The 72,089-nt window shown below is 37.7% G+C and overlaps 4 protein-coding genes across 11 annotated transcripts; 2 read left to right on the forward strand and 2 right to left on the reverse strand.

Moving 5' to 3' along the window:
* Positions 1–1,151: 1,151 nt before the first annotated feature.
* Positions 1,152–2,587, reverse strand: LOC113055957 (tubulin-specific chaperone C-like). The gene has a single exon (XM_026222350.1). It carries the CDS (start codon positions 2,391–2,393, stop codon positions 1,344–1,346), a length of 1,050 nt encoding a protein of 349 aa, XP_026078135.1. The 5' UTR covers positions 2,394–2,587; the 3' UTR covers positions 1,152–1,343.
* A 497-nt stretch (positions 2,588–3,084) lies between these two features.
* On the forward strand, positions 3,085–12,492 carry LOC113055958 (BRD4-interacting chromatin-remodeling complex-associated protein-like). 2 transcript variants are annotated; one of them, XM_026222351.1, is made up of 11 exons: positions 3,085–3,660; positions 6,096–6,141; positions 6,250–6,298; positions 6,380–6,445; positions 6,725–8,092; positions 8,206–8,266; positions 8,383–8,467; positions 8,576–8,721; positions 8,821–8,915; positions 9,031–9,133; positions 9,534–12,492. In XM_026222351.1, the coding sequence occupies exons 2-11, from the start codon at positions 6,101–6,103 to the stop codon at positions 9,992–9,994; spliced, it is 2,475 nt and encodes an 824-aa protein (XP_026078136.1). In that variant the 5' UTR covers positions 3,085–3,660; positions 6,096–6,100; the 3' UTR covers positions 9,995–12,492. The 2 variants fall into 2 exon arrangements, with proteins under 2 accessions (XP_026078136.1, XP_026078137.1); XM_026222352.1 differs by lacking the exon at positions 3,085–3,660 and adding an exon at positions 3,671–3,923.
* Positions 12,493–14,365: 1,873 nt separating this feature from the next.
* Positions 14,366–17,335, forward strand: LOC113055959 (protein FAM104A-like). The gene is made up of 4 exons (XM_026222353.1): positions 14,366–14,473; positions 14,993–15,116; positions 15,581–15,692; positions 16,027–17,335. Exons 2-4 carry the CDS (start codon positions 15,100–15,102, stop codon positions 16,276–16,278), a joined length of 381 nt encoding a protein of 126 aa, XP_026078138.1. The 5' UTR covers positions 14,366–14,473; positions 14,993–15,099; the 3' UTR covers positions 16,279–17,335.
* A 7,098-nt stretch (positions 17,336–24,433) lies between these two features.
* Positions 24,434–48,521, reverse strand: LOC113055960 (putative sodium-coupled neutral amino acid transporter 10). Of its 7 annotated transcripts, none has more exons than XM_026222357.1 (18): positions 48,315–48,521; positions 46,611–46,827; positions 46,186–46,303; positions 45,875–45,920; positions 45,659–45,752; positions 44,884–45,027; positions 42,232–42,356; positions 37,662–37,764; positions 35,899–36,081; positions 34,780–34,891; positions 33,480–33,586; positions 32,152–32,314; positions 30,296–30,469; positions 29,751–30,206; positions 29,442–29,522; positions 28,471–28,491; positions 27,178–27,441; positions 24,434–27,015 (listed from the first exon to the last, which is right to left on the reverse strand). In XM_026222357.1, the coding sequence occupies exons 2-18, from the start codon at positions 46,698–46,700 to the stop codon at positions 25,946–25,948; spliced, it is 3,351 nt and encodes a 1,116-aa protein (XP_026078142.1). In that variant the 5' UTR covers positions 46,701–46,827; positions 48,315–48,521; the 3' UTR covers positions 24,434–25,945. The 7 variants fall into 7 exon arrangements, with proteins under 7 accessions (XP_026078142.1, XP_026078141.1, XP_026078146.1 ...); XM_026222356.1 differs by having other exon boundaries at positions 30,287–30,469; XM_026222361.1 differs by lacking the exon at positions 42,232–42,356 and adding an exon at positions 43,541–43,665.
* Between the last annotated feature and the right edge of the window lie 23,568 nt (positions 48,522–72,089).

The following is a 72,089-nucleotide window of genomic DNA, read 5'->3' on the forward strand; positions in this document are numbered from 1 at the left end:
TGATTGGTCACATGGTATGACTGACATGACAACAGAGACACCAAAAGCCAGGAGGCAAAGACGTAAGACCAGAACACTTCCACTTCCAGGGTCTCTGAGATCATGACAAACACACCACAGTTTGAGAGGATCTCAACATTTTGTTACAAGTTAAAATATTAATGGAACTGATGATAGTCAAGAACACTGACACTATCACCATTAGTTAATACATCAGCTAACATGAACTAAGTATGAGGAATATCATTGTTAATGTTAATAAAACAATTATTCATGTTAGTTCATAGTGTATTAAAAGGTGCAAGATGATTTTAAGAATTTTTTTCAGGTTGAAATTAACATTAACTAAGATTAATAAATTCTAAGAAGTCTATAAGTATTGTTGGCAATGTATGCGTTAACTAATTTAGTCAAATGTTAGCTTGCTGTTTCATTTTACTCACAAAAAATAATAGTCAGAACAATTACTAGCTTACAGAACTTCATATTCAGATAGTGAGTGTACTTGTATCAGAGACTACAAAGGTTGCATTATGCACTATAATAGAGTACCTGAATATAACAGGCCACTTCTTGAAATTAGTATTACCTGTTATCATTTTAAAATATTAAAATAAAAAAACCCATCTGTGTACATATACAATGTATCATGTATTTTGCACATAATACACAAAAGAAGCACCAGCATTAAGATGAGTGTCTGTATAGCATGTTTCCACGAAGTGTTCGTGTTGAGAGATAAATAACAACTCACAAATTTTTTTTCACACCAAAATTTACATTTAAGTTAACAATAGTAACAGAATTAAAATTATATTTTACCCAAAAAATACAATTCTATTACCATTCCCTTTACCCTCAACGTCACTCCAAACCTGAATTACTTTTTTCCTTTCTCAAAACATAAAAATATACACTAATATATCTTGAAAAATGTTGGTAACCAAGTAGTTGTATTATATTATATTGAATCCCATTGCATGGACAAAAAACAGTGAGACAATTCTACAAATATCAATTAATTAATTAATAAATTATAATTAATTTGCATTTATTTTTTGGGGGGTGAACTATCCCTTTATCAATAATTGTATTGTGATTTTAGTTATTAAATGCATAGACTTGACAAGTGAATCAAAAATAAACACAAATGTAATCGAATCAGACTTTATTATTCTTTACAGCATTCAAATAATTGTATTCATCATTGCTAATTTTAATTTTAATAAATTAATTATCAATTCATTTGTAAGTCAGGAATTCTAGAACAATTATTGTTTACAGCATCTCAGCTTTAGCGTCATATTGACTAGGCACACAATAATGTAATCAGATTATAACTGTTAGGATTCTTGTCCCACAACATCCCAACTACATATTCTCTCAGTCTCAGGAATGACAGTCCAGTTGGGTGAAGGTGTTCCAGCAGCAAGCCAATTGAAATCATCCACTTCTCTCCAATTATTTCTGTTTGGATCAACTCCAGCTACTTTGAAATGATCCTCAATTCCTGGATAACTCCATGCAAATGGGGCAAACTGGACCCCATGACAGTCCTCTATAATTGCCCGGCTGGTCACATGCAGATATATCCGAGTGGCAGTGGTGTTATGGGTGCGCAGCTGCTGACAGGGGAATACTAAAGTGCTGTCGGTGCACTGGTCTACGAAAACAGAGCTGGAGACTGGCCCGCTGAGGATCTCGCAGCCGCGGACGTTCTTGATGTGCACAGTGCTCGGACAGCCATAAAGCCTGACTTTACAGTTAGTGAGATGAGATAACAGAACATCACGTTGCTGGATCTCCTCAGCTTGCTTGATTAAGACTTGACTATCAACATTAGAGAACCCACACTGATTTACAGAGACAGCAGCATCCACCACTACAGTACCAGCCGCATCAGATTTATCTAATGTTTGTTGATCCGGTGGGGGCTGCTTACTTGCTCCGGTGTTCCTGGATCTAAAGGCAAATTTCTTTTTAGGCAGCAGCTCATCTCTTTTCTCAGCAAGAGAGCTCTGGAGCTTCTGCAGGGATGCTTGCGCCTGTCTTATTTCATACTGCGTCAGAAACATCATGCTGTCATTGAAAAACTTCTGGAGCTGTTGGATTTTCGAAGTGGCCTCTTCCAGTGTGTTTTGGGATTTGTCGCGGTCATTATGGTTACAGCTGGAGAGCATCTCCTCGACTGTTGTCTTCTCATCATTAAAGGTGGACGTGAAGAAATCGCTCTTTTCTTCTGTTACGGTCTGGCTCTCCTTGACGTTTCTCCGGCGCTCTGCCTCCTCCAGTCTCGCTTGATCTCTTCGTAATACGCGTTCGGGAACTTTGATAGCTGCATTTGATTCTCCGTCATCATTCCCCACATTAACGTCTACTCCCAGGGCTGCCATGATGCTTCTCAAAACAGGAGTGGTGAACGCGCATTGATCATGTGACGAGACGTCTAAGTGTGCTTATCGACGATTGGACTAAGAATCAGTGCCGTTAGCAACGCGGCGTTCTATTGGAGCATTAAATGTTTACGTTCATAATAAACCGATGACTGTTTTCCCATACATAATTTAGAATTTATTACATTGACTTTGTTCAGACACTGATGATACATTTTCTTCTGTCATATTTATATTTGATTAATAAATTATCATTGATGTGATATGTATTATTTAAATGTTTAAAAAACAACAGTTGATTTATTTAAATTACGTTTATGCATTTAGCAGACGCTTTTATCCAAAGCGATTTACAATGCATTCAGGCTAACATATTTTATATATAATTGCAATCGCAATTTCAACATGACCTCATTACTGTAGATAAAAATATTTTATTTGTACAATTTGCCAACTGTATTATTATTATTATTATTACTATATCGCCTGCAATTTGTTGATTTGCTTTTGAAATTTTGTACATGGTCAAAGTCTGCATTGTAAATAAAAATCAACTCAGCATATGTTCATTATTAGTTTTGAATTAGTAAAAAAAAAAAATATATATATATATATATATATATATATATATATATATATATATATATATATATATATATATGATCAGTGTTTTCTAGTTTAGTAATTTGTCATGTTAGTTTTAGCACTTAAAATTATTATTCAAACCCTAAAATATTACTTGTCCTTATTTTATTTCATTTTGAAGTGATGAAAGTGCTCGTCAATAAATTTTTGTCGATTTTATTTTTTGTTTTTAATTTAGTTTTTGTTACACTGAAACACTCGCCGGGGAAACAATCTCCTATATTTGACATGATCACATTCAGAAGGATCCAGTGATGTATTGTTTATTATTTTAGCTTCGGGTTCACACTTGTGGGTGACGTGTGATCTCAGGACACAAAGGTGTGGTCGTTCAGGATTCTCCGCCCCCTGTCGCTTGTTACAAACAATTTTTATTCACTAATTCATGTCAGGCTTTTGAAGTGATTAATCAAAACAAAAGCTTTAAATTATATTTTACAGAAAACGCATTTTCAATAGCAAACCACGATTTTAGGAAAACCCCTTTCTTTCCAGTCTAGAGCCCTATGGAGTGTAGTGCACTATGTAGTGCTGCTGCCTTCTGCTGGAGCCGCACTGCTCCAGCGGCCCGTGCAGAGATGGCGAGGAAACCCCGTGGACACGGCACTGCTTTTTCATGACGGTGAGTTTCCCCTTTGAGTGTATTATAATTTTGTGATAAAAATTTCAAGGAAAAAACACACACTTCCTCCCCTTCCTTCGGGGAGGGAAGAGCAAGCGTGGAGAGAGAAAAATCTATCTGAGACTGAGCGGCAAGGACAGTGAGGGAAAATATATATGAGTGGGAGAGGGAGAAAGAAGAAGAAGGAGGAGGAGGAGGAGGAGGGGGAGCAAATTAAAAGTTGCCAAATGGAGATATTGGGTTTCAAGAGGAGTGAGACGGGAGTAAGGGTTTGCCTCTTATTCAAGTCGTCTTTTGTGTGATGCAAATTCAAATAAATATTTATGCTTCGCCAACGATCTGTTCTCCGCTCGGTTTTTGCTCGACGAATTCAGCCGTTTCTTAATAGGTGGTGGTGGGGGGGGGACGTCCACAACGTCAAGAAGGCCATCAACAACCCGGAGCACGAAGAATGCTTAGGACTCGCGTGATGATCCGCTTTGACACCCCTTCACAAAAACCTAAGACACCCTTGCCAGTGTTAGACGAGCCGTCCGATGCCGAATAACGTACGCGTTTCGTCGTGCCGCCCGTCCTGCGCGACCGCTCCCCGGCTGTCACATTATCGAAAAGACGCCTCTAGAAGAGGATTTTCGAGCCGTGCGATTAAACCAGGCTCTCCAGCCTCGGTCTATTTATGGATAAAGTCCCCGTGTGTTTCTAGCTGTTACTTCCAGCGAGATTAAGGCGGGTTTTGTGCGTCCTGCCCTTGCGCCATGGAGAGCCTTTTTAGTCCTCCCTGTCGTCCTGTTTGACAAGTGAATCAGTAAAACGCGTCGCATTGCTTCAACAGAGTTTAACTGTGTATTTTGAGGGGTTGCTGGTTTCCTACGTGTCTGTTTTCCGCCCCTTTGACTTAACAGGCAAAGAGGATAGATAGGTTTTTTTTTCTGCTAGAGAGGAAGACAAAAAATATTCATCTCCTCCCTCATGTGGCTTGCTAAATTGACTACATGCTTAAAGGAATACAAATATACCTCTTGTGTTCAATTCGTCGTAGTTTATAATAACCCATCATTGCATGTATACGCACGAATAAAAAAAAAAATATTTTTTTGATGTTGTTAAACCAAGATATACGAAAGGGCCTGATTAATCTGTCATTTTTCCTCCATTCAGATCGCACTACACGGATAGTGCAAGTTTAGTAATCGCTTGTTATAAAATGTTAAAAGTTTGGAATGCAAATAGCATAAAATATTAATATTGAGAAGCTGCTAATTCTTATAATCACTCGAATTTATTTATAACCTTCGGACTGCTCGAGTTTCGTTTTCGTTCTTGTGTGCATGCTGTGTAATTGTGAAATAAAGAGCAACATTCGCAATTGTGGACTTCACAATTCAGTTCACTAAGTTCACTAAGCTGTTTTTAATAACGTGTCGTTGTTTGTTTTGGAGAAAAAAAGTGTCCATCGAATGATGTTCAAACATGTAACCAATATGGGGAAAAACACAACGCATTTCATTCCCTCACTAGCCTTGACCATAAAATGTGTTATAAAACATTAACAGACGCTTGTTAAGTTTGAGTGAACAATCAAACCGGCCAAACATGTTTCACCCATCCCCCACAACGCGTCCTTTGTCACATTTCCACACATGCATATTCAAGTTGTTCATTTTCCTGTGGCTACTTTACAAAAATATGATCTGAAACTACAGTCAAGTAGCGTTTTACCACTGCACAAGTACTCTGCGTCTTAATGTCTTTTGTCTGTCGGCTGTGGCGCAGTTTCAATAACCAGACGCCATTTTAAAGTGTCTAGCTGCAGCAGAGAGCACGGCCATCCTCTCTGTCACACAGTTGTCTTAGGTATTTTTAAACATAGACATCATATTCGCGTTGAAATAAAACTGCAATGCATATTAGACAGTTGTACTGTTCAAACATCACTGTTCATGTGTTTGGTGCAATGTCAAACAGTTATAACTGTTTAATACACATGGATATAATGTGATTTTTACATAATTTTTCTCTGAAAATAGAATGATGTCACAGGGTGCCACTTCTTAAACACTAATATTAATTGATTTGAGTTTGTCACATGTATGTGTATTGACATTGGTAACACAGAGTTATTACAAAAGCCATTGCCCATAGTTTGGCCTATTAATATATCTAATTAATTATTTTACATGAATTTAATATTATACATTAAGGCTTAACCTATGCTTGAATTTACAAACTATTCCTGAGAATGTTGATTGACAAACTGGGGTCGAGATTACAGGGATTTGATTTTGTTTTAGAACATTATACACGCTACATTTATTGGATCCTTCGTATACAAATTATATTTCAGCCTAGTCAAAGTTAGGGCTAAGTCTTATTGTAAGGAACCTGTATGTTGAGTCCATTGAAAAATCTCTAAATCTGTAATTACTGTGTTACAGGTGTAATGGATGATGAAGACGACCGCCGTCTTCTGGATTTTATAGGGTAAGCAGATTTTGATAATTTGATGATTATAGTTTAAAGAGCTATTGGCACAGTTTTTACCCATCAAATGTAACAGATGTGTTTTCATGAACTGTTTTATTTCAACAGAGATGTGCAAGCGTTAAATGAGTATCTTCATGGTTCAAATAGTAAATCAGTAAGTATGCTTAGAATATATCATATTTTTGTTTTAAGATTGAAAGGTTATTGACAACTTTCAAATTTGACATTCAAACAGATTGGAGAAGATGATGTGACTAATGCAGCATTTGGGTCGGCCAGTTCATTCTTCACAAGTGACACAGTGAGTATAGTCAAGGAATGTCAGTTCACATGGTGGCCTTATTTGAAGTGACTCTGAGCAACTATTTTGGACATAAAGACCAGCTCCTATCTACTAGAATGGGAACTTATTTTAAAACTCACATTTAAATAACATATATTAAATGCTAAACGAAAATCTGATATGAACTACCATGTAGGTCTTGTTTCTTATGCTGAAACGTTTATAGTTTGCAAGCAACTTGGGTATCTAGAATGGGATTTAGAAAGACGTCTAAACAAAAACTGGTTTTCTACTCAGGGTGGCTCCAGTGAAGGACTCAAAGATGACCACAGTCATTTGGGAGAATTTGGTGAGGCTGATGGAAGCAGTCTTTCGTTTATCGAGGATGACCTCGACAGTGAAACCTCACACGATGGGGGCGATCTTGGGGGCGAGGACCAACCCTTTGACATCCTTCAGAAGTCATTGCTGGAAGCAGATATTACAGAGCAGACATTGGCTCAAGAAGCCCTTTTGGACTCCCAGCCATCTCTCATTCCAACAGCTACCGCCTTCCCTCAGCAGCTGGTCTCTGGAGGGTTTGGGGGTGTCGCAGGTCCTGGTGTGGTGGCACCATTGGCACAACCTCAGGCTTTTATACAGCAGGTTCCCCAACTACCCATACCAAACGGCCCCGCTGGACACATCCAGGTAGTGGGATCCTTCAATGGCAGTGCCTCCTCCATGATGACTCTCAACAGTTTGGAACAGTCTCAGATCCTGTTGAGGCCAAGTGGAAATGTAGTGACAAACAACAGCGGGCAAGGTACCATGTTCGCCCCTTCAGCAGCTGGTCAGGTGTCAATGTCCTTCAATAAAGGGACGATACCTCTACAGAATTTTATCATCCAGAGAGGCCCTATGCAACAGACATTGGTTAGACCCATTCAGCCTAAACCCTTACAGACAGGGGGACAAACCCTATACAATATCAGCAACATTGGGCTTCAACCCAACACCACCACTACTGCAAATTTTGTCAGTAGCCCCTACACAGCCAGCGGCTCTCCTCAGTCTGCTCAACAGGTGAAAGTGGTCAATCCAGCCAGCAGCATTGTAATGCATTCACCTCTGGGGCAACAAGCTCAATCACAGTCCCAGTCCAATCTGCCTCAAGGGCAGTTTTTGGTACCCACGTCTATTTCCCTGACCTCTGGTACGACTGTTCACGGCTTCCAGGCTGTGAATGGGCAGGTGTTGCAAACAAACACTCAAGTGAGCGAGCAGTCGTCAATGAGCACTACCACCTACTCCATCCTCACCAATCAGAACACAACAGTACAGCTTATCGCTGGGCAGAACTTTTCAGCTGGAGGGCAGCTGATAGTCAATCAAGGATTGGTTGCTGGAGGTCAAATAGACCAAGCTTCAACGACACCTGTTGTACAGGTGTCTCAAAGACCTGTTGCAACGGCCAAAGTTTGGACTGCCAGCGCGTCGCCTAGCCCAACCCCTGTACAGACATCACAGGCTTCAGGCCACCTCACCATGGTTAGTTCTGGCATCCAAGGCTCACAGGTTTGTCAGCAGTTATCTGTGACCCCAGGACAGCACCTCCTGATGCCCGTGGCCCAGAACTTTCCAGCTGCTTCTGGTGTTCAGGAGTTTCAAGTCTCTTTAAACCAGGTGAAAGATTTTTGGATCAACTGATCTACTTAAACTTATTTATTGTGACTTTGCTTGCCTTTGCTTTTAATGTGATTGCTTCATCACATTTGAATATTTCTTCAATTTAAAAGGACACCACAGCAGCAACACATAGAGGGCAAACACAATTAGTTAATCTCCTCGGTACCAAAGGTAAGACTCCTTAGAAACATATTTGTTTCTGTCAGTGACCAGTTTTAATTTATTTATGCATTCGTAGTCATCTCTTGCATCACTAAAGTTTTTTTCTTTATTTCATTAAATCTTAGCTGTGAAAACACTCACTCCTATCAGTCAGGAATTGCCTCTCACACTGAAGCGACCTGCAACTCAACAGCTTACTCGAGGAGAAATGTGAGTGCCCAAATTGTACTCTGCAACCTGTTACAGTTGGTGTTTTCTGCACCACTAGTGTCTACAAATAGTGAAATAATGATTGTAACACTGGCTCTTATTTTACAGGGTTCTCCAGCAGTTAAGACGAGATCACAGTGGAGTCATGTCTTCAGAGCGGACGCCCTTCACTTCATTCAATGATGTCATTGACAGATTACTGCCCTATCATGTTTTCCAAGGCTCACCACCACGAGATGAAGATTTCACCAAAGGTGCATTTTCAACATTTCCTCAACATATTTAATATTTAAACACAGATGAGTGTTGATTAAATATTACCTAGGTTCTGATGGCCATCTTTAACATTACAGTTGATGAGGAGTTTGAGGCAGTTGCTGTACAAGTGTTAAGCAGAACGCAGGCCATGGTGAACAAATACAGGCGCTTACTCATAGTGGAGGCAGAGGTAGGTGTAGAACACAGCACTTTAAATAATGTACAAAAGACCTATTATTAGTAGGTTATTACTCTAATATTATTCCCGTTAATGCAAAACTGATCACTGCTTACTGCTCTTTCAGAGGTCCAGCCCTTCATCAGAAATGGTGATGATTGACAGGACTTTTAATCAAGAGGAACGGGGCAACTTGACCCAAGACAAACGAATGATATTAGTGGATCCAGGTAAGAGATGGAAGCCTGGTTGTATTTAGCCATTTTCACTGTCTGTCATTGCTATTAAAACCTAAGTTGAAACATTTCTCAGATATTGTGTTTAAAACCATGTTGACGTAAAGTAAATTCCCAGTGTTTCCAATTAACTTTATTTTGGTTAAATACAGTTGAGTAGCATTTGCTAATAAAATGTGTTTTTGGAGTTTGGTACTCACTCCACCTTTTTTTTGAAATACTGTATGTGTGCACATCAGTTTTGTTATGCAAAGTATCACATGCATAATTATATACAATTGCCAGAGCCCTATAGAGTATAGTTTAATAAATGCAACCAAAATGCAATGTTTTACAAATGTTTTGCGCTTGAATGGTGGTATGTTTGTAATGTTTCGTTACATTGCTCTCTCAGATGGCTTCCTGGAAGACTTCTGCTGTGGCACTAAACTGAAGATCCAAAGTCCAGAAGTTTTGACCCCAGCCGCCCATGAGGGCAATCCCAGCGTAATGGAGACCTCCCCAAAGCATTCCATAAGTCACACCGGAAGAGATGGGCAGGGTATGAACAGCCACACAGAACCTGCTTACAGGACAGAACCTCAACAACCAGGAATAGAGGAACACAGAAGAACTCCCATCAAGTGCATACTGGATCTAAAAAAAAAGAAATCCAACAACCTAATCAGCAGCAACAGTCAACATGCACACTACCCTACATCTCCCATCCAATCACAGCATAGCTCCGCCCAAGGCTACCCTCCGAACCTGGTGCAGGGTCATGAACAGCAACATCCCTCAGATCATAGTCACGCCCCATTGGCTGACACTGACTCTGTGCTTGAGGCTGCCGTGAATAGCATCTTAGAATGTTAGACAGTGCCATATTTATGTTTGTTTGTTGTTCCATGTTAATCTCATTTCATTTCATGCCATGTGTGTGCAAGCGGAACTCCACGGCATGTGTGAATGGACGTACATTGGCATTATTGCGGGTTAAAATGCACACAACGGCTCTGATGATGTCGAGGAACAGGAAGGTGAATCTGGTGACGGTTATACTCTAATACTGTGCCTGTTGTCCTAGAGAAGTTTACATAAGAAAGCCTTTTTGACAATGCTTCACAGGATACACTTGCAATCACACGCACATTAATATATGCACACACACACACACACACACACAAACAATCAAGTAGTAAGTAAGTGTCATGTTTGAAATGACATGAGTAGACATTGATATTTGTAGTTTATCGCTCAATATCAGAAACTTTTAGTCTAATAGTCTGTCCACACTTAAGGTTGTATGGTTGTTTCAACACTTAAGTTGTATCATTGCAGTAGATTTTGACCAAGTGATGCACACGAACACACCTGCGCGTTTAATTGTTTTTGAGCATTGGTTGTGCTCTTCTTTATTGTGGCTTACTTTTTTGTTGTACCTTACAGGTATGTGACCTCTCCACAGAGACAAAACTCACTTGTGTGGTTTTGTGCAGGGGAAAGTTAATCCTCAGATTGAGGGTACAATGTTACATTATGTTTATCTTTTTTTGTTTAATTCATTTTTTGGTTTAAATGATGCATCATTTTTATATTATTTTTTTCCTGTAAAATCTGTGCTGCTCCCTACCTGGAGAAGTTAGTTTAAAGTTTTTAAGTTAGTGTCTCAAAGAACTTGCATGGGTGAATCTCATAAAAACCTGTCACATTTCGACCCAAGATGAAAGAAAATAAATAATATTTAACAAAATATTTAACAAAAAGAACAAGAAAGAATTTTTAGGATTAGTAACATGTTTGTTTTTTGCATTGTGATAATTTTTTTTCAGCACATTTTACCTCTTATTTTTAGTGTTGTATTTACATTTGAATTTTTATTATTGTCATAAAATTCAAATTACAAAAAAAATTCAAAATCAAATCATTTTTTTTTTTAATAAAGTATGGTTTATATCTAAATAAGCGTGGATTAAAGTCAGTGCAACAATAATGTTATGTATAAGTTCATTATAATTGAAATCTATCTTTGTTTTTGTTTCTCTCACATTATCATACATTGCTACTTTAATTATAATGAAAATACATTAACTTGCATTAATGAAAACTGGTTTTAAATGTGTTTAACAGTCATGCAATAATGTCATAATACAAAAAAATCTCAATGGTTCCCCAATAGTCTTTATTTCGCTGAGCAAATATTAATTTCTTAAATCTTTCCTTTGATTTGAGATTTCTGTGAGATTCACCCACATAGATGTTGTCTGAAACTATTAATTCTCCATTGTGCGTTTATTCCCCTGCTGGTCAGGCTGTAGTCTTGGCGGTCAGTTTGCTGTTTCTGCCTCTGGTGGCAGCTCCTATTTGCACATGTGGACATGACCTTGTACTTGACAGATAGCCATGCTTAAAGCCGCTTTACAGATCTCTTCTCTCATATGAGTTATAAAGTGGTGAAAGCAGCAGTAGTGCAGTCACAGCATATCAGGTTTGCATTCCCTATGAGTACCTAATGAGTTGCATTAGGAGATGGCTGTTAACTGAGATAATGTAGATTGGTTGAAGGAGGACAGGCCCGCATTTCAACATCCAGTTTTGAGAAATAATTTCAGAAGAGGAGACTGTTAGCAATTAGTTGTAACTTGTAGGATAGAACATATATTAACTGTGCCATTGCAAGGCTTGTGAGATTCAATGATGGGAACAAGACCAAGATAATGTCAAAAACTGACCAGAGCAAAGATACTGCAATGTGTGGACATCTTCACAAGTCTGCATTTCCATTAGCATCCATTCCAGAGCTGAAGGGAAGGTTGCTTTATTTCCATCTATACATGTCATCCCATTGATTTTGCATCATTAACACTAAACTCCACTGTCTTTCCCAGCAGTTCAACCAAAAATGACAAACAGACAGAAAAAAAGAAATATTCTTCTCTCTGATCTGAGCTCTAGCGGTCGCTATTAGAGAGAGTTCTGAAAGACCTTCACTTCGAAGGGCTTCGTTGCCTTAGGAGAGAGCGAGTGAAAACCAGTTTAAATAGTCTATCATGTGTTTTAACTGCTTTTTGTTGTGCGAGTGTGGCCTTCAGTTATCGTAATACCCCATGGTAAAAGTTGCTTTTGTCGTTTTATTTTCTGCATCACCCAAAACTTGATTTGTAATGTTTGTATTACAAAAAAAGAAAAACATGAAACACAAAATATTTATACTTTTTGTAAAGAAAAAGAATGTAAAACAAAAAGTTATTTTTATTATGTTGGGTATGTGTTCACGTCATATACTGTATGTGGTCAGTTCATGATTTGTTGTTTTTGTGAGTGTTCATTACAACAGCAAAGATAAATATTAAATTCATTTTGAATAGAGCTAATATTTTGTGATGTCTTCATTTTTGATGATTTGTGGATATTTATCTATTTTTCATATAAGTTAGCAAATTAAAAAATGTTCAGGTAAAGAAAAAAACAAAGAAAAACAGTGTTGAAAAATATTGTGTAATTTATTAGATCTTTAGTCCACTACTTGTGTTCTTTGGAAATACAGCAAATGGACACTAGAGATTTTCAGAATTGCTAGAACAAATTCAGGCGTTTTGATTTTACTCTTATGGGTGGACAAGTGCTCTGATAATGGAGCCAGCTTTAGTTTCTCTTTTCCATTACTTTGAGATGCTCCCTGTTTTGGTCTTTTGGAGATCCCACAATAGCTTTTATCTACTTCGTTGTTGGATAATAAAGTAGAGTTGCTTGACTTCTATGAGACTGGCACTAACAGCTGTAATCTCTCAAGTTCCTTCTTTCTTTTAGTAAGCCATTTGCTTTTAGGTTTCTCCGTGTTCAGAGTGTTAGCTGATGGGACTTTGACCTCAGTAGTTGTGTGAAGACCGTCTGCATTGTGAATATCATCTCTTCTTCTTCCTTTAGAGGTTAGTGTCTCATCAGATATGACTTTATTTATTTCTGCTTTTGCAGTTTTTTTTTAAAATAGATTTTTCTGTCTGGAAATGGTTGCACTGAGTTCTTTGGGTGCTTGAATGCTTTTCTTGGGCTGTACATAGTGCCATTCTACAGTGACGGAGGTGGGTTTTTTTCAGCCTCTCGAAGGGCTTCCCACAATGTGGACAGTGTTCTAAATCGGGGGGATCAAAGAATTGTCAGGACTGGACCAAAAGGGTTCAAATCAAGGCTGCTTGGAGAAAGTAAGCACTTGATTATTTCCCCACGTCTCACTGAATAGACAACTTAAAGACCTTATGAATTTGCTTTATGAGCAATTTTCTGTTGTGTGGTGTAATACCTTTATCTGTTAAATACATAGACTGAAAAACAGGTTAAATAGCTATAGTTTTGAAATATCTGTATACTACTTTTAGTAGTACACTAGGTGGCCTTAAATCTCAAATTTAGATTTTAAGTTATATTACAAACAAAAAAAGAAGCCATGAGATACTAAAATGACAAATCATCTATCAGATACGTAGATTTGATACTTACCTACACTCATATTTCATAATTTTACTGCCATCTTGAAATAGGTAAATATCTCCTCTGTGTCTTTTAAAGACATTATTAAACTCTGAATTGGGAACGTTTCTAAAGCGGACATGGGTAAAATTAGATGGAATTCTACAATGAATTATATTAACTTAATATTAGTATTACATGTATTATTATTCCATGGAAGTCTTTCAATCAAATTGATTTTTGGTGTTCCTTAAAGGATTCATATACATAGGCTACATACATAAATACACAAATTATATATACGAATTACACACACACACACACACACACACACACACACACACACACACACACACACACACACACACACACACACACACACACACACACACATATATATATATATATATATATATATATATATATATATATATATATATATATATATATATATATATATATATATAAACCATTCCTTGAAAATGAAAAATAGGAATAAAGTTATATGGTCTATTTCCAAAATGTCAAAATTTGGGCCAATACTCCGGAATAATACAGAGGTTTGAGGATAATTTCCCCAATGGCTTTGCGAGGTGAACTACAAATTGACGTCATTGCTGAATAAAATATTAAAGGGGATAAAATTCTAAACTAATAAATGATTTACCAAAATCCAGATCTCAGTAGATATTTTATTTAATGTAGAAAATTCCTAAATAATAATTAATTTCAAATTAAAACGTAACGAATCGTACGTCACGCATGTTACGTCATTATTATGACAGCAACAGATGGAAGACTGAGTGAGTGAGAAAGAGAGAGAGAGAGAGAGATGGATACATTGTAACTTCAGAAAATGACAGAACTCAAGAACCATCCGTGAGAGAGGTAGAGTACACCACATCCCTTTCGTCTCTTCACAAACTATTTATTCCGTTCAAATCCCTTCGTTTGTTCTCTCGTAGGAACAGTTTATCGCTAGGAGGAAGTAAAGTGAACTACACATAGCATTGTGCTATCTGTCTTTGCGTGACATTCTGAACGCACTGTTTTTGTAACATCATTACCGATTTGCATCAATTGACTTATGTATATGAGCTATTTTGTGTGATGTCAGACAAAAATTGTAATTAACATCAGACGTTTACATTTAAATTATGTAGATAAGGTGTTTCCCTTCCGTTCTTTGTCAACCCTATGGAGATCATTTTTCTAGTATGAATGTAATAGCTCAGTTTATCTCACTAATGGATCCTAATGCATATAAGATAATCATATAAGCTTATATTGGCAGGCCTGAATTATTAGATATTAATATTCATATGTCTTCTGTACACCTGCACTGCAATGTTAACGTGCCTGCAGCTTCTCACTGTGAATGACATTTGTCATTTCGCTCATCATTAGGGAAGAATCTTGACAGATCCCTTCATTTTGCTGAAAGGGAAGCCGGTGGTCTCTGACAGAGAGTTTGTTGTGTACCCTTATTTGACTGCCAAAGGCACAGATACGACATGTTGACAGAAAGCAGGTAACATCATTTGCTTCTAATTGTGTTTCCATGCATGTTTCATGATGCATTTATGTAACACACATGCCCTGCAGACATCTATGATGCTGCTGTTGACAGTGTATGCAGGTTTAGTGTAGTACTTCATGTGTGCTGGTTATTTTTAGATGTTCTTTTAGAAGGCTGATCCTCTAGACTAGCAACTATATCGGTTAAATGAGTCTGTGTTGTTATCCAGCATCAAGCTTTGACAGCTCTTGAGCCGATGACATTTTTATTCTTAAATCTGAGTCATAATCCTGCAGTGGACATATTGATGACTAATGGTTGCAATCAATTCTGCACTGCCCCACTGCTTAAGGAATGGTGGTACTTAATACTTAGAAAGATATGTGTCTAGAATCAGCTCAAAAAGACCTGGTTGCTTAGTAATAATTATTCTATGCATGTTGAACATAGTCAAAGGTGATGATCTCTGTCAACAGAAAACGCAGACACAGCTGTGATGCTGAGGAGCTTCAAGTCTTGCCCCAGGCAAAGAGGTCTGGAGGTTATCCCTTTCTCCCTGAGTTTGGCCGTGATGTCTGGGACTCTGAGGTAAGAAGGCACAAGAGTTGGCCAGGAGCCTTCTTTCGTTGAAGAACCGTCAAATGAGACTGTTGATGTTTATTTTAGAATATATTCCATAAAGGTACACACTAGAGAAAGTGCTGGAGTATAGAGTTAAAGCCAGAATTATGAGATGTAAAAATCACAATCACCAGTATATAACATGCAATTGTGAGATATAGATTTGCAGTTGCAAGAAAAAGTTAGAATTGTGAGATTGAAAAAGGTTGTAGTTGCCTGTTTTTTTATTCCATGGCAGAAACGGGCCACGTTTCTTCTACCACCCCTCTATTCTTATTCTCAATTCCTTGTCACCCAACAGTCTTCCAGCAGTGACAGCAGTGGGATCAGTAGTCCGGAGCGGATGGCGGGAGCCAGTTCCAACATCCAGAACACTGACCAAAGAGGACTCCATGTATCCCAGGCTCCCTGCAGCCCCACTGCCCCCACCATCTCAGCAGAAGAGCCAGCCATCTCCTTGAGCCACAGCATCTCATATGATCACATCAACCGTATCTTAAGGGAAGCCCACTTCAATAGCCTGCAAACTCGTGGTCAACAAGGACAGACATAACTCTTCCAGCACCCACTGGCATTGAGGAACAATGCACAGGGGACCTTTTAGAGGGACATTATTGGCCATTTGAAGGCCTAGCACAAATATAGGCCGTCTAAATGCTTTTGTCTTCTTTCTTATAGCACTTTTTCATGTTCATAGTGTTTATGTGGGGCTCTACTTGATGTGTTGACCATGAACTTCACATAGGTGCTATTTAAAAGAAATATCTTGTAAATGGTTGCAAGATTTTGTAAGCCCTTTACTAGACGGTCAAATATGGTGCTACTGCAGTTCTGGGTCATGTTTTATTCAGACACATGCATTTGGCCAATTCTGATACCCTTTGTCCGGTGTAGAAAAGGAAAAGAAATCAAACAATTTCCTGTATTTAAGAGCTGACTAGAAACCATGTGATTATAATGCAGCCCTGCTTTGGAGTCCTTCCAGATTATCATTCTGATTAATAATGCAGTTAACGTGTTAACAGAAGATTCTGGTTTGGTTCTGACTGGAATTTAGACTCTTTCACGAAGTTTTTGGGGCTTGATGATTGCTTACATATCCGAAACTCAGGTCTAGAGGATTTCTCTCTGTGTGCCATGAAGGTTCAGACTTTCTTATGGAACTTGGTGCCAGATCCTTAGAATTTTTATATCACATAGTCTCTCTTTACCTTTAACCTTAAAGAAAAGAAAAAAAAGAAAAAAAACCAGATATTAGCACTTGTAGAGAGACTATTCTGAAAATGCATGCTGGACTCAGGTCTATTAATGTACATAATGAAGCACTCTGTCTAGGTGTAAACCAATGAGAATCATTGTGCGAATCCAGTGACTGCAAATTGAAATCCATGTCTGATATTCGCACAAGAATTTCCTGGTTTCTTTTTGCAATAATCAGAGCTGGAAATAAACAAGTTTAGATCAGTCACTGCGCTCCCTGTAATACGAGGACTCGTCTTCTATGGGGAGACCAGGATGACCTAAAATTAGCTTGCACCTAACTTAGCACTCTACAGTATCACGTGACCGCAAGATACTAAATATTTTACCTTAATAAATATCAATACAACCCATTTATGCCTGTGTTTGACCAATATACATGATTCTTTTCAAAATGGTAAACTAAACAGGAATGTAGTGCTCCTAAATCTAGTATAGTTCAGTCCATTTTAGACATACATACTCTTGAAGCTTAGTCCAAACAGATTGTATGAGGACAATTGGATCATTTTCAAGCAGGTGATCTAATTGTGTACGAGATACTGATGTACTTTAACCTACTCTGTGCACAACACTTGTACATCCCAGGCACTATACTTTGTGAGGAAAGACCTTTAGCTTCTGATGATGGAAATTGTGCCTGCAGTCACCATTGTTTTGTATGTAGGACTGTATATAATGTATAGCTAGCATATATACAATCATTGTTATTTTATTAAATGTTCAGCTGATGTAAATAAAATAATGCTTTTTTAAAAAAAACATATGTATTAATTGTTTTCTGTTTCAGGCTCTGCCCTTCATTTTAAGCACTGCAACATTTTCACACAAAACAGTTCTTTATATGTTTGCACATAAGGTAGACCTTGTTTTGGCAGGATGTAATCTGATTAAACTAAATATGGGTGTTAATGTTTGTTCTTATTTTATAAATACACACAGGAAGACATAAGTGCTTTAGGTAAGAGGAAAGATTGTAGTGCAAGAAGTAGCAACCGTTGCAGTAACACCACAAAAGAAAAGCATCCTGAGTGGTTTCTCAAATGTATCTCGGTGAATTCAGAATAATCTGAGATGCACCATTACTGATGATCAAGACTTATTCCCAGTCTAAACTCTTAATGTGAACCACTAGCAGCATTTAGACAGTGAGTAAAAAGTATGTTGCAGTTGCAACTGAAAGTGGATGTTGCCTCCATAAATACTGTGACCACATTTACATGAAAAAATATTTCCTTTACAGCAACTGGAATATTCCTGTATACATGTAGTCAGTATATAAGTTTAGAAGTCTATGTTTTTCCACTATTCTTTATTACTGGAGATCTTAGTCATTCTGAATAGTAGTGACAACAATTCAGAACACAATGACGTGCAAAATGAATGCTACCTTCAAAAGTTTGGGGTTGGTTAGTTTTTTTGTTTTTAAAAGTCCCTTATGCTCACCAAGGCTTCATTTATTTAAACAAAAATATAGCAAAAAACTATTTAAAATAACTTTTCTATTCTAATATATTTTAAAATGTAATTTATTTCTGTGATGGCAAAGTTGAATTTTCAGCATCCAGTCTTCAGAAATCATTCTTATATTTATTATTATTAGTGTTGAAAACAGTTGTGCTGCTTAATATTTTTGTGTAAACCATGATACATTTTTTTCAAGATACTTGGATGAATGGATGGTTTAAAAGAACTTAATTTATTTGAAATAGAAATGTAATTCCTGTTCCTTTTGATCAATTTAATGCATCCTTGCCGATTAAGGATTTTGCCAAAAAAATAAATTAATAAAAAAAAAATAAAAAAATAAAAATTCCTACTTATCCCAAACTTTTCAATGTAGTGCAGGTCATGAAATTTTAAAGTCAAAAAAAAAAAAAAAAAAAGTAAGTCAAAGTCTCCTATTTGCTCCAGCATTTAATGCACACATAGGAGTTGTTTATGTGACATAAAATTATGATTAATGCAAGCATAAGTCATAATATTGCTTTAATGAGATACTCAGGTTAATGAAGACTAACATTTTATTGCATGTAAACATGGTCACTTGCAGCAATTATTATATCATTATTAGAATAGAATGAAGTTATTTTCTCCCAAATCAGCACATAACCATAAATTAATGTTGCCATCAGAGACTGAGGAAGGAGAAGGCAGACAGTTGCTCACTAGATGTGTGTGAGCCTGCAGTTCTCTCACAGCTTTTCTCAATTGAACAGTCTGTGCCTGTAGTGGCTTCTACGCTTATCTGGGCATCTGACTCGACAGGAACTGGCTCAACCAAACATACAGGTTTGCTTCTGTTGACTAACTCCATTGCACTGAATTGTGATAGTCTTGGTTGTTCTGAGATCTTAGAGGTTTCCATGTTCCTGTGCTCCCCTTTTTCTTTTTCTCTTTTTATATGAGACCCAGGTGTAGTGCTGTTACCCTGTAGGTGTTGTGTAGATGGGGTCTCCTCTGATGGGATAACAGAGGTAACGTTGTCTCCTAGTTGTCCCGGAACAAAGGGGACGTTTATAGTTTCAGAGGGCTGATCTGAAAGTGAAGAGCTGGCAGAGGTTGGACATCCGGCACGGTCACATTTGGAATTTGTCACACAACAAAGCAAGGCCTCAAACTGCCTTAAGAGCCAATTAAACAAAAAAAAATCTTTTAGTCCGAGTTAACACCACTACACTGAACAAAAATTGGTATAGAAACAGTTTTTGCTAGCAGTGTTTGCCAAGAAATTGCTAATGAATTTCACAATTAAGTTTTGTGAAGTGTTTAAGTGTGATATTGTAAATATGGTCTAGAGACAGGAAATCTAAAGAAATCAGGCAGACCAGAGCACACAACGCCCTCTAGAGGAAGGATATATGTTATCAATATAAATTGCTCATACAAGTTAAGTAAAATATTAAGGATTTTTTTATTTGAAATCACTTTCTGAGTCTAAGTGGTAAAAGAATAGGAGACTTTACCATCTGGACAATTTGTGTGTGATGCTGGAGTTTGCGAGACACAAGTTCAATGACCACATCACATTTGAAAGAAAATAGAGGATTAAGACGTAAACAATTTTAGCAATGACACTGCATGCACTGACATTACAACCCATGTGTGTACTGTACATCCGTATGTGGCTACACTGATGCCGTGTAAATTAAGTACACAGATGGGGAGCATGCCAGCACGGCGCAAAAAAAATAACGACATATAGCTGGTTTCATGGTGCCTTCGCGTACTATCACATTATGAGCTCGACAAATTCAAGCAGTCGATTTCACATTGCTTTCATATGCAATTTTTAACTACCACATTGTTATTTACAATCATTCTGGTAGCACGTGAAGGCAGCATCAGTGAAAACAGGCAGAGACAATGGCTTTAGCAACATTAGCCTTACAGAGTGCCAAGAAGATCTTTTGGAAAACAAAATATGACATGTTAATTTGGCTACTTTGTCTGAAGCTGATGTTTTTACGCACGAAGCGTTGCCAATCTTTGCACAATCTTTCTTTTTGTGAGCCAGTCCAGTGTAAAATGATTAGTACAAACATTTTGGCCTTTTCTGAGACCAATTCACGATCTCAACAAATTATAATATATTATAATATATAATATTGCACCTGCAAAGGTTTCCTGAGCCATTAAAATGTTCTCTCAGTTTGGTTCACTAGGCTACACTATCATGGGGAAGACTGATGATCTGAAAGTTGTCCAGAAAACAATCATTGACACCTTTCAGAAGGAGGGTAAGCCACAAACATTCATTGCCAAAGAAGCTGGCTATACACAGAGTGCTATATCCAAGCATGTTAACAGAAAGTTGAGTGGAAGGAAAGATGCACAGCTAACTGAGAGAACTGCAGTTTTATGAGGATTTTCAAGCAAAATCGTTTCAAGAATTTGAGTGAACTTCACAAGAAACGGACTGAGGCTGGGGTCAAGGCATCAAAAGCCACAACACAGACGTGTCAAGGAATTTGGCTACAGTTCACGTATTGTTCTTGTTAAGCCACTCCTGAACTACAGACAATGTCAGAGGCGTCTTATCTGGGCTAAGAAGAAGAAGAATTGGACTGTTGTACAGTGGTCCAAAGTCCTCTTTTCAGATGAAGGCAAATTTTGTATTTCATTTGGAAACCAAGGTCCTAGAGTCTGGAGGAAGGGTGGAGAGGTTCATAGCCCAAGTTGTTTGAAGTCCAGTGTTAGGTTTGGTGAGCGTGATTTCCCCAAGTACAACATTCAAATCAACCAATCAGAACTGAGATATAACTTTTCAGGAAATATCTGTTTTAGGCTTACAATAAGGGTTAGGTGCTTCTGCACTCGTTAATCAGCAATCATTTCCCTCCGATTTTAGGAATACATTATTGGTAGGGTTAGGTTTAGGGGTAGGGATTGGGTTAAGTCTATCTTTTGGACAATAATGTTGACCCAGGATCATCAAAAGATGTTGATCCAGGAACATGTCTTACTTGGCAAAATCACAGCGACTGGTAGGTTTCCACAGTCTGTGATGATTTGGGGTGCAATGTCATCTGCTAATGTTGGTCCATTGTGTTTTTTGAAAACCAAAGTCACTGCACCCGTTTACCAAGAAATTTTGGAGCACTTCATGCTTCCTTCTGCTGATCAACTTTTTGAAGATGCTGATTTCATTTTCCAGTGGGATTTGGCATCTGCCCACACTGCAAAAAGCACCAAAATTTATTTAAATGACCATGGTGTTGGTGTGCTTGACTGGCCATTAAACTCACCAGACCTGAACCCCAGAGAGAATCTTTGGGGTATTGTCAAGAGAAAAATTAGAAACACCAAAAATGCAGATGAGCTGAAGGCCACTGTCAAAGAAACCTGGGCTTCCACACCACCTCAGCAGTGCCACAAACTGATCACCTCCATGCCACGCCGAATTGAGGCAGTTATTGAAGCAAAAGGAGACCCTACCTAGGCCTGTTGCAATAATCAATATATCGACTTATTTTTTGGTGATGCAATATGTCGCCCTTTATATCTTCTTAAAATGCATTTCTGTCACCATGTTTTTTTACATTCCACTTGCGCCTGTGTCTTATATATATATATATATATATATATATATATATATATATATATATATATATATATATATATATATATATATATATATATATATATATATATATATATATATATATATACGTTTATTTGCTATTTATTAAGGTTTTTAAGGTATCTAATATTCGGACACTTAATTTCCACGATCTAAATATTCTCCAAAATTAACTTTGTTGTCATTTGGAAGTGTATAGGGCTGAAAAAAAAAAAAAAAAAAAAAAAAAAAACACAAATCATAAAGTAGTGCTCCTGTTTCTGCTGCCAGATTAACGCTCTGATTGGCCAGTTACTCTTCCTCGTCAATGGGAGGTTTACACGTGTTATCTCAGAGGTCAAGTATGGCGCTGTCTGTGTAGAATATACAACCTGCATCTATGAACCGTTACAGTGGTATTTAAATACATGAACGTAGGGTTATTAACAGATTGCTGCTAAATAGAAGGACTACTGTAGTTTTTTTCTTTACAATGTAGTTCAAATGTTTGCACTCGCAGCAGAGCGAGAATGAGACTCTTCCCGGAGCTGATGGCTCAGTGTTCAGGAGAGGTACACGTTCAGCCAGCATTCCTTCCTCAATATTGTTTTATACATAAATATCTGATGCATTATATTATGCATTCATCTTTTTGTTGTTGTTTGTACATCTGTCTGTTTTTCTATGATTATATTATCAGGCAGCTGCTTATGGAAAATGTGTCGCCTCTTCAACCACTGGCAAACAGGATCTGACCAAAAACATGTGTGCCAAAGAATTTGAAGTACTGAAAAGCTGCTTTCAATCAGCTGTGAGTGTTTTTTGCGATTATGTTATTAAGTATTTCTTAAGACATATCCCATATACACAAACATTAGACATTTTTGTATTTATTTACTATATACATGGTTGAATAGTTTAGTTATTAATAAATTACACATTTAATACTAATGTTTATAAATATATTTTGCAGAGATATTTAATTAATTGTTTTATATTTGCAGGCAAAAAAGGGAGTAAAGTGAAGAATGCTGGAAATCACAATTAACAAGTGGAACACTTCTAGGGATAAATATCTTTCTTTTTTTATAGTATCTTTTGTCTTTTTTTCCCCTCTCTGTAAATATACAGTAATGTGTTTCAAATGGATAATTGTTTTGTGCAGAATACCATAATGAAATGTCTTATATATATATATATATATATATATAAGTGAAATCATAATTCCATCCTTTGTTCAGACATAACATTATATAGAGGCAGTTTGGATGGAATTATATCACCATCTGCATCATTACTTTGCTGTTTTTCTATGTATCTATATTTTAGAATTGGGATAAAAGAGACAGACTAATGATAACCAGACATTCTGTGTTGTTTGGGGTGTGTATCTGATGAGGGAGTGGCAAAATGAGAAATGAGATATGAGGTGTTACGTGATGGGTGGTCATTACCACGTCCTTGAATGGCGATCGCAGATCAGCACTCGAGTCAGACTCCAAATTTGGACTCGCTCCTGAAATCTAGGATGGCGGTTTTAGGGTTTTTTGTTTCCAATCAAACAAAAGCTGGGTGAAACATGAAAGACCAGCTGATTAATGTGTATCCGTGGGGTGTATGTCACTGGCACCACAAAAGATTATGGGCTCTTAGTCATCTCGTATGGAATGTAAAGCCGTGCCACTGTTAAATCCACCCTTCCTGCACCAGCTGCACCCTCATTAGCCACATGCTAATTGATAGAAGGGCTATAAAGGCAGCCACTAATGAGTGGGGATCAACAAACAATTCAACCAGCCAATTAGAGGAACGAAGAACAGCAGTATAAAAATGTGTAGCAAAGCAATAACCTGTATTTCTATAAGAAAAGACATCTTACAGGTTATGCTTCAGCTTTGTTTGTGGCCTTCCTTCATATGGGCTTCATTCACACTTTTTCAGTGCACTACAAGGTGTTAATTGAAAAAGAATGGGCTTGTGGAAACAGTTGTGTTTGGTCCAAATTGGCTATAAAATCGAATGGTTTGGGGGAACTTGTCTTGACATTAAAAGGTTTATGCAGACGTTCAGTTCTGTGCACAATGAGCTTTACATTCCACAATGTCTTTATTATACGGAATTTTAAGAGTTTAAATGTCTTAAACATTTCTATTTTCTATTTAATTGAGAGACTAAATAGGATAGTTCAAGATTATTCAAGTGAACAGAAAAAAAAAAGTTTGAAAAAAATGAATTGAAAACATCTCACCATTTATTCAGCACTATAATTTTTTTTTAACCTAAAACCCTGAATTTGAAGGATAATTGACATACAATTTGTAAACATAAAAAAAAAGGAACGGCAGAAATATGATGTAAGCGACACAAAGAATATTTCACAAAGAGCTGCTGTTATATAATTTATTAATTTATCCCAATTAAAGAACAAAATAAAATGTTTGGGTCAAAGAGTCATCAACCTCTGAAATCTGCTAACATGTAACTCTTTTAAGAGATCTACACATCATCTGGTAACTAAACACCTGTATATGGATAATTGAGCAGTGTTACTGACAAGTAAGAGAGACATGATTCCATTAAACTCATACTCATACCTCTATATATTTATGTTCTTTTTTAAATAAGAAAAAGATCTCCAAAAGCGAGATCAGGAAGTTCATCAAGAGAAAAGTCAGTGACAAGTTTAACCAGCAAGGTATAGAAAATGCAGACAAAAAGTTTCAATCCACACACAGTGTGGATGTAACAGACTTCACATACACATCACTGCAAAACAGAAACCCCATAAGGCACTGACCAGAATCAAATTTTCACAGGCAAAAATATGGAATGTTCACGAGAAAAGTAATGCAACCCTCAAGAAACCCACTGCACAGTGAAAACAAGGAATTGACTGTGGGAAACATTCATGTTAAATTCACACTAAATCCAGAATATATGCTCCAGTTTAAGATCAACCTCAAAAGATGAGGGTTGAGTACTTTCACAAAGTAATAAAACAGAGTCACAGGCAAGTTAAACACACTGAAACAACCAAAAGAAGCCTAAATTTAAAAAAAAACATACATACAAATATTTCATTCACTTATAGCTGGTCTGACTAACTACTCGTTCTGATAGTTAACTATATGAAAGGAAAATCTGTTCCTGAAGACACACCCTCACACACACACGCACGCACGCATACAGAGTTATCGTAGATACAGATGAGAACTATTCAAGCAACCAGACGGACCACTGAACATGATGGCCAAGGTAACATTAACTCCAGTTTCAATATACAGAATAGCAGACTGAAAACACTAAGGTACAGTAAATGGTCTATAGTTCCTAAAGAAGAAAACAAAGTTCCTAGAAGAAAATAAAATATATATTTTTTTTTATAACAGCATCTCATGTTAATATGGCTTTTAGTTTTATTCACAGAAGATAAAACTTCAAAAAGGAAATATGCAACAGTGACATTACACTTTAGAACTTGCAATACAATTTACCATAGCAGCCACAAGGGGGTACACTTGTGCTGTTTTTCTATGCGACAGTCCAAAACACAATATTCTGAAATGCCCTGTGTGCCCATCAAGGTCCGTTTTTAATGTGATGCCTGCTCAGTTTATTACATCAGACATTCCTTTTATTGCACCAGATTCAGCAAAATCTCACACAAAACAATAATGGAAGCTCATAAGGGTCTACGGATTCAGTGTTCCCGACGGACAACTAAAGGATCAAATCAAAGTGCCAACTGTCATCATGAACCCAAAAGGAATGTTATGTCTTAGATAAAGGCAATAACTTTTCAAATGAGAAGGAAAGAGTTTCTTCTCACTGCCAAATCACTTAAGCATTTGAGAGGTCCACTGAGAGGTCCACTGGGTTCCAGAAGACCAACCTACTTCTAGTCTTCATTCTCCTGACTCTGAAACGTCTGTTTAAGCTGGCGTGTGTGAATCAGAGGTCCCGCCAGGAGCTGCCCCTTTAGGTCAGCATGTAAATCTAAACCTCCTGTGTCCCGCAGAAGATCCAGGTCAGCGTCTCCTCCGCCCTCGGGGTCCACGGCTCTGCGTCTCCTCTTAAGTTCCAGCCCTCCATCCTCTCTGCTCCTCTTTTCCTCTTTCTTCACCTCTTCTGGTGGAATTATATTCTCCTTCAAGTCCCTGGCTCCCTGTTGCTTAGGCATCTGCAGGACTTCCGCTTGGGGTGCATTATCATCCTTCTTTGCATCAATGACCTGCTGTAGTTTTTCTAGTTGTTCTTCCTGCACGAGTATCCTTTTCTCTTTCTCTGCACGCTCCATGATCTCTTTCTCGGTCTTCTCTCGTTCCTGTTTCAAACTCTCATCCTCGAGACTACCCTTGCCCTGCTGCACATGTCGGGCATCAATGACCCGCTGCAGCTGGTCTAGCCGCTCCTTCTGCTCCAACAATCTTTTCTCCTTCTCGGCCCGCTCCATGATCTCTTTATCCATCTTCTCTCTTTCAAGTTTCGATCTCTCTGCTTCAAGCCTTTCCTTCTCTAGCTGTTCCTTTTGCTGCCGCACACGTTCTAACTCGTGCTCACGTGCCAGTTCCTCTCGTCTTTCTCGTTCCTTCCGCTCCTTTTCGACACGGGCCTGTACCTCTTTCTCAATCCTTTCCTTCTCCAGCTTTTCTTTCTCTATTTTCTCCTTCTCTGCCTCCAGTTGGGCCAATTTCTGCCTCACTCTCTCCTCCTCTTCTGCAAGAGAGCCAGGATTGATTTTGGGCAGTTCTGGTTCTTGAGAACGCAGAGGAACACCTCGGGCACCGACCTCTGGAGGTAGTGCTCCATCGTGCCCTGCTTCATTTTTCAGCTCCTCCTCCTTGGGATCTTTCACCAATTCAAGGGCATTGTTGGGAAGACCACCTGCGACATGAGCCTCTTTTGCTTCTGGGACTTCAGGTACTGCGTCAGCTGCAGCTACGTCCTCCACTTCACCTACACCCTCTCCTAAAAAAGACATGATGTATTTGATTACTGCACTGCATGCAAGATCACTTCAGCAGGAAGCACCAACACTGGAAACACTAAAGGTTAATTGAAACATTTTATTTGACCAGAAAAACGTTCATCTTTTATGTCTAGACAAATTGTCTACGCTTGCTGACTCACCTGCTGCTACCTTTGGCTCAGCTTCTCCTTCCTTTACTTGATGAACCTCCTCATTCACATCTAACTGTTTTTCCTCATGGTCCACATGTCTTTTCTGCTGTTCTGCTGCCTTTGGTTCTTCTTCAACCTCCTTAATTTGGTGGATCTCCTTGTGTTGCTCCTCAATCACAGCCAGGAGTTTTTCCTGTTGGTCCAGAAGCCTTTTTTGCTGTTCCTGCTGCTCCTTAATTACCTGGAGCAGCACAGCATGGTCCAACTGACCCTCTGGGGATCAGCCAAGCAGAAAAGAAAAAGAGAAGTTACAATGAATATATTGTAGGATGCATACGAGAGTGTAATTAACTGTGGTGAAACATACTTGTCAGTCTGAAGAAAATGTTAGTTGTGCATATCCATAAAAATCTACAACATCTATTGATGTTGTAGGTTGCCTGATAACTTTCCCACTATTTGTTAAGCTATGTTCAGTAGTACTGTTCTGAGTTCCACAGGTTAACACTGGTAAGTATTTTAGGTGGTTTCTAGGATGTTTTTATGCGGTTAGTAGGGAATCACTAGGGGTTTACTAAGAGATTGCTATGTTGTTTTGAGTACCGTATTTTTTGGACTATAAGTCGCACCAGAGTATAAGTCGCATCAGTCCAAAAATACGTCATGATGAGGAAAAAAAAACATATTTAAGTCGCACACCATTAAAATAGAACCAAGAACCAAGAGAAAACATTACTGTTTCCAGCCACGACAGGGCGCTCTATGCTGCTCAGTGGTAGACTACAGAAGCACTAAGCGCCCTCTGGCGGCTGTAGACGGTAATGTTTTCTCTTGGTTCATGTCAAATTAATTTTGATAAGTCGCACCTGACTATAAGTTGCAGGACCACCCAAACTATGAAAAATGCGACTTATAGTCCGGAAAATATGGTAATTTGTAATGCATTGCTCGGAAGTTGCTAGATAGCGTTTCTATCCAGTTAGTAGGGAATTTCTATGTGGTTTCTAGTCGATATGACACCCTAACAAACATCAACATGGGATTCTACCAATTAAATCACTTTGATCATTAAACAAGAGAAAGACTAGAGATGCCAATTAATACGAGATGGCTGTTCAGTTATGTTTCCAGAGCTATTGTATAGGACACAAACTAGAGTAATGGTCAATGTATCATCGACACAGTTAACAGACTACTGGTTATTAAGAGCTATAAGGGTTGAAGCGTGAGAGAGAATGACTGTTAAAAATAACAGCAAAGAAGACAGAGTGGAGTGAGAACAGCAGACACATCATCTCGTACCTGCAACAATCTTTTTAATCACTGTAGGAGGCAGGAGTCCGTGGCACAACAGAATGGCGGAGGAAGATCAGAAATCGAGAAACAAAAGAGAGAAAGACAGCAGACAAAGGGCAAGTGCCTTAATAAAAAACAAGCCAGGTGAAAGAGAAAGATTTAAGATTTGGTGCATCTTTGCAGTATATCTGAGTGCAGCAATGCAATGTGACATTTCAGATGTTGGCCAGTTTGCTGAAAGAAAGTAAAACAAGCTTTTGGGGAAAAAAAAAGCAAGTTGTACAGTGCAAAAGACACGTTTAACTTTTTGCTAAATTTTTTTAAAAGGTATAGGGTATAATTTATCATTACAAAACAGATCTGTCATTGATGCTAATTGGTCAATACTGTGTTCTAGTCATGCAAAAATAAACAATATAATAAAAGTTATGACAGTTATGACAAGCACATTGGTTCATAAAGCTACTGTCTAGTGGCCAACTAATAAACTTAGCACTAGGTAGGTTTTACATATCAGTGACGAAAGAATTGAATTGTATTGCTTGATGACCTATTACCAGTATTGTTATGGTTAACTAAAACTATTAAAACTAATTTTCGGCATTTTTAAATAAAGCTGAAATAAAAAAAAAAAAATTATGTTACATTAAGGAATGTTGTCTTGGCAATTAACAAAAATTCAAGATGAATTGAAACTAATAAAAATAAAGCTAAATAGAAAAGTTCAACTTAAACTAAAATTTCAATGAAATCTGAAAATATCAAAATAAAGTCAGTTCAAAACCGTCAAGCCAGGAGTGATGAAGTAGAACAGAAACAGGCAAAGAGAAGCAAAGATCGCATCAGTGAGCTCAAACATCTGACTGAATGACTGAACTGAAAACACTATTTTTCTTTATGTGGTCTATATTTCATGCCATATTTCCTATAGATTCTGGACAATGTTCTGTCAATGTTCTGATGGATAAAGCACTCACCTTCCATCTTGTCCCCATCTGCATCCTTGTCCACCCCTCCATCCTTTTCATCTGCAACTTTCTGTTCCTTGTAATCTTTCACTGGAGGAAGCAGTCATTGAATGAACAAATCATTACAGAGTGGAAAAGGTCATACGCTTGGACCTTATGATGTGCCATGTCATATCAACAGAATATGAATAAAAACAAAAGGTCAAAGATGATGTATACAAGCTACTTAGAGTTTATCAGTCATGTACAATAAACATTTTCTTAAGATCTGAGTGGTTGCCAGAGTTGCTAAGCAGATGCATTTGTGTTATCACTTACATTTTTCACCCTGGAGTTCAGGGGCTTTGTCCATCTCCTCTGGCTTCTTCTCTTGGGCTGCTTCATTCTCACCATGCTGTTCCTTCACTTCAGGCACTTCTGGTTGTTTATCTACCACCAAGGGTTCAACCTTCTTCAGATCCTCAGGATTTTTTGCCTTGTCCAACACTTCATTAACTGCATGCTGGTCCTGATCGACAGCCCTTTTCACCATATCTTCTTTTTCTTTAGTCTCCTCCTCTTTTACAGCTTCCGCCTCTTGTGCTTGCCCCGCCCCCTGCTCAGCAAGAAGCTCCTCCTCCTCGCCAGCAGGCAGTTTCTTTTCCCCCTCCACAACTATAGGTTGTTTATTCTCGTCCTCCAGTTCCTGCAGGTTTTTGATCTCTTCTATCTGAACTCTGTCATGAGGGTTGGGCGGCTCATGGCGATGGGCTTCCCCTTCTGGGACCGCAACACCTATAGAAGAGAAGCCAGATCTCAAGAACTGCTCACATGTTCTCATCCATCACAAAACCATTTAAATTACACAGCTTTACCTGCATTACCTGCTTCAGGGCGGTCCAGCTGAACCTTATCATCCTTATTGTTTTGCTCAGCCACTTCCACGGGTACTTTAATTTGAGGGGGCTCTGCTGCTGCCTTCTCTGCTGGCTGTTCAACCTCAATTGGTGGCCTATCTGGCTTCTCTCCTGGATCAGGTTCCAGTTTGTTCTCTTGCACTAGCATCACACAGATTAAACATGTCAGTCACAATATACAATAATAAAATAATAATGTTAAGTCTCTGTTCATGGTGACAAAAATTTCAAATTTATCCCAGACCTATGCTTCTCAACCCATGGTTCTCAGGAGACCCTACTTTGGGTTCAGACAAACCAGAATCAAGCAAAATTATGTTATAACAACACTGCACGGGTCTTCATTATGGCAGTGTAAAGATAACATTTAAAATCAACATGAAACGGCATACACAAGCTATTTTAATTTTATAATCTGATATTTTTGAGAGAAACAAGAATGGAAGGCAGAACTTGGTTTTTTTCATCAGAAAATGTCTGAACTGTTAAACGTAAGCATTTTATACCTGAAAACATCACTTTAGCTAGTTGGGTGGTGTCTGTAAAATATCAGTACAGAGTTTGGACACACCGTTCTCCTTTTTTAACATTTTAGAATTACAAAAAAGTGTGATACTTGGCTGCTTTTTTATTTTTCTTATACAGTCCAACTTCAATTTTAATAGTTAGCTATAGTATATAGAAATATATAGCTTTATATATAAATATTAGCTATAGTTGGCAGTACTATAACCGCAAGTGAAGAAAAAAAATATTGGAAAATGAAATTACCTACTTGATTATGTATTTAAAATAAAAATCCTTTCTCTAAAAATAAAAACAAACACCAGTAGAGGGCAGCAAAGTATGAAAGACCAACAGGATGAGCGTCGCACCATATAAGAGATTTCTAATAGGGGTATGAGATGGATGCTCAGTACTACTTTCCATATAACCTTGCCACTTGTCCTGTGCAAAATAGCCTTTGAATATTTACAATGTCCACACCTTCCTTTAACCTGAGCCTTTAGTGTACTACCATAACAGATAATCTACTGCACGACAGCATTAATGCATACGCAGAAAGAAGTTATACATTGTCAATGAGAAACGATAGCAGTTTTGATAAACATTATCTATGAAAGCAAGAAAGAAACGGGATTGAAAAGGAAGAAAGAGTGTACAGAAAGGGGGTTGGGGGCACTTACAATCCTGAAGAGCAAAGCATGCATGTGTGTCCTCAGCTGTAAACGCACATCTCTACATGCCCGTGGGCCCCATGTTCCACTCACTTGAGCCCCACGTTTTCACACAGCTGCCCTCAAAAGCACGCCGTAAACAGGAAACAGGTGTGGAAGCGGGTGTCCGCTCAATGATAAATGCCAGTGTCAGTCAGCAGGAGGGAGTGAGAGGGAGAGGAAGGAGAAGTGGCAGAACAGAATAGGAAAGGTAATGGTGGATAAAGTTGTTGGGACGGTCCTGCTATCTACCTTTTTATGAGCCTCTGCCCTGTATCAGCCTGTGTTGGAGGGAACACTGAGTTTCTGGCCTCTTCCAAATTTGGACACCCTTCGATCACCCTTTCCCCTTATCAGAGCCATAACGGGAAAAAGCCAGCGCCCGTTTCACTGCTGCTCTGGGACAGCGAGTGTTAAGGTTTGAAGGGTGTCATTCATGTCACTGATTCAAGAGAGACCTGCTACTGGAGCTCATCATTTGCACTTCTTCACTGTCCTTTCTCTTCTTCTCATTCATTTCACCTTGTCCCTTTCAGAATTTACTTTTCTATTTTGTGTCATGTCAGCTGATAACTTTCTCCTCATAAATATAAAGAATAGATTTACCTTGTACTTCAGGAAGTTCAGGGGCAATGAGGATGGGAGGCTTGTTCTCAGTTTTTGCAGGGATGTCAAGAGGGGGGTTTAATTTCTGTGGCTCGTTGGGGGAAATGGACATCATGGTGAAGGTACTGATGAGCAGGATGCCGAGACCAACCCACAGAACCAGCTGTAAAAACGAAATGAAAGGAGAAAGTAAAGAGAAAAGAAAGTTAGTGCTCTATGTTTGGTCCTCTAACCCAACTAAACTGTCCCAGTGTTACAATACTCTCACAGTTGACTTTCACCTTTTTGTTTGAAAAACAAATCTGTGATTGGATTCAAATCAGTAAACAATAGAATCAATTTCCCCCCATCCCCTCATTAAACTATTTCAAATTCCTATAGAAATTCAATATGCAAAGGTGGCGAGGGTGTCGCTGGCATCCAATCTACAATAATGTCCTACAGTCACATCAATGGTGCCCCAAGCGCTGATGAAATCTATTAAAGCAGGCCCTTCCCAGTTCCTCTGCCGCTGATCTGAGGTTATTCCTTCTGCAATGGTGGACCTGGACATGTCAGGCTGCTTGGCATGAGACAAGGCAGAGTGACATCATCCGCTCATGCCAACACAAACATATCCTATGCTCAATATTACAAAAAGGAATGGTTCTTATGGAATGGTCTTTGCCCAAATATCAGGAACGCCATCCATTTGGGTGGACTCCAGAGTTTGGGAAGTAACCCTGTGGGCAGAGACTTATAGGCATGGAAATGTGGCATAGTTGGCACTAAAGAACAATGAACATAAGTATGTTGGCTGCTCGCAAACCACACAACATAAAAGTGATGAGGATGACATCAGCATGTGGTTATACATCATCTAAGATGAGACCTCAGTTGCTGTCACTCTGTAGTGAAAGAGTAAAGGCATCTGTAATTTGGGCAGGAGACGGAGGGGCACAGCCTGAGGCACAGTGCCAGCACACACACTGTGGGAATGACTCCACACAGCAAGTCAATGCACTCGCAGGACATCAAAATTAATGACAAACTCCATTACAAAGAGAGAGGAGCAGCTGCATTTTCTCCCTGACACACAATTCCACTGCATTCTTCTTCTTTCAGATCACATCAGATATCAAACAGACAAAATGTATGCACTCTCTTTAGATTCTTTGCCCTTTTTGCTTTAAAGAACTACACTTCCATTCAAAACTTTGGGGTCAGTAAGATTTGTTTCTTACAAAAATTATCTTATGCTTACCAAGGCTGCATATATTTAAAAAAACATTAAAATAATATTACTAAAATAATATTACTAAAATAATATATATACAGGTGTGCTGTACCTGTGCGGTCCAGGCATTCTTCATGATCTTCTTGTAGATGAGAGCTGGACAGATGAAGCAGATCAGACTGCCCATGGTGGCTCCAGTCAGACCCAGGATGGTCTCCACTATGGCACACACACAAACATTCTTATTTGTTACGTTACAAAACCAAAATAAAGGTACGGCTAATGAGCTAAATTACTTGGAAGAACACACTGTTGTCAGAATTATGCAATTAAGAATTACAATCATTCACTTCCAATTAATGCTAACAAATTTCTTCTTGCAATCATTGGTCATAATACTTTTAAAAATGCAATTTATTCTTGATAAATTACATGGAATTTCTAGCAGCCATTTCCCCAGTCTTCAGTGTCACATGATTCTTCAGAAATCATTCTGAAATGCTGATTTGGTACTCAAGAAAAATCTCCTATTAAACCCAAGCCTGAACAAACTTGATAACATGAACAGGTGAAATGATCTTATTTGTTTTTACTAGGCCTATATTTAAACTTAACTTGACGCTCACTGTAAGTCTCATGTAAAACACCATTTGAACGGTTTTAAAAATCACTGTGACACTGCAGCCTTAGGTGGCTATTTGCTTTAATATACAAACAATAAAACAAGTAAGTGTACAAATCTATTCCAGCCTGCGCTATATTCAGACACAGCATTAGGAGGCAGTTTAAACCGGAAACAATTGCATAGGCAATCTACACCATCTCATCCCATGAATCACAACATCCATCCTTCATCAGTCTTTCTCCCCAGACCGCTCCATCACACGCTCCCCCCCATCCTTCTATCTGCCTCCTACCATCCTTCCTCCACGCTGCCCTTGTGTTGCAAGGCTGGGCAGTGGGCCCAGGGGGTGTTTTTCATCCTGAGAGCAGCCATATTGTTTTACTCAAATTTATGCCCTGCAGTGTCTGCTTCCCTATGGTTGGATTTGTGGCCGTGAGGACACAGGCCAGTGGAGCCGTCATGGAGGACAGAGCTACGCCTTTCCCCCATTCAATCGTCTCTGCGAGTCTCACCTTCCCTTCTCTATTAGTCTAATTGGGCCCACTGAGCCAAACGGAGCCAAGCCAGCGACAGCCAATCTCCATGAAAATGAATAAAACATGGCCCACCCCACCATTACCTAAAACACACCTTTATCATCCTGTTCCACTGATAATGAATGGAAGATATAGAGAGGAAGGAAAAGTGATTGAAGGAGAGATATTTTAAAAGGAGAGATGAAGTGGGGTGTGTCGTCATGGGGGTATTAGGAACCGAGTAAAACATATGTGCACACACAAACACTTACCATTAGGAATAAGGATGCCGCCCAACATGGTGCCAAAAACAATGCAAAGAGTGATGCTCTTGAAACGGAGGGGTGGCATGTACCCACCTGCAGCAAAGGTGCCATCCTTTTGCTGAAAAACAGAGACAAACAGAGCACTTTCACAAACCTGTTACTAGATTCCAGGCACACATGTTGCTCTCCAAGCCTCTGTTATGGCTGAACAAGTGTAATGCATGTAAGGATATTGAGTTTGGCGTGTAAGCTTTATAAACCTCCCTCCGCTCTGTTGTCAAAATGCCAGATTTAACGACAGCATAAAACCCTTCGGCCGACCGCAAATCTAGCCATGATTCGAGCTGATTCAGCGTGGCAGCATTGGTGAGACAGCGAGCCAATGTCTTGGCTGGTTTATGGAGGAGATCTGGACCTTTTTTCATCAATCCAGCCCTTTTTATTTCCTCCTGAATCTCTCAGTGACCCAGCAGTCTGCTGTCCATCGAAGCTGGATCATGGGTGTCTGTGCGGTGGAAGGAGACTTTGGGACTCAAGGGATTTATACTGCGGGACAGAGCAGGCAAATGCATGCTGACTGAGACCAGACTTGGTCCTGACATCAGTCCTGTGTAAATAGGTTCGGCTCAATGAAGTTTTTATTGAGTCCATTAAATTTAGCAAAATACTTCTGCAGCTGGTGCAGTTTATGTGCACCAGGAAGGAGACACCTGAGTTTGTCCAGACAATGTCCAGATGGTGCCAAATAAATGATTTTATACATGGGCAAAGAATTATGGTATGTTTAAAAAAACAGGTATATTTTGTGAGTTAAACTGGTGGACAAACTGGGACGCTGTTGGTGATATGTACAACCAGTTCCAACCAGACACAGTACACATCACAGGGACTTTTCACAATCACAGGTCCTGTCACAATTCTACTTCATAATAGATCAATCCAACTCTACACTGTACAGGATCTCAAACGTAAATGTTACATGCAGTTTGGTGAAAAATGGTGTTGAAAAATCTATATGTATATATACACACACACACACACACACATATATATACACATATACAAAATAGATTGTTATATATGAAAATATATCGCTGTCTCTGTATTTTAGGAAGGAGGTGTTACCTGCTGCTCGAAGAGCATGGTGTTGATGGCCTGTCTGCAGGGCAGGATCATCATGGGAAAGCCCACAGCCACAGACATCATGAAGCCCACACGGATCATTTCCGTTACCAGGTTTGATGGAAAGTTCATCAGTACGTTCCCGGCAATGTTATCAGTGAAGCTCACATAGCCAAAGAAGCCCACCTGGATGAATACAACACAAAGTATAGTTAAGCATCTTATGAAGGACTCATAATTCAATTAAAGCCTAAATATGATTTGTAAAAATTGATAGCCTGAATGCACTGTAAGACGCTTTGGATAAACGCGTCAGCTAAATGCATAAATTTAATTTTATTTAATTTAAATATCAGATAAGAAATACATTTATCCTTTTCGGAGCACAAAAATAAATTTTTATGTTCAATAAAAAAAATCATCAAAACATTTTTTGCCACCTCAGCACAGTCCATGTTTAAATATATTCACTGCAATTTTTTATTAAAAAAGCTGGATCATAACTTTAATGTTTGTTTGGATGCAAACAAGGGGGAGAACATCTGCTACATTTACTTTCCACTTCAGTATGTTTTACGACTGAGCAATCAGATAATTTCATACTGGGTCACTTGATCCAGCTTGAAATGAACAGGACTAATACTACTTATGGCATCGTACAGAAGTAGCCCAACAGAAATCTATGTCTCTTTGATGACCTCTCAACACCTCCTGATTGAAATGATATTGTTTTTACGTAATGAAAAACAGCAATCTGCTTTTCAAAGGTCTTTAAACCTTTAAATTGGACCCCTGAAGGCCCTCTCAACAGAGAAACAAAGCAGTGCCTTCCCTCTCAGACCTTGCTTGCCTTGATCTATCCACAGAGGAAAAGGTTCCCTTCAGTAGCAACACCAGACAGAAGTCCTTGAGCCCGCCACAAAACTCCCTCGCTATTCTATGCTACAAATCCTCCCCTGATTCAATTCAGCTTTTGTTCAAAGAGAAAAAAGCAAAAAGATGATGAAATATAAAAGTAGAATACAAAGAACACTCCATAAAAAAAAAAAAATCTCGAGCAATATTATCTCTCAAGGTAACGTTTATACTCCAGCTTTCAGAGAAGAGAATGGGGACTGGAAACATTCTGACGATGTCTTAAATCACATTCCACACAAAGTGGCCCTGAAAATATTTATGAAGGAATAAAAGAGAAACAGCATTTGATGTTGATGGAGCGTGTCGGTGCACGTGGGTCACAGAAGAGTGTGCCAGTCAATCTGACCCCATTGCTTGAGTTCTCTCTGTTCCTCTGAGCTCCGAAAGAGAACCGGGAGGACATTCCAGGGTATCAGTGTGCTCCCACCACACACAACAGGGGAAGGGCAATCACCTGTGGGCCCGGATATGGATCTAAGAGAAAGAACGTGAGCAGACAACAACTCTACCACCCTTGAATCCTCATTTCTTTAACGTGTATGAGTAACATGCTTCCAGGAGCCAATAAGGACAGAGCAGCTGCAAGTGTAATACGTTTTTCTACTCACTACAGTCTGTATATATTTAAACATATATATACTATGAATAAAAAAATTATGGTTGATTTTGGATGCTCACTATGCTTTTATGCTCACCAAGGCTGCATTTTGGACTAAATAATTCAGTATTTAACTAGTCACTTCAGTTGAAAAGGTAAAAACCCAAAAATAAATGTAATAGTTATTTTATCAGCCTCAACAAGCTGCTGATAATCAGTTAGCAGTTGATGAACGCTCTCTCACACTTACTGTGATGTAGAAGGTCGTGACCACGTTGAGCGAGGAGGTGAATATTGTGCTCATCCTCTTCACAGAGGGCTCATCCAGGCTGTCGTAAGTGGGCAATACTTGCCTGTGGAAGAAAAAGCTTTTTATATACATCAAGTTCAAGATGCATACATTAAAGTAGGTCAATAACATTTTTAATTATGACATACTGTCGAATAGTACAGCTGAAAAAGCTGTTTTTTTGCAAAACCCAAAGCATTCCATCCAAGTATCACATTTCTAAAGGACACATTATTACAACAGATGTACAATTTGTGCAATGTCAGATTTGTAGTAAAATTATGACAAAATATAACATTATGTGAAATCACATAAATGCTTATGTATTGGTTAACTCAAACTGACCAGTCACAGTATAATCATTATTTAGCATTAGGACATACTGAACTGTGCATTTGAGCTCTAGGGACATAAACATGCAAGAGCAAGAGAAGCAGGAATTTAATATAGAAAGGCCATCACTCATTTCAGACATACAAAAGACAAAACGGAGGGAGGGTGGGAAGGAGGGAGAGTCGAACTGGATGAAACGAGCACTGATAAAGGGTTCAGTATCATGGAGAAACAAAAAACAGCTACAATGTCTGTCATCAGGACAACCAATAAAACCAGTCGCCAGCAAAACATTAAATGGGGAATTTACAATGGCTATATATTAGCGACAAGTGCTAGTCAGACTTTAGCATGTTATAAAATTTGCTGGCAGTGTGGGCTTTTGTTCGGGCTCTCCTGCTCTCAGCTCTCGCAGACATGGTCGGAGCCCATTCCTGCTTTTATTAGGATATACAGTACCACGTTCTGGGCTTTTTAAGCCAACGCCTGATCTCAGACCAAAGGCCAGTCTGTCTCATAGCTGGAACTCACTCGCAATAAAAACCAGAGCAGTGGGAAAGAGAGAGGGAGACGTACGAGACTATACGTCTGTATTTATTTTTTCTTTTTTCACTTATTTATTAAAACACAGCAACACCACAGTTTTTATATTGCTGAAGCATTCATTTTCCATTCAAACTCAGTTTGATTTTTGAAAATCTCCCACTGTCTACCATTACAAAGTTTGGGGTCAATACATTTTTTAAGAGACAAATTAATACTTTTATTCAGCAAGGATGCATTAAATTGGCCAGAATTGACAGACATTTAAAATGCTATAAAACATTTAAATGCCTTTTTTTTTTTCTATTCATCAGAGAATAAAAACTATATCATGGTCCATCCACAAAAACATCTATAAGCAGTACAACCGTTTTCAACATTGATAGTGAAAAGAAATGTTTCTGGAAATTCAGCTTTTTCATAAATAATTACACTTAAAAAATACTAAATTAGAAAACAGTTAAATTGTAATAATATTTTACAATAATATTTTGAGCAAATTTTTTTGATTCAAAAACATTTAAAGAATCTTACCGATGCCAAACTTTTGAATGTTAACACACGTTTGCCATTTAAAATGTAATGGAAGCATTCTAACATTTATTTGTATACTGCATTACACAAATCTCTACAATTGTCTCCAGGATTCGGCTTAAAAAATGCTCATTTTGTTTGTCCAAGGAAACACTTATTTGCTGACACCATTTGCCACCCAACTGTTGATTCTCATACACAACTAGCAGAAAACAAGTCATTGTTGAGGCGCCATTTACGTAGAACCAAAGCCATGGTTTTTCCCTCACAAACTACAATGCTGTTTTATAATTTCCTTCGGTTTAAGTTTTAGTCTTTCAAGTACTTCCAAAAGCTTTTGACAATACCTTTCATGTTGTCAGCCACGACATGGATGAAAAACTGAATTCAGAAATACTACAACTAGAATTGCATTGATATACAACATTCAGTGTCATAAGATGGAGAACAAATGACCCCAGAAAAGCCATTCCTGATGAATAGAGGAAGAAGAAAAAAAAGCTATTGCTGATGAAATTACAATGTGTGTGGAGGGGGAAGATCAGGGATGCTACAGTCCCACTGCAATTTCTCTACACCTCTACCAAGTGTTGACACAATAATTATTTTGTAATAATGCTAAAATGATCCCTTCATAACACCTACGGCTGTGAACCAGTAAAGGAATAACACCATTATGGTGTTTACACATTGCAGTGGAATTTACACATTAAGCGGGAGCCGTATAAGAGGGCCAGTGGACCCAGAATGCAATGAACAGTATCTGTTCTCTTAGTCAAAAGAACAACCAGGTCAACTTCTAACTAAAGATTAATTTTGGCATCGAATAGAGTTTGCACTAAATGTACTAAAGTAATAAATGTAAATGGATGGGTAAAATGTAAGCGCTGACAGGAACCGTTTGTGGTCGGATTGGAGGTCATGTCGCGCCATCTTTCTCTTCTAATGATTGGATGTAAAGTCGCATTGTATGTCAATGCCGACCAAGAAGGCACAGCCAAATATCACTCATCACCCTTCAGAGAAAGTGTGTGTGTGTGTAAAGGGGGAGTCACAGTAAGCTTCAAGAGCCACATTACCTCATCCACACCAGAATCTAACACTGACACCTCCTCCACCCCAACACCCGCACTCTCCAACACACACACATTTATGCTGGCATCTCAATTCTATTCACTATTAACACATTAATATCCAGACACAAACACAAGCACCAAGTTAAGGATAAAAAAGGGAACATTTATGAAAAAAGGGATGTACATTTAACTGAGAGAATCGTGTGGATAAAAGCTATTATTTATGTCACAAATTGATTTTTTTGTCTAAGAATATTTTACAAATATTTAAAACAATTTGAAATTTTTCTTAATAAAATTATCATATTAAAATGGCTAAAGGACCGAGTGACACTGGAAGATTGGATTTGTGGCTGCAGAAAATGTAGCTTTGTTGTCAGGAATAAATAAAAATAAAAATGTGAACGAATATGAAAATATTTAGTTTTTTCTATATTATGTTACTTTTATACTGTATTTTTGATCAAATAATTGTAGCTTCGACATAAAGACTTATGTCAAAAGTATTTTAAAATATTACCAAACCCAACATTTTGAAAGGTTGTGTGTGTGTGTGTGTGTGTGTGTGTGTACATATATATGTTTAAACATTTATTTGAAGGAATATGTGAATATGTTTATATGAATACACTTAATTTTCCTGGATGTACTTAGTTTAATTGTTTACAAAAAAAAACATAAATTTGATTGATAATATTAGACAGTTCAACTACGTAAAACTACAATAACCATATGTGTACTGTAAAGATTTTATGTTTTGTGATGTGGCTATATTAAAACTACAGTGGAAATTATTTGCACAAAATTAAACTTAAAATAGAGAAGAGAAGAGCTGAAGGAACTGGAAGTGGAAGACCAATGGACATTGATGAATGGTGTTAATGTTGTGAAAGATAAGAAACAGAAAGAGGTGAGTCAATGACTCTCCCTTGCCAAATTTGAGATTATGTAACCAGGCAAACACTGAGATTACCAAACTCCCTGCATGGTTGGTATATTTGATCTAGCGAAAACATGAAATTAGGTCAAGATGGAGAAAAGGAATGTGATCTTTATCAAATTGAATAAACACTGGACAAATTTCTCCCAGCGGTATCAAAGACCTGAAACAATGTTAACTATGAGCTCAACATATCACAGCTTGATCATAATACAAATAAAGACTAGGTCAGTGCACGGTGGTTGAATTCATCAGGGGAAGATCCGGTCATGGTGAGCTCTTCATGGATGAACTATAATAAGGTGCAAAAACTCATCATTCCTTGTTTATGAATCATTAATGCTTGTAATCAGAATGCACTAATATTTCAACTATGCAGATCTGACAAGCTGCCAACTGATCGAATAAATCAAGATGCCCTTGTGGGTCAGTCTAAGACAATCCAAGCTGTTCGAACAAATTAAAAAGGCAAAGAGGCTTTTTATGGTTGGGTAAAGTTCACTCTTAAAAGAACCTCATTTTGTCATTATTCACTCACCTGTCATTCCAAACCTGTATGACCTTTCTACCAAAATGCTTTAACATGGCAAGTTTTAAATATGCGCATGTGCAAAAGAGATTATAAAGCTATGGCAGAATTAAGACAGTGAATAAAAACTAAAATGTTGATCTTTACCTTCTTAAAAAAAAAAGTATATCATACAGGTTTGGAATGGCATGACTGTAATTAAATGTTCACAGATTTTTCACTTTTGGGCAAACTTCACATTTAAGGAACATAGTTAGTGTTAAGAGTAGGATTTTAAAAAAAGTATACACAGAAGACAAAGAGTTAGACATTCCACGCAGGTTAGTGCCACACTCAACTAGATAAAGAATACAGTTACAGCATAAGCTGAGCAACTTCAAAATGTATCAGTCTACCAACAAGGGTCCATTTTCTCCGGGCAAACACACTTGTATTAGGTGCATTGGCTCTTGAATTCAAGGAACGCCATGATGTCATTTTGCACCAGGAAAATGGAGCCCTACATTAAGCCTAACTGGCCTTATTCAGGCGTCAGAAAGGAGGAGGGAGGCGGTGCAAGGATTCCGGAGTACTTACGACTGACAGGCAAATGCCATGCCACAGATAGGGATGCAGCGAAAGACGCCCTCCCACCGAACGTAAATGACCTTGTTCAGCCACTGGCCAGTGAGGAGGCCGTGTTTGAAGGAGGAGAGCACCATCTGTGGTGGAGGGGAGAGCGGGAGCATTACAGATCATCCCTTAAGGACAGGGCAGAGGGAGAAGAAAGACGACGAGAAGGGGAAGTGATGATGCTGTGACAAGACCCTTAGACTGACAATGAAGAGTACATGGAGAACCTGCAATCTTTTTTTTTTTTAGGGATAGTTCACCCTAAAATCTAAATTCTTTCATCTTTTACTCACCTTTATGTCGTTCCAAACCTGTATGCCTTTATTTTGCCATGGAACACAAAATTAAACATTATGGAAAGTGCTGGACACTCTTTTCAGATACTTGAAAAAAAATGAATAAGGAGACACCGATTTCAAAGTATAAAAATGATCCATATGATTATTTAACAAAACTTCTCAAACTACACTATCTTTCAAAATTTTGGAGTCAGCAAGATATTCTCATAAGTTGTCTCTCATGCTCACCAAGGCTGCATTTATTTGATCAAAAACATATATTTTATGGAATGTTATAATAATTTGAATGAACTGTTTTCTATATGAAATGACTTTACTGTCACTTTTGATCAATTTAATGCATGCCTGCTAAATAAAAGTAACAATAAAAAAGAAATAAAAAAACTGGCCCCAAACTTTTGATGGGTACTATAAATGTTACATTTTTGGGTGAACTACTCCTTCAAGGAGATAAACAAAGAAAGTAATTTGTCAACTAAAGGAGGAAAAACAAATCATACTGATCAGCTTCCACACATATTTTTCAATGCCAGTACATCTCTACAGGACATCGAAACATTGCAGCTGCATGTGATAAAATATTAAAGGATAAAATCTGACTGCTGCACATGTTTGCAGCTTGCCACTTTCCCTTCAAAATCGAGAGCGACAAGACCGTGTAACCATCAGAAACACCACCAATCCCAACTCTATCAGATCTGCTTAAAAGTATATCAGAGGACGCTGGGTATTACCAAAGTCCAGACAACGCTGACGACACACTACATATATATATATATATATATATATATATATATTCTGCCACCAAGACACAAACTCACACACTCACTCACACAAAAATACCCTGAACCAGATGGCACCGAGAAACAGAGCTTTGGATTGAATGAAGGTGGACAGAGGAGGAAGGGGATTTTGGGTAATGTAGTTGAATCCATGGCAGTGGTATGGTCCGTTCTCTGGGGCGGATTACTTACGGGTGGCAGCAGAAGGTGGTGGCGATAATTGGCAGACACTGTATGACACCCTTGAAGCGCCACAGATGTACTTGCTCCACCCAGGAGCCACTGATTATTCCGTAACGCAGAGAGGACAACACTATCTATAGGCCGCCAAGTCAGAGCATCAGATGGTTGGTCGGAAGTCAGCATCAGGAAAGGGGGCGGGGCAGCGGTTTAGATGGGGGCAGAGGGAAAACATAATTAGATGGTAAAATGCTAGACTAAGAAATGGGTTGGGATGAAAAAATACCCAATTGAGCTGGATAAAAGTTATACAAACTGCATGTTGTGCACTCAGTGCAATGCACTTAAAAACTTCAAAAATTGAAATTCAAGTCTTCAATGTCCATGTCTCTGGAAATATTAGATTTTCAGATATTCAGTCTCTAAATCTGGACTACTAGTAGAAATACTTTATTGTTTTATTGATTGATTGACTGACTGATTGATTGATTGCAATTTTATTACAAAATTGCGTTATAAGCATAACAGTTTCTGTTAAAACTTCACAAGTTTATGTAAAATCAGAGTTCTCCAGATTTTAGAATGTTCCAGAGAGTCTTTTGCTGCAGTCTTTTTGCTTGACTGTGTGGAGTTTACATTATTAGTATCATAAATTCACAAAATTAATAAGTGACCTAGAATACTGCAGAACCTAAAATATGTCTTAATCATTCTTTGATTTAAAAAAATAAATAAATAAATCAATATGGGCTCGGCATTCTGAATCCATTGAATATAACCTGAACAAAAAAATATTTTAAGACTTGAATTTAAGTCTGAACTTTACTTTAAAGCTCTGCGTTTTGAAATGTTTTGTAATGGTTCTCTTCAGTTCTTTAAGAACTTGCACTTCACTTCTACAGATTTAGAACAAAAAACATTGAAAATCTGCATTCATGGTGATGCATATTCACATTGTATTCACAAAAAGAACAGCCAATAACCACATTACACTCTTCAAAAGGAACAAAAAGTTGGCAAATTTCATAAAAAAAAAAAAAAAACCTGAATGAATTCCATACATACTTAATACACTGCATCACTGAAGTGACTTGAAGAGAAAAACATGACCTTAAAGCAACCATAACAGCTGTAATCTGAAGTGTTTGAAATTCATGTTGAAGTGCATTCTTACACTTTACAAAACATTTGAATATAATTTAATATACTCTGATATATATAAAAAAAAATCCAATTACACATCATCATACCAATGGTATAGTGAATATGTGTATATATAAAAAAATTGCCTACACCTGAATGAGAGTGTGCTAATGCAGTTAGAGTTTGGAACTGTGGAAAGGGGAACGACTCACCGTGAACATAAAGAGTGTGTAGAAGATAAGTGCCATGGCTGAAAATGACTGGATTGATGACATCATGTTCCTTTGCAAGCTGAGTGGCAGCACAATGAACAGCGACACTGCAATCAGTAACACGATACGGAAGCTACGCGTCACCTGAAGGAGCAAAAGAAAAAGCAGTTGGTGGATAATATATCTATCTGTCTACATGTGTGTGTATATATATATATATATATATATATATATATATATTTTTTTTTTTTTTTCTGTACAGTAATATATGACTAATATTTTCTCTGTTGTACTTATTGCATAACTATATTTAACTGTACAGGAAAAATTGGCAAACTGTTTATTTATTCATCACTTGGCCAGTATCTCTATTTTTATTTAATTTACCATCAGCTTTGTTAATCTACGATGCATACGTTTTTTTTTTCTCCAGGAAACATATGATGAATATTCAGTAACGACTATGCAACCAAAATAAGAATACAAGAAACAAAATCCCTATTGTGACAAGTCATGTTTTTGAGATTGGTCTTGTTAAACAAAAATATATCTCATCTTGCATTAGTGACACAATGAGCTATGTTGTTTGACAGAATTATACAGCAAAAATAAAAGATACTGGCCTTTGATTTTATCATTTCAGAAGGTTTGTGATCAAGGGCAATTGTCAGTTCTGGGAACTGCTTATCATTTATCAATTTGGAAGAAATGTTAGATTAACAAAAGGGTTTAACATAATTTTAGTCACATGAAAAGCTAAAAGCTTATTTTTTACCTCCAGCCCAAGCAGCTGAGCAAAGAAGTTGGACCCCAGATCTGCGATGACGACATAGAAAGCAATACATGTCCCCAACATGAGGCCAATCATGCTGAAAACAGAGAGAAAATATAAGTAGATAATACAAGCAATAATAGCTTATTTCATTCATTTTATTCAAGCTTATCTCATTACTTATTTCATTGAAGTTGAATCTCCATAAAGTCATCTTACCTTAATTCCACAAGTGCCTTGCCTGGTTTTCCATAAGCATGAAAAGCTGGGAAGGAAGAGAGAAAGAAAAATGCTTCTTGCTAAATTGCCTTGTAAATTTTAGTTTTACCACTTCCACAAAAAGGGTTGTACATTTTACTCTTGATTAGAATTTTCTGCCTTATGAGAAAAATACAGCTGTTGCAATTTGGTCACCTAATTTAATTAACAATATAATTAATTAATTATTTCACTGTAATCCACACTGAGGATGCTTTAACCATTATCATAATGATGGAAACTGATTAAACCTCTTAGTGTGTCACTCTCACCTAGTCCAGCGTAAGTCCTGCGTTTGGTGTTACTAGCCGAGTGGACTAGAAACATGCAGGACTGGTGGGTCATCCACGAACAGAAGAACAACAACAATGTGCCCAACACGATTCCACACTGCAGAAAGGATGGAAAAAGAAAACAGCTCTAAAATTAACAGTTAAATACAGATGTCCTATATGTTTATATTCCAGCAAAGTTACATGTGTTTACTGATTCTTGTAAAAAAACAGAGTGGATAAACTAAAATGGAAGCTTATCAATTTCTGAATCACTTGATTCACTCAATTAACAGATTATTAATCAGAAAAGTCACGTGTAAACAACTCCAAGTCCTTATGGCAGATTTCAACATATAGGATCCTGCTAAAAGCATACAAAACAACACAACACACATTCCCATAACCTCGAACCATGCATTTACCTGTTTGAAGCAGAAGGGCATCGTCAAAACACTCACACCCACAATGCTGTTTACAACGTTCATGATCAGACCCCAGTTTGACCCAGTCATTTTGGCTCTTTGACAGCTGAGATCTCTCTAATATCCAGATTGGTGTGTGGTGCTTCCACACTGGCCTAAGGTTTAATGGAGATAAGTGGGTTGATGTAGCTGTCCTTCAGCTGGTCTTTATGATGCTCTGTGGAGACACAGAGGAAAACAAAAACATCAGCATCACACTCAATCTAGAGCCCTATGAAATCCGCTTTATTTTTTCCTAAATTCCATTTTATTTTTTTCAAAATTCTGTTTTTCATTTTTCTGGATTCTGTGTTTTCTAAAATCATTACATTTGTAAAGGTGAGTAGTCTATATTTATTTTGTACAGTACATTATTTGCAACTGCTTTTTATCACTTAATAAGAAGCACCAGAAATTAAAGGGTATCCCATCAGGTAATGAAAAGTTGGACACACACTCGTGGTCTTCATCCTTGCTTAAACACTTTGACCAAATACAGGAAATACGTCATATAAGTAGTCAAGTGATGGGTATCTGCAAGTGTGGGTATTTGGACAAGGCATTGAGCGAGCTCCGCAGCAGACTTCTACTTGACAATCAAAGCAACATTACATCAAGAAAGTGAGGATTCAGAAGAAGACTGCAAGGATTTAGGGTGCCATTTGGGACAGGGCCTTTATGACTGGATTTTGTCCACGTTTTCCGTATCACGGAAATCTAAGGGCACTACACTCATCCCTACTTGACTTGAGAGACTTCTGTTGTTGTTGTTTTTTTTTTTTTTTTAATGTACTCATTTCCTAGTGTTATGCTTTATATATAAAGAGGAAAATACAGCCTAATACAAAACTGCAATATATAAACCATTAATAAACAATCAAATAGCTTATTTATTCATTCTGTATGCTCTACAAGATAAAAAAAAATGCAAACAGCTTCTAAAAACAGTAACCAATGAAAATCAAAGCTTATAAAAATCTATATAATCAACACAAAATTTTATACTAGTAAACTATACCAGACAGTAGATACAATATACAAAATATTCTAGATTTTGATTGATGTAGAAAATTTCCTTTTATGTTAAATGGAAATCAGATCATTACAGAATGACATCTGGAACAAATTGAACACATTTATCTATTTTTTGTCTACAGACATGTTCAACTAATCTGATTCCCTTAAAATTTTTAAACGACAGATAATTGCTGCACTGATTGCAAACTTTCAGTGTAGCTGTCAAATGTGTTTTAGGTTTTCCTGCCATATGGCAACAGTTGTGATGTCTTTTGCGTACTCACAGAACAAACTGATTTATGGGAAGATTTTTAGAGGTCCTCAGTTTAAAATAAAACCTGAAACAGCAGCTTGTGTTGACATGCAGCAGACACAGACAATATAGTGTGTTTGCTTTTATTTTTGAAACACTGTTGAAAACAAAAACTTAATTTATAAGAGTAATACCAGTGTGCATGTGACAGCATATATGACTCTGTGAATTCGACACAGTTTACACCCATACACACCAGAAGTCATCATTATAGTATACGTTACTGCTTTTAAATTAACTAACATGCTATTCAATAAAAAAAATATCATTTCTCATAAGTAAATATTGTTCGTTTAAAAATTTCCCATAGAGGTTAAAAAAGTTTGTTTACGTACCACGTCCACACTTTTTCCCATCAGTCATTCATTTCTAAGCGACCATAGGTTTTAAAACGATTATAAATAAAAGTAATGATATATTCGTGCCGTCTGTATAAAGTTACAAGAGATTCAACAAATATTTAGAAAGGAAATATGCAAAAAGGTCCTTGCTTCTCAATCTGTAACCAGGAAGTATGCGCAGCGCTTGGCAGTGTGGCGTTACCAAAGACACTAGCGCGCCCTGCTGCCTCCAGAGGCCAGGAGTGGAATTACACGCTGCTTACAGCCTGTCAGGGTTAGTCAAGTTCGCTTTTCTTTGACGAATATAGCTGAAATTGGAAGGTTGTTCGTTTTGTTTTCAAAGTAACTAACACCTGCAGTATCTTATGTGTCACGCGATGCTTTACTTTGACACACGGTGTAGAATTTATGCATGCAGAGATCATATCAATGACTCAGTCTGTCAACAGCACCCACACAGACGAAACACGGTGTTGCTTCATTTGGACAGAGATTTGAGCAGGAAAGGGAAACAGGAACAAGGGAGGTTGATCTGCAACAGGAGCCACATGGAATCTGGGCAACAGAGGCTTCTGTTCTGGTGTACTGGTGTGTTTGGGGGAGAGAGGTTGGGATCAGCGTGCCCCAATAAGGCATGCGCTCCCCTGGGAGGGGATTGTTGTTTTAGTGGGGGCTGGTTTTAGGAAGGAGACAGGAAAAGTCTGGCTATTGTGTACCACTGGCCTTCGAACCTAACTGACAAGTCAGCCCATTGGCCAGAGGGTCTTGTCACTCCACACCTAATCCCTGAAGATTGGAATTAGGTCCGAGCAGCAGAAGGGGAGACAGTGGACAGATTTCTAGGCAGATTTGGTGGGGGAAGGGGGGTGGTGGTGGTGGTGCTGTAGCCAGGAAGAAATTAGACACAGGCACCCGATTGAACCGCTGACCTCCAGGGGAAACCCCTGGTCAGCACGAGGTCACGGGAGCACAAAGCTGGGCGATGAACTGTGAGAGGTCAAGCATGCATGCAGCTGAAAGAGAGTCTTTGTGAGCTCAGGCATGCACAAAATTTCCCATCAGCCACCAAAGTCACAGGCTCCTCAGGAAGCCAAGGAAGGGGGATGAAACCTGGCGACGGAGAGTTGCAGCACTTGTGTGTGTGCGAGTGACCTCAGAAAAGGACACACACAGACTGCGGCAGTAATCACATTTAATTACACATCAACCAGCCTTTGTGAATGAGGTTTTTAATGCAGACTCTCCCTACACACACAAAAAGACTGACATGTGCAGCTAAACATTGCCTACCTTTGTCCTCCTAAAATCTATTAAAGCCCTCTGTATTAACAGTCATCATCACTTAAGGCTGCAGATAATGGCCATTATGTTGATAACTGTGAATTAAAGGAACAAAAGATGTTTTTTGTTCAATGCCTCAATCTACCATTCATCCAAAGGTTGGACCTATTTATAACGGGAGCCTGGTTGAAATTGTAAGGGCTGAATTCAGTAAAAGAAACAAATACCTGATCCTGTGCCAATAATCTGTCTACACTCAGTCGCTAATCGATTACTTAAGTATTCTAAACAGTCCTTTCGGCGTTTGTTCAATCCAGTGTTGCCTGTTTTAATGTGATTTACTAAATCAAATAATTTGCTTATTGGATAATCATTTTCATTTTTAAAATGAATTTTCTTATAGGCATACATCAATTAATTATAACTGACCAAAAAAAAAAAAAACAGAAAAAAACATATATAATGTTGTAACAACTTGAGGGTAAAAGTTTAAGAATACATCATTAAAGAATTAATTTTAATTGTACACTATTTAAAATATCAGGGAAAACATCCCAGTGTATACATGGAGGTTACAGCCCTGCTTTAGGAAGAACATTTGGGAAATGACACAGAATATTAACAGGTGCTTGAAAACAGTGTTCATAGTTTCATGGATATTTCTTGTTAAATAAGCAGAACACAGCTTCAGACACATCTGCACGTCACTGCGTGGGGGTCAGCAACAGTATCGGAAATTTTTCCCGCAGTAACACATGCACAGGCATAGCGCAGCTCCTTGGCATGTGCATGTGGACAGTAAAAGTGTCAGAATGACATTTACACCATTAGAATGACTAAATCTCTCTATGTTACAGATACTGCTATTATGGCTTTGGATGAATCTCTCTCTCTTTCTCTCTCACACACACACAATCAAACACACAAGATGCCACTTGTGAAAGGAAAGGCTGTGCAGAGAGTATTTACTTGGCCTGACAGCTATAATTTCAGTTTTCACACAGCTTAAAGATAGATAGGGGGTAATTAAAGTGAGAATGTTTTCCTTTCAGATTAGTTGTCCTGTCCATTTATCAGATGTCTGACCACATGTGTACAGACGCTGGATGTCTGTGAAGCACTCACTGAAAGTCAGTCTTTCAGAAAGAGCGCCAAATTGTCTTTCCCCATTAAAAGCTGCTCTCCACCCAAACATGGCAAGCATCTCGGCTTGACAGGCTGCTATTTTATAGGCCACAAACATTCCTTTGCCTCTTTCCTTGCCTCTTTCCTTTGCTGTACCCAACCCCCATGGCTGCCAACTACTGTAGCGTCTGTTAGTACATCTCAATCAGGACTTCAAGTTGAATTGGGCTTAACTAACCCCACTTAAACAGCCATGAAATAGCAGAGAGAAAAACTCACCATAAATCTTTACACACGGAAAAAAAAAACCTCAGACTCGTAAAAAAGGAGGGTGACAAGAGTTGCGCTGATGGGCTGATCTATAGCCTCTCCTCTCAAAGTTACACACAGCCATCTTCATACAAGCCCGCCATATATTAGCCACGGGGGCTGGAGGGTCCGGTCAATGGCAGGGTCTGTTACATGCGGCCGGCACAGAAAAGGCTCCTGTGTCAGCTCCCACAGAGTACCTCCAATTAAAATCCTTTTTTGCAACATGGTTATGTGTGAATGCCGACACTTGACTGATTTTTTGATATACAGTCTTGGTAGAGTGTCTGCATGGAGAAAGAAGGCACCTCATTCCCGTGTCGTGGTGGGGAGTGACTAAGTGGTTTTGGTTTCCTGAAAAAACTAAAGGATCATTTAGGGCTTGCTTGATGAAAGTGCATTCTAAATATAATATATAATGCCATGAATGCTTTGACTGAACCTCAGTTTACACAATCAACGACCACCGCATGCTTCTGGAAATCTTTCCGTACCACTTTTGGGCCTCTCAATAATTCTCTGATAAATTTTGCGTTGGCTGTTTCTCACTTATTACATCCCTCGTGGTAAAAAGAGAGGAGACAGTGGGAGCTCAGTGCCTTAAAAGAGAAAAGCACAGATCACAGGTCATTTTAAGTGGCTCCTCCCACTTCGACCCCACCCACTGAAACATGGCCAGTCACAAGCAGATTGCTCAGACCAGATACTGGCTCACAGCTGCTGAGGAATTAGTGGGGTACAGCCAGTGCTCCCCTAACTTTACTAAGGATGAATCTCTTTTAGATGGCTTTCATGGCTTCACATGTAGCAAGTGAGCTACCCAGCCCTTGCCCTCTGATTGACCTCGTCCCTGGCCACGTATCTTCTTAACAGTGACTGAGGGGAACAGATGGGGTACAGGAATACCCCCTTTCCTTGCCTGCATTACAATCTTTCTACCCCTCAATCAAATAACCATATAACTGCCTACCCTCCATTTTTTATGGACTATGACCCCTATCTCTCTCTTCTCCATCAACAGTGCAACTTTATTAGCCTACTCTGTTATAGAGAAGTGAATGTGTGCTGCATATTATAAAGAACCTTTTTGCAAATCGAAAGACACCTTAACAAAATTAAAATGTTCTGTCAGATACTGAAGAGCTTTGTTTCATGTTGTCATTCACTGTGTTGCTACTTTTCAGTCATGCTATCTTATTCACTTTATTGTACAGCATGTTTAGATTATACAATGCATTTTTTAAAAATAGGTTACAATAAATTGTAAAACTGATCTGGTGAAATGAATGGACGCATTTATTATGTAACTTCATGTATTTTTAATTTGTATTTTTAACATATAGAATATCTGTATAGTACTATTCTAATGTAGGCATACTATTAATATAATTAATACAAAACATACATCATAACGCTAGGTTACATCGATAATGTGTCTTTATGAGTTTTTGAAACATTCATTTAGAGGATTCGTTAAAAACACTGACACATGACATAGATTCGGAACTGCATAAAAGTACACAACTATTATAATTTACCATATCTTTCTATAGCAGAAATAGTAAAAGTAGTGTTGTAGAATGCGGTTCAAATCTCACCAATGGTCCTTATAATTGGCCATACAGTGGTGACAGTGTAGAATCAACATCCATCCATTATCTCTGCATCCGCTTCTAACTCAGCCTTCACAAACACATGCTTGGGAATGCACGCACACCCACACACACACACACACACAAGCAAATACAAACAGGTACATGCTCATCCAGAGAAAGTGTGTCACACTTGCTCCAGGCTTTCTGGAATCTCAGGCCCCCTCCTCACTCTCTCGCTCTCTCACTTTTTATTGCCCCATTTCCTCCTCCTCCTCCCTCGATCCGTGGTGCAGAAATGTGTGAGGATCACCACAGAGCAGCTGCTGGCAAGAGCTGCAGGTTCAGGCCAAAGAGAAACAGATTATCCTGTTCTAAACAGGAAATATCTTCTTAAATAGCCATAAGTAAAGGCTTCACTTCACAGTTGGGCCTGGAAACACACTATTTTTTTTATTTCATGTCGAAAGTCAGCATATGTAAACATAATCACACATAACTCTAAACAGTTATTAGTTCACAGTCTGCCTTTTATATATCCTCAGAGAACATTTGTGACCTGGAAATGGTGTGAAGCTCATCTATATTGGTGAATTGTGTGCATGTACAGTGGTCCCAAAAAGTATTTGGACACTTTTAACTTCTGAAATGTCATTAGATAGCTGATGCTAGTAAAACAAAGTAATGCTAGATCCTAGACCTTTTTATATTTATAGAATAATATATTTTATATGTTATATATTATGTTATATTATATTAATAATTAATAAAGAATATAAAAATAGTAATAGTACCTTATAGAGAGAGAGAATTTTGTGATATATTTATAGTTTTAGAATAATTAATAAGTATATATTTATATAAATGTATAGAAATATTTTTTTAAGTTTGTATTATATTATAATGCAATATTTTACCAGACAGATCCTCACAAATGTTTTTTTTTTTTTAAATGTATGTTCATATTTTTCAGCTAGTAGCAGCAATGATCTTTAGGCAGTGTGTTGTACATATGAGGGTAATATATAAAAAAAAAAAAAAAAATTATAGGCTGGAAAGTTCCAATAGGAAGATTGAAAGATCCAGTTGTGACATTTTATTTATACATTACGAGGTCAAAAAAACTTTCACAATAAGATCTATAACATTTTCAATCTAGATAAAGTGAATTTTAATTTCATGCTGACTTAAAATAAACTCCACTTGGTTTGATATTTTATCATATAATGCAATTACATTTTTCATGCATTTTTTAATTATAGCTTAAGTGTCCAAATGTGCTTGTATATTTTCCATATGCTGCTTGTGAGTTGTAAATGACCCTGGTTTTGCGTTCGCCTGCCCATGAGTGAGCAGACTGCACACAGACAGTGGCTATCCACATGAAAGCCTTCACTGTCCCCACAATCTCGCCTTTGTTCTTACACTGGTCTGATCAAGGGCACTCTTTGTGAGCTCCCTGTGCCCTGTCTGCGTGCACTTTCAAGGGGATATTTCTCTTCCATGTCTACTCCTTTGCTTTCTTCTCTCTCTGAAATTTAGCTCTGTAATTCTTGCTATTTTCCAGGTAAATGAAAAAAGAGGCCCACGCGATTGATGTGTTTGACAGTTGTAGGGGACGCGGTGGTGTGGACAGAGGAAAATGTTTGAGGAATAAAGCTGTGTCTTCCCTTTGTCATTACATCATCCTCCCCATTTGTTTTATTTTTCAAGTGTCTTGAAACAACAGTGTGGCTCTTTATTTTCTTTAATGGTGCTGCTTATTTGCTGTGAGCCATTGACTTTATGCCAAAGTCACATTTTCCTTCGAATTCTGAGCTGTAAACTGCATTAAAGGAGGGATGTGATGGGGGTCATTCCTGCAGTGAGTGTAAATATTTGGGCACAGAGCACATAGTGGGTGGCACTTTGTGTTCACGAGAGAAGAGTGGCATTGCCTTTGGACAGAGCGATAAAAACTGTTTCCCTCTGTGCTCTGGTGCAGGAACTAACCCTTTACCCAGAAGCCCACAGATAGGCTCCAAGGGGAATAACTAGCACTCTGGGTCTCATTGCGGTAACTCAATATTCTGATCAGTTCTGTTGTCTGTATTTGAAGATGCTACAACCAAGTGGTCTGGTCAGACAGAATGAAATTAGTTTTTTCAGAATGAAAATAGTCATTTTTGATCTCATATGACATAATGTAAAGGCCTGCAATAATGTGGTTTGCCCAGTGTGGCGCTTCTTCAGTAAGGTGTAATAAAAATAAGTTTTGTATATGCAAGCGATTTATAGTTAGCAAACTTCCCAACACTGTTGAGAGTGAGAATTTAGATGAATGTGTAAATATAAGTTTTGTGCTTTAGTCTCAATAACAGAGTAAACACACAGAAAGAATTACAGTGGTGAGAAAACAGCAGTTAAGAAAGCATCAGATCATAGGGCTGAGGAGATGTTTGCACCAGCTCTGTAAATGGCGCTCCAGTAAAGTCATGTCATATTTATTTATATAATACTTTATGCCGTAGATTGCTTGAAAGCAAGCAGCATTGCAAAAGGTGTCACTTTCAGTTATAATTAAAACTTGATTTTATGCTATAAAGCAGCTCTTAATGTATATGAATGTGTAGAATATGTAGAATTCAATATTTTATTGCAAAAGTTTAATAATCAGACAAAGCCTAATGATTAATCAGTGGAATAATCAAATATTAGTTGATTAATCATTCCGATAGTTGTTATATTGTTCAATTATAAGAATAATGGTCTGTTGTTGTAGACCTTGTCAGAGAAAAAAAGTGTGCATGGATCTTTATAATTATGTGTTTGAACATTGGTTTTTGTGTTGAAGAGTTATTAGCCAATGAAGTGAAATCACTTAATGTAGCGTTAACAGAAGTTATCATAAGCATTGTAGTAATATTCGAAGCGGATGTCATAACAAATTTCGGTAGACCTGGAAGATTTAAAAAGGAGCTGTTCATTAATAAATTCAAAAGATCTTACTTTCATGCTGTGAAAATTACAAACGTGAAGACAGAAGACAACGAGCACAGTGTTGAAAAGGGCTGGGGCTACATAAAGTCTGTGTGATTGCTAGAATGTTCTGGGTGGTTGAAATCAGATTTCTGTGTGGTTGCTAATGGGCTCTGGGTACTAGAGCATTTTCTATGCAGTTTCTGAAGGGTTCCTGGTGGTTGCAAGAGCATTTCTGTTTGGTTGCTAAGATGTTCTAGATCAGGGATCTCCAACCCTGATCCTGAAGAGCTACTTTCCTGGAGATTTTAGAAGTATGCAGGATGGTAGCTCACCAGGAACAGGGTCGGAGAACCTAGATGGTTGCTAGGGTATTTCCAGAGGATATGGGAATGTTCCGTCCATTTTATCATTTTTTTTTTTTTAAGTAATAACACTCTCCTCAACAAGCCACACAGTTTGAATTACTCATGTCTGTAACACAAACTGTGTGGGATGTTTTTTTAAATGTCTGTTTTGAGAAGCTTTTTTTTATTTGAAACAAACAGCAAGTAATTAGTTATGCCAAAGTTTAATACTTGAGGTTAGAGGTTTAGTATAAGCGATAGTAGTAGTGGTTCTATGGCTAGCAAATAGATTAAAAGGTTTTCATGGAAGCCAGCAAGCATGTAGTGAACATTTGTGCCCTGAACATCCCAAAACTGATTCCACCACACCCTAAAGCAAAGTTGTACATAACCACTTCCATCGCCTATATCTGGACTAAAAGAAAATCAGACCTCAGATTGTCCACGGGGACTGTTTAGTGCAGTTGGAGCCAATTCTGTCAGTAACTATGATTATCAACTAGCTGAGGTCATGCTACAAAATGAAGATTGGCCTTTGGGGTGTCAGAGGTGGGGTGCATATGCCCACAAGGTATATGGACCTGCACTTCTGCAACATGTGGGTGTACTTATATGCGACCTTACCAGAGTCGCCCCATCCCTTCCTACCAGGGTTCTAATCATACTCTCCACGTCCTCAAGCTACACGATGTGGTCAGCAGACATTCTGGCTGCAGCCGAGAAACTTCAGCTGCCCGCATAATTTTCTCCTTTTCTAACTAAATCTCGCCAGTGACCCCGGCCTGGCCTCGCGCTCACCGTGGCCTCCGCTCACATCTAGCACCCGATCAAAACAACGTTAAGTTCTCACTTGTTTAGAGACTCCAGTTCAACACAGACTTCCAGAGTTCAGCCAATCATTTTGTATCAAGGCAATAAATCTGAACTGTTATTGTTCAGCCCACTATTTGCAAGGACACGTCTGTGTGTCAGAGCGGCGCTGCATGCGCAAGCCACAGGTTGCACATTTGGTTTTAATTGTGGCCGTTTCAGTCCAGGCCAAATGAAAAGCACATGGAAACCCCTCCACCTGCCTTGAGTCAGCTACTGACAGAAACACAGCAAATCACACTGACAAGAAGAAGGGAGGCACTGAAAGAGAGAGAGAGAAAAAACAATAGTGAATTGATTGAGGGAGTGTAGTGAATAATTAATGATGGATCTGAAAGGAAAATAATCTTTAAAAGGCAACAGAGAACAATTAAGGCTTCAAGACTAATAAAGTGCAAGATGACAAGTTTGTGCAGGTAGGGGGCGCTGTAGGGTCTGGGTTTTTCATGGGCCCCAAACCATCCTGGTGTGCAGTTTGGAAATATGCCTACGCCTTGCTGCCTTGATAAGAAACACATGCAATTCGGACAAAGAGACTCCTCTTGTATGATTCCCTCTGCTGAGGTGAGAACATAAGCAAGCCGATTCAAATTAAAGAAACCAGTGTCAAAATATTTAAAAACCCACCCAACCTGGGCTGAACCGATTTCAACAGAATAAGACTCTTGCCTTCTGAGATACTAGCCTAGATGCTTGACAAAAAAAGACTCTTTGATCTGGCAACAGAAGTAAGTGATGAAAACTGTTTAATGGAGAGATAAAACAGTAAAGTGATTACAAAGAGTGAGAAAAAAATTCAGATTTCCATCAGCTTCTTTATCATAAATGCATTTAAATGACCTTGATGTGCAGTTCAAATCATGCATTGCATTTTATGTAGACAGGTGGAGAATGATTGCTGCATTTCATACTTTGAACCTTTGCTGTTTAAAGGTCACTGGCATTTTTACTCTCCATGCATAATGCATGCTTTTTTTTATATGAAGAACATTATGTGTTGTGTTACCATTTACAGAGGGCAGACAGTTATCATGTTAGGCTAAACTGTTTTTACTAATAAAAATAGTGTGTCTGAAAAATTTCAAGTTTCAATCATGCTGGGTTTGACGATCTGTATGGACAAACAACCTTTTATAACCCTTGAATTTGAAAAGTTCTTGGAAACCTTTTGGAAATTGGAATGCACATACTTTTTCCAAGCCTGTCACATAAAGTGTATTCTGCACACTGACATACAACATGCTTTAGGGCTACAAATACCTCAATTTTTCTTTTTTCTTTCCAAGACAGGCTTGTAAACACAGTTTTCCACGTAAGCCCATTTCCGCATCAGAAAATTATATTTATGTATTTTATTACCTTGACAGAGTACAGTAATTGTAACTTTATTGCTCACAATTGCATTTTTATGTCTTATAAATTATATTTTATATCTCACAGTTATGACTTTGTATTTCATAATTTCAACTCTATTTCTCATGACCGTAACTGCTTTAAATCTGACTATTTTTTTAAATATGAGTTTATATCTCACAATTGCAACTTTATATCTCATAACTGCAACTTAAAATGTTACTTTATTCCACAGTTGTGAAATTGTGATTTTTAACTGCAGCTTAATTGTAATTGTGTTTTAAAATGTGAACTTACATTTAAAAGTTGAGACTTTATTGTACTTTAACTCATAGAACAAAATTTTATCTTAAAATTATAACTGTAAAAACTGTAAATTAGTTTTTTGTAATTGTGACTTTATATCTAAAAAAAAATTACTTACATTCCACAATTGTGAAATTGATTTCTCATAACTTCAGCGTAATTTTAATTGCAACTATTTTTGAAAGTGACTTTACACTCAGCTTTATTTCTCATAGCTGCAACAATATGAAAATTGTGATTTTGACTTTGCATCTCACAATAACTAACTAAAAAAATATATATATTTAAAAATGTTAAATGTAGACTTTAACAATGTAAATTCATTTATTGTAACTGTGACTTAATATCTCAAAATGTGACACAACTGTTACATTTTTATTTCTAATATATAACTGCAGATTTATATTTATTTCTTATTGTGTGGAAGCAGGGAAACCCAGTTGTGAACAATCTTATCTAATCTATGCAATCACTTTGTGCAATCACAGAGTTTCTTATTTAACTATATTAAAATTGGAGTAGTTTCTGCATATTTTTCTGGCTACAATTTGTGTAATCTTGAACTGAGCTTAATTGGGGGGCACAAGGAGAGCTTGCATTGCATCCGGGTCCGGCTGTGTATATGACTGATCCCTTGTGATCCTCTCATCAGTGTGAGGTGGAGCATCCCGAACCAATCAGCAGCCATCTAGCGCTCATCTCCTATCTCATTTAGAGTCATTTAACTCCATGCCTAAAAGTTCTCTGCACTGTACACAAACCGTCCTGCTCCCTTCAGCTCTTCAGAGGTCACAGCCAGCCTACCAAACGAGTTTCAAATGTTCATGTTATTTATGATTTGGTATCAATTCACTCTACAAATCCCTTGCAGATGTTTTTGTCACTGCAATCCTCTTCCACATGCATAGGCTTGTATATACGGCCGCGTGTGTGTTAGAGAGAGTCTTGTATGAATTATACATACAGCAGGTGTTACTGTTTACCACTAAGCCTTGAGCCTGCGTTATACATCACAGGCGTGGCAATATCATCTCAGTTCAGGCACAGACGAAAATACATTTACAGTCTGATCCCACCTTAACCCCCTCCAAAAAAGAAAAACAACATGAACTGCTAAAGTTTACTGAGCAAATAAACAAAAAGAATGGTTGAAGGAGAATTCTAACTAATAAATCAATATTGTATTTCACTTTATTTTATTTAAATGTTATGTTATATTATTTCTCCTTCTTCCTATTTTTTTCCCTATATTCCTTATTATGCAGGCAAATAGGACACAAATCAGTCCATATTACTTTGCATCTGTGGTTTTAACCTGCACTATACTTTTACACCAGTAGGTGGGCTCGCCACTGTGTCTTTAAAAAAAATGTTTAAATATATTTTTTTAAATATATTTTACAGAATAGTTTTAGATCTTAGACATTTTTTTCCCCAAGTGAACATGGAATCAAACTACTTTTTTTGATTGACATCCCTCTTGTTTTTCACCTCCTGCCTTCATTCTAAAAACATGCACATTCACATATCCAATGATGGATCTTGATGGATAAAATCAATTCCTGCTCTACATTTTTCTCTTTGAACATCCTATTTATTTCAGAAATATTTGAAAAAGAATTTTAAACATGAACACCTTGTTTTATGAGACATTTGCTTATTATCTTGCATTACATGAACACACTTCATTGCTGTTGTGTAATTAAGAGTATTTTAAGCTGAATATGCAATTATTATTTCTTTCTGCTTAATAGAAGTATATAGGTTTAAATATGTGAAAGCGAATTTTCAGAAGAGCGACTGAATGTTGCAGGCCTCACCGTTCGGCTCGTTATACAGTTTCCCTGTGGCCTCCTCTAGAACATCTCTCTTACTGAAACTTACCCTTTCAGATCTCATCAGTCATAGGTTACCCCTGCTGAAAGGTCTGCCTTGAGATTGACGCACACATCTTTAAACACACATACACTGCCTTATTCCTTCTCTCCTGTAAGGCATTCACAGTCAAGCAAACGTGGACGCACCACACACATACAAACGGTGTCCTTTGGGGTCCACCACACGCCAGGCCTTTGCAGTTCTGAGAGGCTGAGACGGGACTTAATGCTCAAAGGACATTAGGAAGACAGCACACATGACCTTCCGCAACCCCTTTTTCCCTCTACCTCAACATCTGGTTTGGTTATCCCTATCCCTGTCGGTGATCCCACTCATACACACACACTATCTCAACAAAACACACATGCACACACATGTGCGCCACCTCTTGCCCTCCGTCCATTAATCCTATCAGCCATATCATGCCCTCTGCTTTAGCTGTGATTGGTAAAGTAAACCCAAGATGTGAAAATGATGTATGAGCTGCTCTACTACGGAAACGACAGTCGAGCAGAACCTCAACCTCAGCCGGACCCTGCTGTGCCGACCCCACTCTTCTCCCAGAAACCCTTTTCTTCCAATAGTCAGGACACACCTGTCCTCCTTATATGTCACAATGGTTTACAGGCAGGAGTTTTTCAAACTTTTATTAGAAGCATCTGAGCTGCAGCCTTTTTAGAGATATGACCTGCGGAAGGCCATTGTTGCTTCCTAAAACAGCATCTAATGTAGTAAAAAAAAATAATAATTTAAGGCCCATTATGATAAATGCTGCACCGTTTTGGTTGCACAGTAGAAAAAAATCTCAAGATGATGTATTTTGTCATTCAATTTTTTTCAGTAATGCATTGGTTTGTAATGATTCGGTGGAATGAGAGCATTCTGCTGTTACTGTGAATAATAAAAACATCAACTAACTGTTGTCTCAAAGACAATGTGGGGTTCATTTTCTGCCATCTTGTCCTCAACAATAACACTGCTATTTCTCAGCCTAAGCTGCAGCTTTTACCATAGAACACATGCTTGTGTGTGTGTGTGTGTGTGTGTGTGTGTGTGTGTGTGTGTGTGTGTGTGTGTGTATATATATATATATATATATATATATATATATATATATATATATATATATATATATATATATATAAAAAAAATTACACTACTTTTATTTTTTTCTTGCTTTTGGTTTATAGTGTTGGACAAAATTTTTGTTTCACTCAAAAAAAAAAAAGGCCTACATCCTGGCCCTTACCAATTTCTTCATCTTATATATTTACGTTTAATGTTCATTGTGTCTGTTTCATTTAACAGTAATTATAAAAAATGACGACTGGCTATCCAAAAAATGCTTTATCACAGCTGACCTCAGATGAAAGAAAGAAGCGCGCGTTCGTCAGTCATATTTAAACCGTCAGCAGTTTTAAGCCCTAGTGGAGAGTTTCGCGCTCAGACCACAAAACCGGAAATGAGCTCTGCTAGAAGAAACACGGATCACACAGACGTATAGGCCTGTCTCACACTTCCATATTCGTAAGTTATTGAAACCATACTAGAAAATGCCCGTGTGTCAAGTTGAAGTTGAAATGATTCGGTGTGAATTCGATTTCGGAATGCCTGTGTGAAACTGTGTGAATGTGAATTCAGTTATAAAATGCTGTCACTCTCGCAAATAACCAAACAGTGTATGGAGATAGCCACATTAATTATTAATTGTTCTAAAACAAGACTGACAACTGTTTTCTGCTCTTGAATGAACATGGTCATAAATAGGCTACTTGTCACTCATTAGGCCTCCCTACAAAGAACAAGCGTTATTGATGTATAAATGTGGTCGTGATTTCTATTAATAAAATTGTCATTCTGATAACAAAGAGACAAGAACTTACAAATTATTATTATTCTTTTTTTTCATTATTATTCTTTTTTCGGCCTTGTTAGTTACCGGTTCTTAAAGTTACAATAGCCTATGTTTGTTTGTCATACCATTACTATATGAAAAGATTAAGTAAATCTGTGATTTTTCATTATATGAACCCTGTAATGTAAACAATGGGAGATAACATTTGTTAAATTATCTAATACTATGAATATATATAATTGTAGATTAACTTTCAGTGTAAAAAAAAAAGAAATTAATAAACAAGACGCCCAGTTTTTTTTTTATTATAATTATTTTATAATGAGACAGAATAACATTGTATCTCACATTTTCGGTAACAAACACAGATCAATCCATATTGTAGGAGTTAGAAAGAAATGGATTTCATGTTAGCATGACACACAGAGGATGTCTGTCTTCCCACGTCCATTGAGAATCATCGAGTTAGACTTCATGGGGATTCTTTGGATAAAAATTGTATTGTCATCTACCATAAAAGTCATATCAGTTTAAATGTAGAGGTTCAAACTCTGGTTTGCTTTTTAGTCTCTGTTGTGCTGCTCTGTGTTCTGTTCATGTTGAGTCAATGTATCCTAATACATCCCCAGGAATCATAATTACATTAGTTTGAAAAGATGTCAGGGGTGTGCATGTGTGTGTTGGGGGGTAGGGGTGGAGAGGGAGGCTCATCCCATTTTGTGGAAATGCTAAAACTCCAGGAGGTCTGACAGCCAATTAAATAAGCACCAATCCAGCTCCACCCTACCCCCTCCCACCCTTTGCTCCAAGACCCCCTGCACCTCCTATTCAGCAATCATACCTCACTCATACAGAGAAAAAGCGAGAGACTAGGGAGTGAGAGAGAAAGAGAGATCTCTATTGTCATCACTGTCTGTCAGTCATAGCCATGGGCCTTGGAGGTAGAGCAGATAGACCAAAGAGCAGAGAAAGGCCATTGAGTCTTTGGATGTGTACGGTACCTTATAAGCCTGTGGGGTGTTTTCTGTGGGGTTTCAGCACAGGGAAGAAATCGTCTCAAAAAAAAAAAGAAACCGCCACTGGCCAGTACACCTGTAAGGCTGGAGAAACTGATAGACCCCATCACATTTTTAACGAATATTGATAGCTTTAATGAAATTTAATGTATTTTCTTGGATATCCTCAAGATTTTTGATTTTATATAAAACAAAATTTCTCCATGATCACTCACAGAAGGAAGAGAAAGTGACTTGCATATCTGTTTGTGCCAATCTTTTACTAATTTCTTCATTGCTGTCAAAACATTTCTATAGGGCTTAAATGTGTGTGTGTTTTTTTTTAAGACAAACAATGGAATGAGAAACATAAAATAATTAATTTAACATTGCATGAAATATTCAGAATATCAGTCTTTGATCATCAGTCAAAATAGTAATACAGTGAAAGAATGTAAAAGTCTTAAAGGCTAATAAATGGACATTTATCATGGCCACTCCACCATTAGAATCTGCAGTTAGTCTTTTCATGTCATTTCATGCATAGCTTAGACAACCACATGAAACTGAACGCTATGAAGACAGAAAACACACAAGATAAAACATGTTCAGGAACATTATCAGTTGCATTCTGTGTTTGGCAGTTTTATAAAACTGTTACGTACTGATACAGAGTAACTTTGAAAATATTAAACAGGACCTTGCAGTGAAGAGCCAGGGTCATTCAAAACCACATATGAAAAAGTTGTGAGAAAAACATTGGGTAAAAACAGACATGCTTCTGGTTTGACTTATTTCATTACCTAAACAATATGTTTGGGTTAATTCTGTAATGTTTTTAACATGTGTTTGCCATTTTATTTATTAACAGTTTAATCTGAAATCACACCCTATTTGTCCTAAAGAAAAAATTAAGAAAAAGAAAATGAATGCAAGCACCGTTGCATTATGTAAAATATTAAGATACATTGCTTCACATCAATAATAATAATAAGAAGAAGAAGAAGAAGAAGAAGAAAAAGAAGAAAAAAAAAAAAAAAAAAAGAAACGCGTTTCCAAAAAGGATCAGAAAGGTATTTGGATTTACTTTAAATAGCCGGTCAAATGAGCACGGCGGCTTTAGACTTGTCTTTAACAGTCTCTCCTGTGTTTTACAGCGAAGGATTCTGTCGACTGATAGCCGCTGTGTTTCCTAAACGTTCTGTAATGTTCAGGTAATACATTCAAAACAACGAGTTTGTGAGCTTTAAGAACAAATTTATCATTTAAAAAAAAAAGTTGGCCTCATACAAAGATCTGGTAGTATACTATATGCGATGACGGTTAACGATTAACATAAATATATAATTATATAAATATGTTATGATTATATAAATTACTTTTATTGTTGTTGTTATCAATAATATATTTATGATCGGCATTGGTGACATTCCTTGAAAACGTACTGAATATATTTACAAATAATTTTAATAATTTTTTAACAACTTAGAATGTCCGCAACACCGACTGTTTTCGAACTTTCAAATAAGCATTCGCTTAATTAAGTTTTGAGTTTGAAGATTTTAAGTCATGTCTCCACTTTAAATAGCTTCAAGCTCTTTGTCTTCCGTTGGCCTCGAATATTTCATATAAATCCATAATGAATTTTAGAAGGCATTTTAAAGTGATAATTTAGTTCTCAGCTGGGCACCTCTGACACAAAGGGAAAGGTATGAGACTGCCTCAGGGGGGCGAGAGAGTCTCCTGTCTGATCAGAGTTTTCCATAGAGCACGATTAAAGACAATCTGCGTTCCGAGTAGTTTTGAGATATTGAGCTTCAAAGTTTTTGTGTTCCATTCGACTGTGTGTGTAGATAGAACCTTATTGTTTTTTAAATAAAAATTCCCATAATTTGATAATGTACACAACATAAAAAAATATATCACATAATGTAGCCTAAATACGTTGACACAGAATAAGATTATGTGAATAACTCAATTTTGACAAAAAATGTCAGATAGAACCTTATAATTCCAAGGGGACGATTTGTCTTTAACTAGCTAATTGAATGTACACCAACAAAGCCTATATGAGCTTTTTAGAATATATACAATAATATATATTAACTAATGCTATTAAAAAGTAATATAATTAAAAAGTTCATACAAAGCGTTACCAGTGCTGTTTTTAAGCTAAGAACAACCGAACTGCCTTGAAAACTTTAGCTGATCATAATGTTAGCGACTTCATAGGCCTTATAATTCTGCTTATCCAGTTCATGTATGGCCATTTAATACGTTTTTTGTTGTCTACTTAATTAGACATTTGAAAAAAGATTTTTTAAGTGTATGTATGTGTGTGTGTGTGTGTGTGTGTATGTGTAAAAAAAAAATAATACATAAATGCCTGAATATTAATTATTTAGTATGTATATATTTTTCTCGTTTTGCTTTGAATAGTTGGTAAACTACGCTTACATAATAACACATAAAGCAATCATATGAGCATATAAAATGTCACACATTAACTCGTCTGCCTCTTCTACGCGAGTTAACGGTCCAGAAGCATACAAACAACTAAACAAATACATTAAAGTGAACTTATTGATAGACCTAATTTTAAAATGATCTGTATGCTTAGCCCATCTTTCACGTTTACGTATAAAATAACCTATTTTTACTTTTACTCGATTAGAATATAAGGATTATTAAACAAAAGCTTTATGGAGGGTTTTTACACTATAAATATCCAGTTGGCAGCCCGATACATTGTCAATAAAGTGAAAAGACTGATAACACGAACTAGGCATATATATGAGAGGCCCTACTGGCCAGCAGCCTGCATAAATTAATGATTGTTTTATACATCAAGTATCCACGGCAATCTGGAAAATCTACAAAACACAGGCGTGTCTGTGGTCTTTTGGGAAAAAAAAGAAAAAGAAAAAAAAAAACACATCGAGGTAATACTCCTCATTTGGCCTTCATACTGGCCGTCGTTGGAGTAAGGCTTTGGCTGTTTGTCTGGCATGAAGAATTTTTTGTTTTTAGAAAGATTGAATAATTGTTATACACAGTGTTCAGTTAAACATAACACCACAAAAATGTGCAAATTGACTGTCTTGGTTTATTATAAATTTAGTGTTTTCCTCTAAGAATATACCGCTAATACCAGAAAAACCCTTAAGTCTATTGTTAAACAGAAAGAAGAAAACGAGGCAAATGAAATATTCTTTATTTGTTCTTGTGGACTATTTATTTATTTATTTATTTGTGTGTGTGTGTGTGAAATAATTTAGGTAAATTGGTAATGCTGTCTATGTCCTTCACATGAATACCCAACTCATTATCTAAAGAACGGTTAATCTCAACAGAAAACTATAGGCTTAATGCAAAAATATTATCAACCCCACCCCACTCCACACTGTATTAAATATGCCTGCACAAATTTAAAACATAATATAGGCTAGGTATAAATAAATATATAATTTGGAATGTGGTTAAAACAATTACGTATAAATGTGTCTACAAAACAGTAGATAAGGTGGGCAAAAAAAGGCTTGTAGTTTGTTTTAGATTTGAGGAAAGATACATTGTTTCCTGAATTAGGCCTATTCTAAAATATTACATTTGGATTTGCTTTTGTGCATGTTAAAAAAACACAAATCTGTTAAATTATGGCACGCACACACACACAAAGCTGTTTTTTTTTTAGAGTCAGGCAGCTGTCACCCACAAAATGTACATTTCGCCATCATACATTCAACTATTACTTTTTGAATTCCTAGTCTTCGAAAATTTCACCAACAAACTCTTATTCAATCCTTTAATTTTTTTCTATCCATGCGTCAGATCTTAAAAAACAAAATCTTAAGAAACATCAAAAACTTTGTGAGTAGCATATATATATATATGTATGTATGTGTATGTGTGTGTGTGTGTGATAGACAGGCAACAATTTGACCCATAACTGCTAGTTGAATAGCCTACGTCGAAATAATGTAACAAAACAAAAAAAAGTTGAACAGGGAAATGGCTTTTATTTTTCACACGAAGAAACAATAAATAGGATACCATTTATCTTATTACATTACTTCTGTAAAATAAAACATGCTTTCCACATGTTAAATAAGTAAAAAAATATATATATATATAGTACAATGTAAAAAAGCGTGATGTAAAAAACAATATAGGCTAATCAATAACGTTCAGATATGTCTCAGTTCCTTCATCCCAATCGCAATTGTATAAGAGTGTATTTAAAATAAAATTGCACGAGGTAGAGTGAATTGGTTATTTCGGCTCAGATAATTCGAATACAATTTTATGTTTACATAAGCTAATTTATCTATAGACTTTGTAGGACGAGTATGAAAACAACAGCAGTAATCGCTTGGCTTGCTGTAGATCACGTTGTTTTAATTAATAAAACCTAATTTACGGCTTCTGTTGGCTATGTTCCCAATGATTCAAACAATTGTCGTCTAAGAAATCAGTGTATAACTAATGAATTAACCAAACATATCCTTTTGAAAACGGTGTGTAATATTATTTAAAATCAGCTAAGTAAATAAATCACTGTATCCCACCTTAATGGCAACGTGATCTCCGAGACATCTCCTGCATTTAGAACATCCTCGATGTGAAAACGACAAATTTGATTAACCACACAAAATTTCATTCTGGTTGATTGGCGCGATTACTTTCATCATTACACTACAGTGCGGTTAATATCCGAACTCAGGCAGAAGAAAACAAAGCGAGCTCGACATTCGAAACTCGCGCCAAATTCTTGTTGGTCACGATGACGCACCAATGCTGCAGCGCGCGCTGGTCTAGTAATGCTATTTGGAAACATTTACAAAGTCGCCATCCGTGACGATGTTGCATTGCCCCTTGAGAGTGCTACGCGGAGAAGAAGATATGCGCTTTTCCAAGTGCCTTTTTTACTACTCTTCGACAAGACTCTTGGTGCAATAAGCTATCTAGCCCTCCCTCTGCTCCAGTCGATACAGTCCGCTCTGCAATCTTCCTCACTGCTGTATTCCACGGCAAACATCTAGACGTAACAAAAAACGCGTTGCATATCCTCCTCTGAAGGTCCATCGTCGTTCATATCCACAACAGGGTTTGAAGCACTGGAGGCGCGCCATTCTTCTTAACACAAATTCACAGGCGTCTTTAGGTAGCAGGGTTGGAGAGGAGTTGTGCAAGGGGATCTCCACTCCCCAACCCAGCTGCTGAGGTGGAGAGGGGGAGGGGAAACCCGCTGGATCTGCAGGAGGGAGCCCTTGGCCAGCCGCGCAAAAAGGAATTCCCACCAAACGTAGCCCAGATTTAAGGGGGATCCGCACACTCGATAGACGCACACAACTCTCATGTTATGAGAAGGTCGTGCCGCGGTTTTATTTAGACCGCATAAAAGTATTTGGAGAGGTTGTTCTAAAATACAGGAAAAACTGTGTGAGACGTTTATAGATAGACGTAATGTAATTTGGAAATGAATGAGATCTGCCCACAAATAGAACAGGGCGATAATACTTTGCCTATTATTCCCAGTGAAAAAATACTGAAATGTAGCAGAATTTAAATTCGACTCGAGTCTATTTTTGTTTTAAAGAAACCTGACTATGATGGAGCTTAACATCATGTCCACCTTAAAACATGTGCGCACACACTTTCAAATGGAGAGGTCATGATGTTGGTAATGCCCTGGTCGGATGTTCTGGTTGGCCACTTTTTGGAAAGCTAAGACCCTTTTTCTAGCTAATCCATTTGTAAAAATGATAGGCTATAAGCAATATAATATAAGAAATTACTTTATAATACACTAGGTGATGAAGTCATTAACAGATTACTCACAATCTATTGGTGGTCTTTTAAATATTTTGAAAATATGAATAAAATACGATTTCTAACCATTTTTATGTGCAATGATCCGTTAACCATGGTTTGTTGTAAAAAAAAAAAAAATAAATAAAAAACCTTGTCATTGTATAGATGAAGATTTTTTTTACAGCGTTACCAAAAAAAAAAAACAATATATATATATAGCCTATATATATAAAGTGACATTTTGGAAAGTATTGTGAGTTAAGGTTTCGCATTTCAAATGAATTACTCTCGGCTTTCCAACAGTCGCAGTTCACACCTATGTAAACGCACCCCGGAGGGCAACAGATTTATTTGCAAGAGAACTATTTTACCCCTCCTTCTGACCCTCGACTCGGTGATGGATAGACGATCTCTTTTGTCTAAATGCAAATAGACTTTAACCCTGAATTAATGGATAACTCCGTAGAGGGATGATTACTCGACTTTCGGGTTGATCTGCCTTTCTCGCTGTCACCAGATACATGACAATTGATCATTTGACGCACATTTGGTGAACCCCTTGAATGGAAGAATTACCACCCCTCTAGGAGGTTGAGTTTAATTGACATTGTCCCTCTTGCACTGGTTTATTAATCAACTGGACCACTTTGAATATCTATCTATCTATCTATCTATCTATCTATCTATCTATCTATCTATCTATCTATCTATCTATCTATCTATCTATCTATCTATCTATCTATCTATCTGTCTGTCTGTCTGTCTGTCTGTCTGTCTGTCTGTCTGTCTGTCTGTCTGTCTGTCTGTCTGTCTGTCTGTCTGTCTGTCTGTCTGTCTGTCTGTCTATCTCTCTATCTCATCTTTTATTATAAACTGAGCATGTCCACTGGATGGATAAATAAATAGGCCTATAATTTTTTGCTTAAAGTCACTAAAATGAGACTATGTTACAATTCTTCCTTTACATGCTACATTTTTATTTATATTTATTTGGCTTGTGTTTTTACAAGAGTTCTGCATGTCAGCATTAAGTAGCTGGTGCAGTAAGTAGCCAATAATATTTGGAATTTTGGATGCATTCTCCAACTTTAACTCTGATAAACATGACATGGCTGTCATTTACCCCTCAGCTAGCTGCAGACCCCCTGTGGTGGTCTGTAAGGAGCCCCATTTAAAAGCTATAAAGAACACAGCAGCGCGTGCAGAGAGGGGAATGGGGAGGCATTTTGGATTTGATTTGAAGTTTTAGGATCAGACAGTAGTCTGTTTTTGAATGTATTGGGTTATAGAGACTTTTAAACCTTCTCTAAAAATGCAGAAACCTTATTTGTCAGTCATCATTTGACTTTTATTTGCACAATTTACTAAATGGAATCATTCATTTTGCTAATTTTCGTTGTGTTTTGTAATTTGTGTAATGTATTTGATTGCATACATGTTGAAACTTGATGCACCCGGGGTGAGCATTTATTGATAATAAAGCAACAAATAGAAAGCAAGGTCTGAGAAAGTGTGCTCAATACACATCTGTAAGTATGTGTGTTCAGTTGTTCCCTGGTCTTCAGCATGACTAGCACATTATTACCAGGAGTACTAAAATTTTATTTCCAGCTAACATTGTCAGGATACAGAGTGTGCGTGCTTGAGTGTGTGAGAGAATATGTGTATAACTGCACTATTGCCTTTTGGCAAGGGGGGCGTTTGCTCATGTAGCTTGTAAAACTCAATGTCTTGGCACCCTTTAAGCCTTCCCTATGAAATATCACGTGATAAAAGAGCCAGCAGAATTTGCAACTGATCTACAGAAGATCCCACCTGTTGCAGAGGACAAGAGAGACAGCACAAATCATTACAATATAATATTATATGTCACGTAAGTCCTCATTTTGTTAATAAGCCATACTATTTAATGCATGTGAAAACCATTTTGGTGCTAAAGGGTTACTTTTAAGCAAATATGCAAACTTGTAGGGGTAGTTAATAAATGAATAAATAAATAAATTCTGTTATTTTTTTCTCATGTTGTTCCAAACCTGTAAGATTGTTGTTTGTTTGTTAGTTTTTTTGTCATTGGTGAACTCCTTTAAGTGACGTTCATAAGAATATCATAAAACGATTTGATTTGTCTTCTAGTTTTCTATTTGGGAGGTGTTGTTTTCAAGATAATTCTATAGGTAATGAATAATTAAAAGTGTGAATGTGATGTGAAAGTCAACATGAATTGAATTGAATTGAACATAGAGACCAGGAGGTCTGCAGGTTTACACACTCTTTTCATCCTTCCTTTCGCCCCCTCCCTTGTTTTTTCCTCTCTTTTTCTGCTTATATCAGTCTCTTCCTTAACTCTGTTCCAGTCCATTTTGCGGCTGATGGAGTCATTTGTTCATTCTTTTCATAAAATCAAATAAGCAGTGGTCTTGGGACCTTGGTGTGTATCAAAGGGTGAACACAGGGTCGTCTCGTTCTCTTTGCTCATCTTTAAAAAGAAAGCTATGCCCAAGGCCTGGAGATAGAGACTGATAAAAGGCAGCAGAATGTAAGAAAGAAAGGAACGAAGTATAGTGGAGAGAGGGAGGAAAAGAGATGGTTCATTGTTGGGTGGGCAGTCCCATCACTTGATGTCTGTGGCACTCCTCAACCCTGCAGCTGGGTTCTGTTGCCCTCACAAACTGTCTTTCTTCTTCCCAACAACAACCATGGCTTCAGGGGTCACAGAAGATGCCTGCCCTGCCACGTGATGGCGCTACAGATGGGGTGAGGGAACTTCTTTAACAGCCAGAGCAAAAAGCAAATGCGTCAGAAACAAAGCGAGGGACACAATACCATCCTTGTATCACTCTCACAGCTGCTGAATTTAACAGCTGCAATAAAGAGCTTATTTGAAAAATCTGAAAAAGGGGGAAATTAAATGCCTCAGACTTTTTGAGGGATGGCTCTGTTTGTCTTGTCTCAGTACTACAACATCTAATGCCTCATGCATATAACAAGAGTTTAAATCAAACCTCTAGCGCTGATCTGAAGATAAAAGAATGAGCACTGCTCAAGCTTGCTCACATTTATCAACCTTTGCCCTAGTCATGCTGCTG

This window comes from Carassius auratus, chromosome 37 (genome assembly GCF_003368295.1).
Source record: "Carassius auratus strain Wakin chromosome 37, ASM336829v1, whole genome shotgun sequence".
Lineage (NCBI taxonomy): Eukaryota > Metazoa > Chordata > Actinopteri > Cypriniformes > Cyprinidae > Carassius > Carassius auratus.

What these genes read in the sequence shown, in the direction of transcription:
- LOC113055957 (XM_026222350.1), bottom strand. Translation starts at nt 2,393, where the DNA reads ATGGCAGCCCTGGGAGTAGACGTTAATGTGGGGAATGATGACGGAGAA.
- LOC113055958 (XM_026222351.1), top strand. Translation starts at nt 6,101, where the DNA reads ATGGATGATGAAGACGACCGCCGTCTTCTGGATTTTATAGG. An exon ending in AGATGAAGATTTCACCAAAG is followed by an intron (nt 8,722 to 8,820) that starts GTGCATTTTCAA and finishes TTAACATTACAG; the next exon opens with TTGATGAGGAGTTTGAGGCA. An exon ending in AATGATATTAGTGGATCCAG is followed by an intron (nt 9,134 to 9,533) that starts GTAAGAGATGGA and finishes TTGCTCTCTCAG; the next exon opens with ATGGCTTCCTGGAAGACTTC.
- LOC113055959 (XM_026222353.1), top strand. An exon ending in GTGATGTCTGGGACTCTGAG is followed by an intron (nt 15,693 to 16,026) that starts GTAAGAAGGCAC and finishes GTCACCCAACAG; the next exon opens with TCTTCCAGCAGTGACAGCAG.
- LOC113055960 (XM_026222356.1), bottom strand. Translation starts at nt 46,700, where the DNA reads ATGACTGGGTCAAACTGGGGTCTGATCATGAACGTTGTAAACAGCATT. An exon ending in CGGCATCCTTATTCCTAATG is followed by an intron (nt 33,587 to 34,779) that starts GTAAGTGTTTGT and finishes TGTGTGCCATAG; the next exon opens with TGGAGACCATCCTGGGTCTG. An exon ending in AGATGGGGACAAGATGGAAG is followed by an intron (nt 28,492 to 29,441) that starts GTGAGTGCTTTA and finishes TGCCTCCTACAG; the next exon opens with TGATTAAAAAGATTGTTGCA.